Raw genomic sequence first — 72,089 nt, forward strand, 5'->3', positions numbered from 1 at the left:
TGTAACACACGAGTTTCCGTATGAAACCCTGATACTTCGAAAGAGATTGTCCGTTTTGTACACGAAGTGCATCCAGTTTTTGCCGGAAGCCTCTCTACTTTCTTGCACATGCTATGTGGGTGAAATGATTATACCATGCCAACTTTTAACCTTTTCAGAGTTCATTTGTAGTGCTTTTCAATTTCAGGGTCTTATAGCTGAAAAATCAGTAAATGCATGAAAAATAACAAATGAAGTCAGAAAGGGTTGAAAATTGATGATGTGGCTTTGAATGGTGCATTTTGAACACAGAAAAAGTATGGAGTTCAAATAAGTTCAAAAAAATGAAATCCCTTTTGTAACAGACGAGTTTCCGTATGAAACACTAATACTTCGAAAGAGATTGTCCGTTTTGTACACGAAGTGCATCCAGTTTTTGCCGTAAGCCTCTCTACTTTCTTGCACATGCTATGTGGGTGAAATGATGATACCATGCCAGCTTTTGACCTTTTCAGAGTTCATTTGTAGTGCTTTTCAATTTCAGGGTCTTATAGCTGAAAAATCAGTAAATGCATGAAAAATAACAAATGAAGTCAGAAAGGGTTGAAAATTGATGATGTGGCTTTGAATGGTGCATTTTGAACACAGAAAAAGTATGGAGTTCAAATAAGTTCAAAAAAAAGAAATCCTTTTGTAACAGACGAGTTTCCGTATGAAACCCTGATACTTCGAAAGAGATTGTCCGTTTTGTACACGACGTGCATCCAGTATTTGCCGTAAGCCTCTCTACTTTCTTGCACATGCTATGTGGGTGAAATGATGATACAATACCAACTTTTAACGTTTTCAGAGTTCATTTCTAGTGCTTTTCAATTTCAGGGTCTTATAGCTGAAAAAATCAGTAAATGCATGAAAAATAACAAATGAAGTCTGAAAGATTTGAAAATTGATGATGTGGCTTTGAATGGTGCATTTTGAACACAGAAAAGTATGGAGTTCAAATAAGTTCGAAAAAATGAAATCCCTTTTGTAACACACGAGTTTCCGTATGAAACCCTGATACTTCGAAAGAGATTGTCCGTTTTGTACACGAAGTGCATCCAGTTTTTGCCGTAAGCCTCTCTACTTTCTTGAACATGCCATGTGGGTGAAATGATTATACCATGCCAACTTTTAACCTTTTCAGAGTTCATTTGTAGTGCTTTTCAATTTCAGGGTCTTATAGCTGAAAAATCAGTAAATGCATGAAAAATAACGAATGAAGTCAGAAAGGGTTGAAAATTGATGATGTGGCTTTGAATGGTGCATTTTGAACACAGAAAAAGTATGGAGTTCAAATAAGTTCAAAAAATGAAATCCCTTTTGTAACAGACGAGTTTCCGTATGAAACACTCATACTTCGAAAGAGATTGTCCGTTTTGTACACGAAGTGCATCCAGTTTTTGCCGTAAGCCTCTCTACTTTCTTGCACATGCTATGTTGGTGAAATGATGATACCATGCCAGCTTTTAACCTTTTCAGAGTTCATTTGTAGTGCTTTTCAATTTCAGGGTCTTATAGCTGAAAAAATCAGTAAATGCATGAAAAATAACAAATGAAGTCAGAAAGGGTTGAAAATTGATGATGTGGCTTCGAATGGTGCATTTTGAACACAGAAAAAGTATGGAGTTCAAATAAGTTCAAAAAATGAAATCCCTTTTGTAACAGACGAGTTTCCGTATGAAACCCTGATACTTCGAAAGAGATTGTCCGTTTCGTACACGAAGTGCATCCAATTTTTGCCGTAAGCCTCTCTACTTTCTTGCACATGCTATGTGGTGAAATGATGATACCATGCCAACTTTTAACCTTTTCAGAGTTCATTTCTAGTGCTTTTCAATTTCAGGGTCTTATAGCTGAAAAAATCAGTAAATGCATGAAAAATAACAAATGAAGTCAGAAAGGGTTGAAAATTGATGATGTGGCTTTGAATGGTGCATTTTGAACACAGAAAAAGTATGGAGTTCAAATAAGTTCGAAAAAATGAAATCCCTTTTGTAACAGACGAGTTTCCGTATGAAACCCTGATACTTCGAAAGAGATTGTCCGTTTTGTACACGAAGTGCATCCAGTTTTTGCCGTAAGCCTCTCTACTTTCTTGCACATGCTATGTGGGTGAAATGGTGATACCATGCCAACTTTTAACCTTTTCAGAGTTCATTTGTAGTGCTTTTCAATTTCAGGGTCTTATAGCTGAAAAATCAGTAAATGCATGAAAAATAACAAATGAAGTCAGAAAGGGTTGAAAATTGATGATGTGGCTTTGAATGGTGCATTTTGAACACATAAAAAGTATGGAGTTAAAATAAGTTCAAAAAAATGAAATCCCTTTTGTAACAGATGAGTTTCCGTATGAAACCCTGATACTTCGAAAGAGATTGTCCGTTTTGTACACGAAGTGCATCCAGTTTTGCCGTAACACTCTCTACTTTCTTGCACATGCTATGTGGGTGAAATGATGATACCATGCCAACTTTTAACCTTTTCAGAGTTCATTTGAAGTGCTTTTCAATTTCAGAGTCTTATAGCTCAAAATAATCAGTAAATGCATGAAAATTTAATAGCAAAAAGAATTGTCATAAAATAAAATAAATAAGTAATTTGAAACAAAATAATATAAACTTTAATAAAATATATAAGTAGAAACAAAATAAAATAAACTTTAATAACATAAATAAAATTTATGAAACTAAAATTATCAAAGTATTTTCTTATCAAAACATTATAAGCAACCTCTAAAATTTATGAAACTAAAATTATATAAAATTGATGCAACTAAAATTATCAAAGTATTTTCTGTTCCAAATTATTAAAAGCAAAAAGAATTTTCATTAAGAACTTTGTTTGTTAGAAACTTTAATAGCAAATATATAACTAGAAATAAAATAAAATAAATAAGTATTTTGTTGTAAGTAGAAATAAAACAAAAAAATAAAGCAAAAAAGAAAACAAAAAAACTAGAAAAAAATAAAAAAAGTTGCCACCTACTGGGCCACCACGGCCTGAATACGACTAGAAACCCATCCCTGGGCGTGGATTCAGGCCCGCATAAGGCCTAGTAGGCCCATCAGGCATAGCAGTCACAATTAGGCCCGTAAGCCTGCAATGGAGAGGAGCTCAAGAGGGGTGCGGCAGTGGGGCTTATAAACCACTGCGCGCCCCTCTCAACTAGCGAGGTGGGATCTAAACTTTCGACGCGGGCGCAGCAGCACAAGGCCTTTGGTCCCAGTTGGTGGCACCAACCGGTACTAAAGGGGTGCATTGGATATTTATTAGATGTATAGTTAATTTAGATGTTGTAATTTGTTCATAAAAATTGTGCACTTTTGTATAGAAAAAAATGAAATCCTTTTGTAACAGACGAGTTTCCGTATGAAACCCTGATACTTCGAAAGAGATTGTCCGTTTTGTACACGAAGTGCATCCAGTATTTGCCGTAAGCCTCTCTACTTTCTTGCACATGCTATGTGGGTGAAATGATGATACCATGCCAGCTTTTAACCTTTTCAGAGTTCATTTGAAATGCTTTTCAATTTCAGAGTCTTATAGCTCAAAATAATCAGTAAATGCATGAAAATTTAATAGCAAAAAGAATTATCATAAAATAAAATAAATAAGTAATTTGAAACAAAATAATATAAACTTTAATAAAATATATAAGTAGAAAAAAATAAAAATAAACTTTAATAACATAAATAAAATTTATGAAACTAAAATTATCAAAGTATTTTCTTGTCAAAACATTATAAGCAACCTCTAAAATTTATGAAACTAAAATTATATAAAATTGATGCAACTAAAATTATCAAAGTATTTTCTGTTGAAAATTATTAAAAGCAAAAAGAATTTTCATAAAGAACTTTGTTTGTTAGAAACTTTAATAGCAAATATATAACTAGAAATAAAATAAAATAAATAAGTATTTTGTTGTAAGTAGAAATAAAACAAAAAAATAAAGCAAAAAAGAAAACAAAAAAACTAGGAAAAAATAAAAAAGTTGCCACCTACTGGGCCACCACGGCCTGAATACGACTAGAAACCCATCCCTGGGCGTGGATTCAGGCCCGCATAAGGCCTAGTAGGCCCATCAGGCATAGCAGTCACAATTAGTCCCGTAAGCCTGCAATGGAGAGGAGCTCAAGAGGGGTGCGGCAGTGGGGCTTATAAACCACTGCGCGCCCCTCTCAACTAGCGAGGTGGGATCTAAACTTTCGACGCGGGTGCAGCAGCACAAGGCCTTTGGTCCCGGTTGGTGGCACCAACCGGTACTAAAGGGGTGCATTGGATATTTATTAGATGTATAGTTAATTTAGATGTTGTAATTTGTTCATAAAAATTGTGCACTTTTGTATAGAAACTTTATTTTTTTTCATATGTACGAAAATGTAGAATGAAAACGAAAACAAACATATAAGAAAAAACAAAGGTAAAAATGAAGAAGGACCCGCGGCGAAGCAAGTCTTTTTTTAAGGTAGTTCTTTGTTAAAGTGAGGGGGGACGTCCGGAGCACCCCCAGCCCTCTCGCTCGACCAAAACTCTCGAGGACACCCAAACCCTAGAAAAAAATAATGTCGGTCTCCTACCCCCTCCCGCCGCGCCCCTACCTGATCGACAAACTCTCTTGAGGCCACCCAAATTTACCAAGTTAAAAGAGCATTGTCGTCGAGGCCACCCCGAAGCTACACCCGAAGCTACCACGCCATCTCAGCGGAGAAGCAGCGTGGCTTCCACGAAGCTGCTTCAGGAGCCTGTCTTCACGGCTCCTGCTAGCTACCCCGTATATGCTATCACGGAGTCTCAGCATTGCCACCTTATGACGCAGTGGATGGAATTGAAAGTCAAGGCGGCTGTTGGCTCTGTTGCACCTCCTGAACCTGGTGCAACTTTTCAGTATCGGCCGATTCCAGAAGGATATGCTAGGGTGATGGTGGATGAAATCACAGAAGGATTTGAGGACCTCCAGCTTGACCACCCTACGGGTGAGGGGGAGACTCGGCTGGGTTCTTGTCTGAAGACTCCATGCCTATGGCGGAAGGAGCTCATCAACCTTCCGAACTGGATGCCTCCGCCTCCTCCTCCTCCTCCGGCGAGTCAGGGCACTCCGCCTCCTCCACCGCTTCCTCCTCCGGCGAGTGACGATCAGGGCACTCAGCCTCCTTCTCCGGCGCATGGCGGCACTCCGCCTCCTTCTCCGCCTGCGCCGGCGCGCCCGAGCAGCCACCAGCCTCCTCCTTCTTCGCCTCGCCAGCAAGGGTGGAAGAGACCCGCCGCCGCCCCGGCTGCTCTGGCGCGTCGTAGTCCTTCTCCTCCGCCTCGTAAGCAAGCACGGAAGAAGACAGCCGCAGCCGCTCCGTCTGCTCCGGCATCTAGAAGTACAGCCAAAGGCGGGAGGCAATACAGATACAGTCCACCTCTCAAGCCTCTAGAGAAGTTACCGTACGAGATGACCGTGGAAGAAAAAAAGAAGATCGTGCAAAAAGAAGCGAAGAACTTCTTTGAAGGGGCGAAAGCAGAGAGACATCCACCTCTTGAGGAGAAGGTAGATCCGGTGAAAGCAAAGCGCACTATCGATGCCCTGAGGAAACCACCAAAGTCTCCGCCGAAAACCAACTATGAGCGCGTTACTGAAAAGGCATATCTCGAAGCGGAGCGGTCGGGAAGTACTGTCAGCGATCAAAGGTTAAAAGAACAACGAGCAGCTGGGAAAAAAATTACCCAACTCAGCGAACAAGCGAACCAATCGTGCCCCCCGCTCAATGTGTCTAGCGACATCGTCACTAATGCTCCAGGATGGTGCCCGGTTATAGAAATCTTGGAGATTACCTGCCCGACGATGTACATTATGATTTCTTGGAGGTGGACGAACATAGATACGAGTACGAGAAGCCTCTCGTCAAAGATGAAAAATCCCTAACAACGATGATGCGAAGATTCCAGAATTGGTACATGAAAACCTGCAGAGAGTCTGGGGGACGAATACTTCGTATCTGAGAGTTAAAGAGGAGCACGACCTCGTTGGAATTGATCTGTTGCATGTTGCATTTGAGGAGTTCTTCCAGTTCTTCAATCAAAAGGCCCTCGATAAATTAACGGTCACTTGCTACTGTCTATAAATACTACTTCTGTCATTAAGTCTCTATATATAGCTCAGCTCTTTCATTGCATGTATTTATAATTATCCTCACTATATTATGCAGATTGAAGATCGTCGAGTGCAGAAAAGAAGAAATGTATGATATTGGGTTCATTAACACAAATCTCATAGATGAATTTCAGGTTAAAAAGAGCGCCCAAGACGCCGAGGCCAGCTTGCTCAAATCATTGCTAATAAATCAAAACAAAGATTTAATACTCTTTCCTTACAACTTCAAGTGAGTGTTACTGTCGTGTGCATATTCGGTTTCCCTTATTACTCGAGCGAGGTTATAGTAATGTAATTGATGAGTTATGTATGCGTGCGCAGCTTCCCCTATATTCTCCTGGAGATTAAGCTTGAGCGGGGACTAGCAACCGTCTTAGACTCGAGACGAAAAGATCCCGAGACCTATGCGGACATGACTAAAATTCTCAACAAGTAAGTTCAATCGATCATTATCGCACCATATCGGCAACTTTTTGTTCATTTCTTGATATCTCAAGTAATAATTATTTTCTTTGTCTTGCAGGGTTTGGAAACGGTTCACCACAGAAGCTCCGGGATTGCCGAAGGAGCTGCGATATATATACCCAAAAGTAAGTACTACTAGCTAGCTAGTTGCGCGCATCTCCCGTTGATTCTAGCTACTTTCATCAATGCCATTTATAATGCTTCATTATCAGTTTGATTGACCTCTATTTCTCGTAAAGTGCTTGCGGCAGGAACAAGGGAATGATTGTTGGACAGCGTGGTTGATGTAGTCGTACGTCTTCACGATCCGACCGATCCAAGTACCGAACGCACGGCACCTCCGAGTTCAGCACACGTTCAGCTTGATGACGTCCCACGAACTCCGATCCAGCAGAGCTTCGAGGGAGAGTTCCGTCAGCACGACGTCGTGATGACGGTGATGATGATGCTACCGACGCGGGGCTTCGCCTAAGCACTGCTACGATATGATCGAGGTGGATTATGGTGGAGGGGGGCACCGCACACGGCTAAGAGATCAAGAGATCAATTGTTGTGTGTAGAGGTGCCCCCCTGGCCCCGTATATAAAGGAGGGAGTGAGAGACCGGCCCTAGAGGGGGCGCGCCAAGTGTGGGGAGTCCTACTAGGACTCCCAAGTCCTAGTAAGATTCCCCTTTCCTTTCCGGAGTAGGAGAGAAGGAAAGAGGGGGAGAGGGAGAAGGAAAAGGGGGCTGCACCCCTTGTCCAATTTGGACCATAGGGGGGCGCGCGCCTCCTTCCTTTTGGCCTCTCTCCTCTATTCCCGTATGGCCCAATAAGGCCCAATACTTCTCCTGGTGAATTCCCGTAACTCCCCGGTACTCCGAAAATACCCGAATCACTCGGAACCTTTCCGATGTCCGAATATAGTCGTCCAATATATCGATCTTTACGTCTCGACCATTTTGAGCCTCCTCGTTATGTCCCCGATCTCATCCGGGACTCCGAACTACCTTCGGTACATCAAATCACATAACTCATAATACAAGTCGTCATCGAACTTTAAGCGTGCGGACCCTACGGGTTCGAGAACTATGTAGGCATGACCGAGACACGTCTCTGGTCAATAACCAATAGCGGAACCTGGATGCTCATATTGGCTCCTACATATTCTACGAAGATCTTTATCGGTCAAACCGCATAACAACATACGTTGTTCCCTTTGTCATCGGTATGTTACTTGCCCGAGATTTGATCGTCGGTATCTCAATACCTAGTTCAATCTCGTTACCGGCAAGTCTCTTTACTCGTTCCGTAATACATCATCCCGCAACTAACTCATTAGTTACAATGCTTGTAAGGCTTATAGTGATGTGCATTATCGAGTGGGCCCAGAGATACCGCACCGACAATCGGAGTGACAAATCCTAATCTCGAAATACGCCAACCCTACAAGTACCTTCGTAGACACCTGTAGAGCACCTTTATAATCACCCAGTTACGTTGTGACGTTTGGTAGCACACAAAGTGTTCCTCCGGTAAGCGGGAGTTGCATAATCTCATAGTCATAGGAACATGTATAAGTCATGAAGAAAGCAATAGCAACATACTAAACGATCGTGTGCTAAGCTAACGGAATGGGTCAAGTCAATCACATCATTCTCCGAGTTCAGCACACGTTCAGCTCGATGACGTCCCTCTAACTCCGATCCAGCCGAGCTTTGAGGGAGAGTTCCGTCAGCACGACGGCGTGGTGACGATGATGATGTTCTACCAACGCAGGGCTTCGCCTAAGCACCGCTACGATATTATCGAGGTGGATTATGGTGGAGGGGTGCACCGCACACGGCTAAGAGATCAAGAGATCAATTGTTGTGTCTTTGGGGTGCCCCCTGCCCCCGTATATAAAGGAGCAAGGGGGAAGGCGGCCGGCCTAGGAGGAGGGCGCGCCAAGGGGGGAGTCCTACTCCCACCGGGGGTAGGACTCCTCCTTTCCTTGTTGGAGTAGGAGAAGGGAAGGGAGAAGGAGAAGGAAGGAAGGGGGCGCCCCCCTCCCTAGTCCAATTCGGACTAGTCCATGGGGAGGGGTGCGGCCACCCTTTGGGGCCTTTCTCTCCTTTCCCGTATGGCCCATTAAGGCCCAATACGAATTCCCGTAACTCTCTGGTACTCCGAAAAATACCCGAATCACTCGGAACCTTTTCGTTCTCCGAATATAGTCGTCCAATATATCGATCTTTACGTCTCGACCATTTCGAGACTCCTCGTCATGTCCCTGATCTCATCCGGGAATCCAAACAACTTCGGTACATCAAAACACATAAACTCATAATATAACCGTCATCTAACTTTAAGCGTGCGGACCCTACGGGTTCGAGAACTATGTAGACATGACCGAGACACGTCTCCGGTCAATAACCAATAGCGGAACCTGGATGCTCATATTGGCTCCCACATATTCTACGAAGATCTTTATCGGTCAAACCGCATAACAACATACGTTGTTCCCTTTGTCATCGGTATGTTACTTGCCCGAGATTCGATCGTCGGTATCTCAATACCTAGTTCAATCTCGTTACCGGCAAGTCTCTTTACTCGTTCCGTAATACATCATCCCGCAACTAGCTCATTAGTTGCAATGCTTGCAAGGCTTATAGTGATGTGCATTACCGAGTGGGCCCAGAGATACCTCTCCGTCAATCGGAGTGACAAATCCTAATCTCAAAATATGCCAACCCAACAAGTACCTTTGGAGACACCTGTAGAGCACCTTTATAATCACCCAGTTACGTTGTGACTTTTGGTAGCACACAAAGTGTTCCTCCGATAAACGGGAGTTGCATAATCTCATAGTCATAGGAACATGTATAAGTCATGAAGAAAGCAATAGCAACATAGTAAACGATCATGTGTTAAGCTAACGGAATGGGTCAAGTCAATCACATCATTCTCCTAATGATGTGATCCCGTTAATCAAATGACAACTCATGTCTATGGCTAGGAAACATAACCATCTTTGATCAACGAGCTAGTCAGGTAGAGGCATACTAGTGACACTCTGTTTGTCTATGTATTCACACATGTATCATGTTTCCGGTTAATACAATTTTAGCATGAATAATAAACATTTATCATGATATAAGGAAATAAATAATAACTTTATTATTGCCTCTAGGGCATATTTCCTTCAAATATGAAGTGCATAAGCAATAATATTCACAATTTCATTTTATTACACCATCATTTCTGTTGAGTTTCATTCATATATATGTATTAACCCCCTTCTTCAAATTAGACGTGGCAGATGTGGAATGAACTCCTACCACAAGATCGCATGAAAGCAATTCAAGAGGAATTGGCGGGATAATTCTTGACCACGTCATCAATAAAGCCGGAGAATACCATGTGGAAGTTGAGTTCAAATGCTAGGGGATTGTAAGAGATCTTACATATTGTATATGTATGTAGCCAGTAGCGTCGGATAGATAATACGAAAACTTGTTGTTCGACCAATCTCTCGGAGAAGGAGAGGTCGATCACTTCTCTCGGTATGGATGACAAACTTCTGTACTTAATGGTTTCCTTCATTTTCTTACTAGCTAGCGTGTCGAGGGCCTCTCTATATGTATAGTACGTAGCATCGACCAAGCACGGAGATAAGAGAGGACACTTCTCTCTATTAATTAATTAGCTACCTAACACAATATATGAAACACCTTAATTAACCATACAAAACCCCCAAATCCACCCCCCTTTCAGAAAAAAACAAAAACCCTAGCCCCTGAACAGCTGACGCGTGGATGCCTATTGGTCCCGGTTGGTGCCACCAACCGGGACTAAAGGGCCTCCTGCCTGGGCTCGCAGCACCGGCCACGTGGAGGCCCATCTGTCCCGGTTAGTATAAGAACCGGGACTAAAGGCCTAGGCATTAGTAACGACCCTTTAGTCCCGGTTCCCCAACCGGGATAGATGAGCCTTATGAACCGGGACAAATGGTCCTTTTTCTACTAGTGACATATGCACCGCGATAACTAAACACCATGATAAGTTTTTGACCCGTGGGGGGGGGGATTTTGCTGAAACTTACCCCTGATAAATTTTGTGTAAATAGCATGATATTTTAAGCACTGCAGGCTTGATAGGTTACCTAGAATCACCATGATAACCTTTTGTCCTGGGAAAAGTTCTTCAAAACATCCTCGATAATTTTTGTGTGAATAACATGATAATATAAGCACTGCATAACCGATAACTTACAATATAAACATGATGGTAACTTTTTACCAAAGGAAAACAAGTTGTTAAAAACATACACTCGCCTCGCGGGGCCTCTTAGATGAACACAACACATGATGTGCCACGGAAAAGCCACATAATGTTTAGTGTCACGAGGGGCACACGTGCTTGTGGGTTGGCCCAGAAAAACGGCCCACTTTGACCCGCTATAAGCGTGATAAGTTACGCAAAAACATCGTGGTAATTTTTGACCTATGGAAAAAATTACCGAAACACACCCAGGTTTTTAGGTGTAAGTACCATGATAATTTACGAACTGTAGACCCGGTAACTCATGTACAATCCCCCATTGTAACTTTGACCAGGGGCGAGGTTGATGTACACATACCCTGATAACTTATGTGTAAGTACCACGGTATTTTACACATCGAAGACCTTATAACTTGTGTACAAAACACAGTGGTAACTTTGAAAAGGGGTGTAGTTGTTGAAACATAGTACCTGGTAAGTTCTATGTAAATAGCACGGTAACTTACGCAACACAGGCCTAATAACTTGCATGCGAAATACCATGGTAACTTTGTCCTGAGGGGAAATTGTGGTAATTTTCTGTACTTTTTTGTAGTAACACATTTGTAAACAAAGGGGGTCAAAACGATTAGTTTCTTTAGTTTGAGCAACAAATACCTAAGGGTGAGTTGGTTGTGGTGGCGCGCTTTCGTGCCAAGGAGGTGTGGGTTCGAATCCCACATGCGCAATATTTTTTTATCATGTGATAGACGTGAAGAAGTGGCAGTTTTCTCGCGGGTGGGCGCGCGAGATGTGCGGGAGAAGCAGGTTTCTCGGGCGAGCCTGCGGGGTCGTTCGGGAGAAGGTGGGGTCGAAGGAAGGGGGATCGTGTGGTACTTTAAAGTGAAAGAAGTAGAGGTGTGGCAGTTTTGCTTATATGGCACACATGTGCCAAATATCACAGTCCTTCTATAAATTGTGAAAGAATTACAATTCTTATAAAGTTTCCCTATATTATTTGTTTGATTCAACTCTTGGAAATAATTATTTGTCTTTCTATGTCGCCATAAAGTAAAATACTATAGGATTCAATAGGCATGACATAATTCAATCATAGATTCAAACAATCGATAAACAAAAAATTCTAAAGAATTATAATCCATCAATATTTTCATGAAAATACTTTGATTAAAAGGGTCTCTTAGATTATATAACATATGCTTTGACAAGAACTTGTCAGTAGCTGAGGTGTATAGGAAAAGGTTTGATCAAATGCATTTTAGGAGCAGCCTTATGGGGGGATCGTTAGAATTGCGGAATCATGTTAAGGATGTATCTGTGCTGACATTAGTCTAAACAATAAAAAAGACACTATCCAGTGGGCTTTGACAAAAAAATGGTATATACTCTGTTAAATGCTCCTACGGCAAATTGATTGAAAGTGACATTAGATACCAACACAGCTTCATGTGGAAAACAAAAATGCCACATGGAGTGAAGATTTTCATGTGGCTAGCTAGTTCTTAGAAACAATATCCTAACCAAAGACAACTTGATTAGTAGAGGATGGATTGGTAGCAGGGCTTGCCCTTTTTCTGGTTTAGATGAATCTACTGATCATCTGTTCATGAAATGCTCCTTGTCTTGGATGTTGTGAAATATTTTGAAATGTGCTTTCAATTTGATTTACACTCTTGACAATACTACTTGGTTGAATAATTTTAGAGCTGCTGAAAAACATCTAATGCTTACTGGAGTGTCTGTGGTCTTTTGGACCTTTTGGAAAATAAGAAATAGTAACATTTTTGACAATGCAAAAATTACTGACCCCTCTGTTTCGGTCAATCTAGATGGCTTAATGATTGGATTGTTTTGCAAAAAAGCAAAAATCAAGAAAAGTTGAAGTGGGTGGTAAAATTGCTCGAGTAGACATCAACTTAAGTGTTTCATGCACTCTAGGGATGGAGTTTTGGTGTGCTCAGGATACAATGAAGATATGGGGAAGTGCAAAGATGATGAAGGAAGCTACTTTGGCGGATATTCAATTCGGTGCCCAGACTCATCTCCACCCAGTGAACAGAAAAAAATACCAAAAAAATGAATATTTTTTAGCTGATGTTCGTGCCAAATTTCAGCTTGTTCGGACATCTGAGGAGCTCAGGGCAAAAAAGACAAAAACGGTCAAAATAGTACGTGAACAGTAAACTTTCTTACGTCCCTAAAATTTATCTTTTTTTGAGAGCTACTAAAATGTTGAAATTCCATGAAATTTGGCACGGACTTCGTGCAGATGAGCAGCATCACAAAAAGAAATTAGATTTTTTTTATTTTTAGTATTTTAAACGAATTTACTGTTCATCCACTTGGCCCTTTTTCTACACTGCCGCTGTTGTCTGCTCCTGTACTAAACCTATACTAGGTGAACATGTGCACTCTGTTTCTGCTCCTCACTCTCTATGTAGTCAGGAAGTGGAAAACCACCCTTTTGTTAGCATAAGCAATGTCCTAAAAGCACGAAAATCCTATTCTGCTCCCGAGCTCAAATGCTCCCTCATGAACAGTAAATCTCATCGTCCTGGGTGCCTGATGATGGTGCGTTGAAGCCCTGGTGGATCTTTAGTTAATCGTCGATCAGCTTGATATATCAAGGTGTTGTAGGTCATTTATAGCATATATGTTGCTTCTATTTTCTGTTTAGTAGATGTAAAACATTGTGGTTTCTGTTAAATGAAACCGGAGGGAGAGCCTCTTTTATATATAAAAGAAGGATCTCTTTATAATAAATATAGAGAGACCGATGACACGATTAAAACTAGTTTTTCTATCTTTCAAAAGAAAGGTCAAATCTCAGAGATTGAATCTACAGATGTACAGTACTATAATATAATCAACAAGGCCAAAGTAATCAACAAATAGAAGACATTAGGTAGACAAAATGACAAGATGTAAGTCGCATTATCCTGCAACAACGCCTGCAATAAGGGAGAACACACCCGCACTGACGTCGTCACATCCAACATGAGACTGTCGGGACAAATGATTTTCATCCCGGATGTTGCGTTTATCCAATCAAGTCCAAAAAATTAGCACAGAGACAACATATTCAACAAGATAAGGATGAAAGCTCATCGTTGCTGGGAGCATGGGACCGACCAACAAAACTGAGATCACTGATTTTCATCCTAGATATGACACGATGTTCCTATTGCCATCTTGATGATGGATCTTTTGAGAGTTATATCATCAAATAATCTACATAAACCTTCATGGTGTCCACCTGAGATAGTCACAAAGTAGGCCTATCAAAACTCCTCATGTTGATGCCCCAGCACATGCGCAGATCATAAACGGGCACCATTGATAGTCCTCCGTTTCACAGGACGGGTCTCCACCCGTCGCTGAACGGGAGGTGGCAACATCATGAACCACACGGGGATCCAAATGAAGTTGTGGGCACATAATTGACACACTTGCAGAGCGGCTATGGCACACCGCCACACTTCTACCATGCGGCCACGCATGACCAAGACAACCACCGAACCAGCAGCCTCTAAATAGTAGTGACGTGTTGCCATCATCGAAGGCAATGTTAGGGAGCGACACATCCAGAGGATTGGGCGAGTCGTCTCCCGTCTAAGACGACAGACACCGTTGCAACCACGTGGCTATCGAACCTTCAATCTAGCACGACACACACTTGGCAAGTCGGATTCACAAACCCATGATGAAGTTGTGCCCGCCGCCACACCCTCCCGGAGGAAGCCACTGAGGCGCCAACAAAACCTCGATGGCTTGTAGCGCCTGCCTAGCCACAACTGGAAAACCATCCGATAGGCATGAATAAGGGCCCCGCCGCCGTCGACCAGGCAGCCTTCCTGGTAGTGCACCGGCGTCGGCGGCGGCGAGGAGGGGAGGCTCGGACTCGACGCTAGACCCGTGCCGCCCTCGAGCGACACGGGTGCCGATCCCATTTTTCTCCTTCGAAAATCATGTGAAGAGAACGTAGATAAAATCCAATACCTGCGGATGTACCAGCGCTGAAATTTAAGAGGGTTTGATCAGGCAGACCCCAACGCGGTACGAATGGGACATTGATTTTCAAACCGGGGGACGACACTGTAGGGGTGGTTCCTGTACCTCCGAGAGGCATGAATGGAGGCTCCCGGGCTGTTGGCTGTAACTGCGACAGTACTGGGGACGGTACTAATTAGGGATGCAGTCGTGTACTGTTACTAGTTGGGAACAGCGGGTTCTTCATGTACGTGAGACAAAGCAGCACCGGCGTACAGTGCGTACGTACGACGTGTGCTCTTCAACGTGTACACGGCCCCGGCAAAAGAGAAAAATGACATCCTTTTCTGAAGAACGCAGAACGAAGTTGTGCGATGTATTTCGTTTTCTGAACATCTGCACATCACTATAGACATGTACGAGTAGCACGGAAGAAAAAAAAGACAGGTATATACAGAGCTCTCTCTCTCTCCTGTCTCCACTTTACGCCGCTTCACGTCGAAATCGGATGTTCTCCTACTTTGTACTTCCTCCATTTTTATTTACTCTGCATGTTAGGTTTGACTGAAGTCAAAATTCATAAAATTTGATCAAATTTATTGAAAAAATATGAATATTTACAAAAGCAAATATATATGATGTGAAAGCGTATTCAATAATGAAACTAATGATATTGATTTATTATTGTATATATTAATATTTCTGTTTATAAGCTTTGTCAAAGTTTACAAAGTTTGACTTTGATCAAACCTAATATGTGGAGTAAATAAAAACGGAAGGAGTATCTCTCGATCTCCCTGGCCGTTCCTCCCACGAGCGGCACTGCGGCGGCGCAGGAGTCAATCAGCTCCAGCGGCCGCTGGTCGATCCTAACGGAATCTAGCTGGCTCGCGGTCGCGGCAGTGTGGTGTGGGTGCGCCGCATGCACTGTGCAGGCGTGTAGCGCGTAGTTTAGGGGGTGTTCGGTTCAGGGACTTTTTAGTCCCAGAGACTAGAAAAAGTCCTTAGAAACCAAACGGGAGGGACTTTTTTTACAGGGACTAGAAAAAAACTCTACTAGAAAGTCTTTTTTATTAGTCCCTGGGACTAGAAAAAGTCCCAGAACAACCAAACACCCCTTTAGAATCGACGAGTAATAAAACAATTGTGCCGCCGTCCGATGGATCCCCGGGAGCCGGAGGATGGCATGGCTGCCCGGACCGCGGCTTTGACTGACTGACACGGACGGACGCCGCCGCGCCGTCTCGTGATCTCGTCCGCATGCGCCCCCGTGCACCTTCTCGGGGGGGCGGGGCGCCGCAGGCTCGCCCGATCCGTCCAAGCGGAACGACACGCGCGCGCGCGCCTGGGGCCGGGCGCCGTTCCGCACGCAGTTTGACCGCTCCGCTCGCTCGCCACAGCAGAATCCCGTACGGGGTATACTTCTACGTACTCCTACGTACTAGTACGTACACGCCTCGCCGCGGCTCTGTCCCGGACCTGACGCGCGGGCGGGGCGGCCGAGAGGGCGCATCAGCGGGCGAGCGGGCCGGCCGGCCGGCGGCGAGAAACATCACGGAGGGGAATTGATGGCGCGCAGGTGGGCTTGTCAGAGCGCGCTCTGGCGCGCGCGCTCGTGGCAGAGCCCGCATCGATTGCGGCATGGGGTTTGTTCTCTAGCGTGTGGCTCTTGCGGGAGGGCCTGTACTCAACGGTACCACCACCACCCCTGCGAGCCCTGCAGCAGATGCGTACTACGTATGCGTGATGAAACCTTTCATCCCATGCATGATGAGGATCTAGCTATAGGTGCTACAGCGCCAGCGGCCGCCCGTGATCCGTCCATCGAGAGGGACAAGCCTGGCAGGCGCCTTCAATGCCGATGGACGGCATGGCAGAGCGCGCGCAGAGGCCGACTGGCGGGCCGATGCGAGCATTGACGCCGCTCCCTTCTCTTCCGCGACTGTGTTTGTTCGTTCGTCTAAATCGTGTCTGATTTTTTACGTACTAGTGCACGGGTATGAATGATGATCGGCGAGCGTTCCTGCTACGTGCCTGTCCATTTCTAGCTGCCTTAATTCAAGTGTTTTATGGGGAATTTTCTTGCCTTAACAAACCTGATGGAACTGAACCAAAATTCCCGGCCGTGTCCCGGACACCACCCCACAGTGGGCTTTCTTGTACAGTGTTGCCAACAGCTTGATGATGAGCAATTATGTTAGGTTTGACACGGCAGGGAAGATCCATCTTTTCTCGTTAGATTAGATCCGGGGCTGGTCAGACCGATCCGCGCTGACAAGACTTTGATGCATTGTACTGCACGACGTTGTTGCTCTCCCAAGCAATTAATTGCAGTGCTACGTACTTAGATCTGGAGTACTGTACTAGTAATAGTGTGCATGTGGGTCGTGTGGTCTATAATCACGGATTAGATCGATTCATCTCGGAATCATTCCTTCCACCTCTGCTACCGCATGTGGATGTGGATGCACAGCACAGAAGGATACGATATATATGCCCCCAAGTCGATCGTAGCCATGAGCATACGGTTTGACCAGTGAACATGCCTCCTCCTTTACTTCCTAGTATCAAATGTTGCACATAGGAAGGCTACGGGTGAAGCAGGCCCGAATCCTGACTCCTGAGCCCGTGCATGTGCGAGCAATTGACCCGTACTCAAGTTTTGATGCCAAAAGTACTACAGTAAATAGTACCACGCGGGGTGGCCAGCCCAAGCATAATGCAAATATGCAATGATCAGAGCACGCATCAGCAGGGCAGGCGGCTGATGAGTGAGTGAGGAGAGATCTCATTCTCATTCTCACCTCGAGAGGACGTGATTGGCAAACGGCAACGGCTTCATTACACCGAGGGAAAAGAGGCCGTGCAGTGCAAAGCTGACATGGAGCTGAAAGCGCAGCCTCGTCTCAATGAAGAAAGCAAAAGGAGACTATATCTTTGCTGAATGCTGATGGGCCTACTCATTTGTTCAGGGACTCTCATCTTTCGCTCCTCCGGTCTTAGCCAGCCCGGAAGCAATCGGCAGTAGTAGTACTTTATTAACATTGACATGGAATGATGAAGGGCATGATTGCCGGGGTTGAAAGTTTGTGGCCTTGGGCAAAGATTTTTTTTTTTTTTTTTGAGAAATGGACAAAGCGAAATATGATGACGGGCGAGCGCTTTGGGCCAGGAGGGGTCGAAACCGGACCGGTGGCACAAAAGAAGCTTCCGCACCGGGGAAGGCCGTCGGCCCAGTTGGCGTAACATGACCAAGGACGCAGGCCCAATCACTCAAGAAAAAAAATAGTACAAGTTTGTGCAGCTTGCGTACTGAAACAGCAAGCATAAATAAATTCTTAAAAAAAAGTAAGCATAAATAAATAGTACCACCATTAACTTGGGAGCTCCGGCCAACAATCATACAGAAGTACTCCCTCCGTAAACTAATATAAGAGTGTTTAGATAACTACTTTAGTGATCTAAACGCTCTTATATTAGCTTACAGAGGGAGTACATACAGTCATACAGAGAGTAGCGAAAAACTGGCGAATACTTCATTCACTCTGCTTTTTAGGGCTTGGGTGATGATAATACAAGGAATGCGCTAATAAGCAGTAGTTCTCTGAATATAAAAGGGCGAGCAGCAGAAAATACTCTCTTATCCCAGCAAGCAGCAGGCTGGTACGATCAGACCGGAGAAATGTAGCTCTCCTAGGCCCTACCTGCATGCAAAGATGCACACAAGTTCAGATTAGTTGGTATGTCCGACGAAATGACCGAGCTGTTTGTTTCTCGCTGCCGATAACCATATACAAGGGGGCTGCTTCAACTTTCAGCACACAAATGCTTGTGAGACTGAGTTCTAGCCAAGGATTTCCTTTTTGTTTCTGTGCAATAGGTCAGGCTGTGTTCCAGACAAGCTTTCCACTACGCAAATGTTGATAATTATTCTTAGTCTGAAAATTCTACCAGCACAAATTTAACTTGGCAGCTTCAGAGCTACACAATGCATGCGGTTTAGAGATGATCTTCCTTTTCGGTGCCCATCAAGCCAGCATATATACTTGCTACCATTTTTACCTGAAAGCTCTTACACGGTCCACTCGGGATCCCGGGGGCTGAAGAAGGAAGCGGTGACCTTGGAGTTGAGCAGCTTCAGCGCGAGGCCGGACTCGATGCACCTCGGGGTCTTGTACTGGTTGATGGAGCTGCCCTGGCTGACCAGCAGATCCATCAGAGCATCAAACGCGCCGGCCTCAACCACCCGTATCTCCAGCGGGCCTACCGACTTGTCGTGCGCCCTGCAGCGCCTGTAGATGTAGTCGAGCGACTCCTCAACAGAGATGCAGCAGCTCTCGAGGAGCTGAGGGTCGAGGGGCTTCACACCTTCGCAGGTGGACTTGATCTCCCAGAAGAGCACATAGTGGCCAGGGACAGTGGAAGTGTCTGGGTAGCTGGTGTACTCCAGGAGGATGTGGTTTCTGTCCTCCAGGATCTTCTTGGCACGCGTGACGCTGTTGTGGAGATCCTCCTCGTTGGTCTTGTCGGTGTCAATGCTGAGGATCACGTTTCTCCGGCAGATGAATTTGAACTGCGGCACACGGTTGTAGAAGCCTGTGACCTGAAGCACATCGCCAACCCTATACCTGTAAAGACCTGGACCAAAACATACAACTTCAGAGCTCTTGACAAATATGCACATGTAATCTTGTTTCATATCCCTTGCTACCAGCCTGTCGCTAACATTTATCGTTCCGGCATCCATCAGTTAACTGAATTTTTCTACTCTCTGATTTACAACGACAGAAGAGCTGCCAGTTTCTGATTTTCGATTCATAGCCATTGTTCCAGTTGTAGCTAACAAGGATTTTGAAGGCAAAGTATATGAACTTCAATAGGTATTATGTTCAGAAAAATGAGGTTTTGGCTGTACAGTGGTCAAATATCAAACTATACATACCTAAATTATGTTCAAATATATTCTGTAGCAAGAGTTGATGTTGGTTCTCAACCTACTACCTTACAGGAGTTTAGATAGCTCTGTTACGATTAGATATTTACAGGAGGCCTACTTACCAGAAAATGTGGTGACCACAAGCTCATAGTAGCATCCGACCTTGACATCCACCAGGCTGACAAGCTTGTCATTCCCCACCACCTCCTCATCATCCGTCACTCTGAGGCCATCCTCCAAAGGAATGAACTCAAAGTAGGCCATGTTTGGGAGGATGGTGTAAGACACGTCGGTTGGTTTGCACAGTGGCCTCAGATTGACACCAAAATAGCTCTCCGACGAGGCGTACATGGTGCATACCAAGGGAATCCTACCACCACTATAGAACTCCAGCATGGGGATGTATTGTGCCATTGTGCCTGTAAGAACAGCTTCGATGTACTTGACGTTAGGCCATAGCCTACCTAGAATCCCCTTCCATGGCCCATGGCCACAGATTTCCTCAAGCTCATCAGCGAGCTCCGGGTTGGGCAATGCGAGAAAGCCCTCCATGGCCAACCGGCACTCGGTGTTGGTGACATTGGAATTGAGTTTACCAATACGTATGTCATTGACAAGGTCACACCAGTGCTGCTCAAGAAAGCTGATAGACCGAAGGAACGCCGAGGCGAAGACTGCCCCAAGACGGAGGACATGCTGGCGTTCAACCAGGCCGCAGAGCAGCTGGCAGTACATGCTCTGCTGGCTGTCAGGGCAAAGGATGACCTCGTCAGGACTGGTGTAGTTGTTGTACAAGTCATGTTTGCGGTGCAGGAAATGAGGGCTTTTGTAATAGCTAGTGAGGACTGATCGAACTGGAATGCCAGAATTCGTCAGTGTTTCCGCTTTCACAAAGAGAAGATACATGGCCTTCCCCTCACCAAGGCCTGATACATACCTGCAGATTGAGCCAAGGAGTAAATTGTTGCTCACAAGGTAAAATTTGACAGCAGAACACACATGTGTAATGGCTTTGTTTATTTCCTTTGGAAGCAATTGACCACAAGAATTTCAGAAATGACAAAACTGCCCGCAATTAACAGTTAATATGCTATGATCCGCAAACGTTGGATAAGAAACAGAAGCTTACTTGTTCATTATCGGCATTAGCAGACTATAAAGGTAGGTTCGACGGTCAAGATCCTCGGAGATGGCTGGCATCAATCTTGGCTCACCCCGAGAAGTTCCGGAGCTATAAGTTAATAATGATTAAAAATCGAAGGCATGATCGTCATACAGATAGTATAACTTCAATTGATATAATCTACTATTGTATCAGGTATGCAGTTCAAAGAAGTGACAGGAAACATAATTTCATAAACTCCAGCTATCAGGGTAAATGACAATGGCATAGCCGAGGAAATAGCAAATCATTAGCATCAAGTACAATAGTCATTCAGCCTGTCCAGAGAGAATAATTCAAACTAACGCACTTCTAATGGGAGAAGACTAACTAAGTGAGTCGTGAGGTCTCATCCACATATAGATAGCCACCATAACAAAATATGGGAAGTTTCTTTCACCACAGAACCATACTCAAATACAAATAACTGGGCTTTCAGATGCGAGAACCACAATGCAAAATCACCAGTGCTCAGCATCTAACAGCAAGCCATGCTTGATGAATCAGTTCAGTCTCACAGATATACTCATGTCAAAGAATCGACAATGTATTTAATAATCCGAGGCATAATATCTTGCAATAAATGTTATATATAGATAGGATTTTGTATATTTTTAGAGATGGTTTCAAGAACACATAACATGGCTAAACACATCATCTTAGTTAACTTTTTTAAAAACAGAGCAGTGCCATGAACTTTGCGGGACTGTCAAATTTTGGAACCAAGTGAGGAATGGCACAATCTTATGTTCTCATTTGTTTACGTATCACTCCACATGAGTGCCCAAGAATTACAGACTACAACAGCATGCCTGTGACGTTTTATCTTGCCGGCGTGCCAAGTTAGCTCAGTTTGCCATTTGGAGCCTGGTACATGCTAAAAAAGCAACCAATTTACCAGACTAAGAAGCAGCAATAATATTTATTTTCTCCTATTAGTCCCATGATAACATAAGACACTTATGTCAAGTCCAAGAAGAAGCAGGGAATGATAAATTTCCAACAAAAATATATGCTGGTTCTTTCTATCTATAACATATATATGCAGAAAGCTTAGCTTATGAGAGCAACAGAACCAGAGGCTCACCTTCTCAGCAGTTCAACGATTCGGTCTCCAGATATAATGGAAGAATCCTCGCCAGTTGAGATCCTTGCGATGTACGGCTGGACCACATCATATGTCACTACTGGGACGTTTCTCTTGAAGGTGGATGTGTTTGTGGATCTATTCATGAATTTGCTCAAGTACTCACTAGCCTGGTTACTCTCAAGGATTTTTGTCAGTATAAGCTGTTGGGCTTCCTTGGCATTCACTGTCAGCATCTCGAGCTCTTGAAGAGCGTCGTTTCGCTTGCAGCCTAACTCATTATTGTCCATGATACAAGCAAAAGAAGGATCAGAAATGGACTTTAACTTGAAGAGGAGAGAAGGGCTCAAAGTAATATCTTCTGGAGCTTGTTTGCCCCTTATATAATGCGGTGTGCATGATCATGAGAAGCATATCTGCTTAATATGTCCACTTTACAAGAGAGATTCTTACCCAATTAGAAAGTGCAGCCCATCTGCCCATGTAAGATGATCCACTTACTATCTTTCTGGACATGACAGTATGTTTCAATATTTCTGGAACCCACAAATTATTGTTCTACTGAAAAATGTAACGCAAAACAATGAAAAGCTGAAATTTTATCAAGTTGTGTGCACTCCGATATCCATTACCTCATTTTTTCTTGTCACATGAAACTCCACCTGTTTACCATTATGCACCTTTTAAGAATTACATCTCATTTTTCCTTGACAAAACCATGTAAAGATATGTCAGCCTTGAAATACATCTAGAAAGCGATTAGAACATGTGTGACACATAGAGATTCGAAAAAAAAGTAGTATGCTTAATTAACCGGTATACATGATCGCATGGTTGCAAGTATTAAAAAATGTAGGCCAAAAAGGCTAGAAACAAGTTGAAGATCCCAAAAGCGATTAGAACATGTGTGACACATAGAGATTCAAAAACAAAAACAGTAGCATGCTTACTTAACAGGTATAAATGATAGCATGGTTGCAAATCTTATAAGATCTAGGCCAAAAAGGCTAGAAACAAGTTGAAGATCCTAGCAATGGTGCAAAAAATGTGCCCTCATATGGTCCATCTTTTTGTATGAAGTATGATCTGATACAAATTGAGAGGAGACCATATCTTAATTGTATAGGTGAGTTGTACCATGATGTCTCCTCATTTGTAGACATTCCACATAAATGCAAAGCTCTAACCTATATAGCTGGCTGTTTAACGATTAACATCGTCTGAGGGACAGGATAACCTGGTAGGAGTAGCACTGGATTGACTGACTCTGGCACTCTTACATACTCTTCCGGAGTAGAGAGTAGAGACCCTCTGCTTGTGCATAATACTGCAACTTGTTACCAGATCTATGCAAGAGTGGTGCAAAATATTAAGGTTCTCATCATCGTGAGCAGAAAGAGAAGAAAGAAAGCATTAAAAACAAACTTGATGCTTCCCCATGGGCCTAAGCATCATCGCAAAATATCTGTGGACCTTTTCAAGTGCACATGGAGAGACAAGGATAATCGGTTAACCAAGCTAAAGTTACCAATAATGCTCCTAAGAATACATATCATGTACAGCCATCATATAGGATCACACGCAACCAGGGGCAACCAAGCATCACAGTAAGGTGAGCAGCATCGAAGATAAGAGTACATTTTATCCACTTCTAAATTATACTGGAGAAATTGTATCAACATAGGAATGATTAATCTAGAATACAAAACACTATGAGGTCGAACTACATGCTTAACTTTGTTTTGTAATTTGCAGCACCATGAGTACTTGCAGGGGATCAAAACTAACTAGGTCCCAAGCTCGATTTAGCCAATATAACTTTTGGCCATAATCAAATACCAAATGCAATGCTACATGCATGCCAACTAGAAGCATCCAAGGATTAGTTGACAATAACAGGGCCAGATTGTTCTGAAAGATAAAGAAAGGTTACTGTTGATGTTGAATTGATGGATAATTCCCTTATCTATTTCTCTCAAATGGAGACCAAATTCTGCCCTACGGAAGCGAGAAATCCGTACCATACGTTAGCCTATTCCAAAAGATGACATAGACGGAATAAGCGCGTACGCAACAATTTGCAGGCATGGTGGCTGTTTGTGATATTCTCTAGTCAACTCAGGATAAAGGGTGTGCTTTCACAGCTTGCGGATGCTCGCCGCATATGGTGCACTGCCTATGGTGGTTTCTTGCTCCTCATCCATTAACTATGTACAGGAAAGGGGAAACATTGCACAGATTCTTTGCTAAAGTCGCAATGCTAAATAAGAAAAGTTAAGCTGTACGATCTCTTGTAACCTTGCCCTTGCCGTATAACCTCCCTACCTTCCCTGATCCTCGTCCCCGTGAGAGATCACCTCGCCTTCTCACTTGGCGAAAGAAAACTGACACAGGTGTCCTCTTGGAAGCAGCCAACCTGCATCCACCATGAACATAACAAGGACATGTGCAATAAATGAACTTGTACTCGACAGATGTAAGCCTTACATGATTATGGGGTTTTGTCATTCTATCGAACACCTGGTGGGCACGGCATTAAAGAAGAAGAAAGCAATCTTCATCCCAAAAGCAAAAAGGAGTAAATCTTTGCGTATATTTGTTCTCCGGAATAAATCGCTCAAGTCAACATCCTCCTAAAGCCCAGCACTTACAAAATATCTACATCTAATCTCCATGCCTCCAAAAGTTTTTCAACAAAAACAGCGCAGCTAAATCAGAAACAGTGACAGGAGGCACCCTGTGTTTACAAATCAATCAGAGATGTAATACTATGGAAAATATATATAATGCTTTAGAGATTAGATTAATCATGGATCCCACATTGCCACCATGAGGAAATGAGGGAGGCAAGAGAAGAGGGCACTTTCATGATGGAGGTGTGGGCATGCTTGGAGGGGATGCACTGTGCTTTTGAGAAATATACATGTTCACCTTTTGTGTTCCTTCTTTCCGTCAAGAACAACAGTAGGCGCCTGGACTGTCTCATGCTTGCTCTCTGCCCACTACCTGACCTAGGCCAGTAGCTTCTCTTTGGAGGATGATGGTGGATTGGTGCTTGGTGGGGGACATCAAGGAAGGAACTACACATCTTCCTATCCACTGCTAAGTAGGAGAGCACCTGCAGCTGCAACCTGGATTTTTTTGTGTGCGCCAATGGCTGGATCTTTCTTCAACAGCCCAACACACTTTTGTAACAAAAGGTAGGAGTGAGACTCTCTGCTTTGGGTGGATGGTGCTCACAACCTTGTGGTGCACAGTGTACTCAATGTCCCCAACAGTTATAGCAGCTTGCTTTGCTGCTGATACTTGGCTAAACACAACAAACCATCTAGAAACAAAATTATGTTAATTTTATCTACCGGGGGCTTATGATGTTCTAACGGGGTTTCTTTTGAGTTTTAAATGCAGTATGTAGTTTCCTGTGAGCCTTTTGTTCTTCAAATAGCTCATCAGACTACATCTCCCACAGTAACACACAATATGTTGCTTTTGCACATTTGCTTAAGATCCTATAAATAGGTAAAATTCATATGATTTTGCCAAACAAATATGTGGAATTATTCATATTTGGAATAAGCCACTGGTTGATGGCTAATGATGATTATAGTTAGATACGCGACAATCTTAACCATTTTTATGGATCTCCCCCATGTTTTTTCATCATGGTTTAGTTTGTAAAGAGGCTTCTAGAGCTGATGCCAATTAGAATCCGACACATTTAACAGCAAACAGCCCCTTCTCCAACTTATTAGAGAAAGCAAGCACAATAATCCAAGACAGCCATAAGAGCAGCGACTAAAATGCATTTCAGAATTCAGGTACATTGCCAGGAAGCATATTACACCAAGTCTGGTGTTTCCTCTTAGAAACATAGACCATTCATGGACAAAGATATAATGATTCTTCAAGCAAGGTTTCCATAAGCACTGCGTGCAGTCCACGGTTTTATCATAGACCATTCATAGGCAAAGCATAAACACCCATAACAGATTCCTGAGAAAAGGTTTAAAGCGGTTTCATAAATATCTATCCTAGCAAAATCTTCCTCACGGAACTCATCTACTGCTTGATCTCAGCCCTCTTCTGCTGCCAGAGCCTGTCCAAAGAACCATCGGCATCACCCTGCAAGGCAGATGGTGTAAGAACCAATGACAGAGTTGCAGCAACAATCATGTATGAATTAAGATCTCACCACCACTTAATCAAATCAGTCATTATCGTCGTACAGAGTAGCCGCAAGATACGGTAATAACCGATGCAAACAGAAAACTAATCTACAAGGATAGTAATACACCCTACGACCAGTCGAAAAAGAAAACGTTTCAGCCAGTCAAGTTACCAATACTCATGCGCAGCTGACCAAGTATATCTGTATATGTAATTCAGATGTTTAACAGGGTTCATCTAAACATCATAATTTTCAAATGCTTGATTTTATTTTTGGCATTTTGGTTCTGGAGAATCTCAAACTGTGTCACATATGTAACAAACGTATAACTGCAGATAAAAGAAGCTTGAAGCGAATTAGTGAATGAACCTTCAATTTGAGTGGGCACACAGTTTCATGCTACTGATCTAATAACAAAAACCATCTTCAATAACTATTAATACTAATTTACTGGAATCATGGAATGTTTTGCTGAGAAGAAAAATTACCGCTGAAATTCGAGGACTCAATGTGTACAGAATAGAGAATACTAAAGAGTTACTGGTTTGACCAATGCAAAGGACATCTTAAGAAACTACTGACAGCATGTCAATGTCATGATAAATATTATTCCAAACAGCTAGACAGGCAAAAAAAAGAAAACAACCCATTTCGTGAGAACAATCAGAACATGGAGAATCTGGATCACTCACACAGTGTGCTTTAAGACAAATAAATGGGGTCAGGATAGCAAGGGTAAAACACCTGGGCGCGGACGAATCCAGAGAGGGCAAACGTGGTGAAACTGCCATTATACAGTCCATTCGCATCCACATGCCCGATGTTGATCTGGACAGAGGCGTGGTCCTTGGCAGTTATGATCCTGTTGGTGGCAGAGCTGCAGGAACCAATACAAAGCAAGAATGAGCAAGGTTGCAATGCCACAGTACTGTAACCAAGACGACAATATATCAATACATACCACTTCCTTGGGACATAGAGGTCCACCATATCACCCACCTCGTTCTGCATAATGGGGACTGGAGGGATACTGGGACACTGCTGCAGGTCATCGAAGAAACACATTCATATTTAGCAGCGAGACTAGTTGCAAAGGACACTATGGTATAAAGATGATATATAACTATAAAAGCTAGTTCCATATATCAAACCCAGATACAAGGATGACTCTGAACTCTCCTGTGGTTTATTCCAAATAGCACAGCTGCTGTCAGCAGCAGGAAACTGTGCAACATAGCTTCGGAAATCAGACCACTAGCGGCCAAACCGGAAAATTTTCTGGTCCAATTACCATTGAAGAATGTTTTACTAAAAGGATAAAATAAGTTTTATCAGTCACGTTGATCAGTAGCCCGACCCTGCACCAGGCAAGCATAGTTTTTTGAATAAAAACCAGGCAAGCATAGTAGGAGCCATTGATCCAAAATAACTGGATTTGGCGTCTTTGTTGCCAAGGCATGGACAATTTTACATGAATGATAAAAGATGGATTAGATATTTAGCTAAATACACACACTGTAAAGAAATATAAGATCATTTAGATCACTAAAGTGCAATGCTTTAGAAAGCAGAACACCCACCTGAACCCATCCAATAAATTCAACCAAACACCCAACCAGCCTCCAATCCTCTAGGTTCTATACGAAGTAGTTATGATCAACGACCACACGCATTCTCAGTGAAATCAATCGCAACAAACAACTACCACTGGCACTAAACAATCGGAAATTATCTCATTATTAAAAATGTCTAAGAATTACAGCCATAAACCCTATCGCTTTTCTCTGGCATCCTCTGGGCATCGAACGGTAGTGCAATCGCAGCAGCCGAACCATACAGATCACGCGTAGACAATTCTAGCTGATGCTAATCGTATAAATGTAGGACACAAATCATCCCCAGATACAGGTCCGGCGATGACTCGACGGCAAATTAAGATGGGGCGAGATTGTCCAGCGCAAACAGTGGATGGATCTGGGGAGGATGGAATCGTGACGTACCTCGGCGGAGGGAGGAGACGGACGGGTGCGGCGGCGGCGACGGCGCGGTGATGGGCTGCGGAGAGGGATCAAGCGGTGGCCGGATTTGGATTTATACCAGGCATAAGCCCTAGGATTTTTTTTTTCCCAAGGTATGGGATTTCCACGGCCGTTACCCGGAAATTTGGGCCCAAGCCCAATGGGCCATCGTCATCGGGCCTTTTGTCGTTGCATGGACGATGGGTCTCGTACGCTCTTTTTCGCAAAAAAAAGCACATGTACGCTCCACGGCTAAGAAGTGCCCCGTCGGTAGGACATGTTACGATATGCTGGGAGCACAACTTAAACAGTGCAGGAGTATTCTATTTCGTTTTCGGAGTACAAGTTTTTTATCGCGTGAAGTACACATATATTATTTTGGAGAGTACAAGCTAATCTCGATGGCAATACAAGTTGCACCCGAAATATTTTCATAAAAAACTATGAACAATTAATCTAGTTTTGAAGATCTCGGTGTGAAAAACACAACAGTAAAAACAGTTCATAATTTAGACCTTCGGTTCAAAAGATATTCCATTTAAAAAGAACGCTAATAACGCCCACACGTGTGGCATACTAAACATCCGCTCACACACCGTATGTGGCGTAAGTAGGAGGCAGCCCACACGGGCCATGTGTGGGCGAACATTAGAATTGCCCACACGTGTGGGCGCAGCTACTTCGTGCCACACGCCCAACAAGTACTGCTCATCCCACCCCGCGCGTGTGACACGAAGCAAAAATGCCCACACGTCCTGGCGCAACTACGTTAGTTACCCGCGGGATGACGCTTTAGTTGCCATTCGGGATGGCAAATGTAGTTGTAAAAGCATGACAACTCTTTCTGTTTTGGTTAACTATAGTTGCCATATCTAATTTATGGTAGTTACCGCGTGCAATCATAGCATAGTTGCCATGTGTGCTTACCTAGTTGCCATGTATGGTTAATCATAATTGTCATGTGTGTTTACCTGGTTGTCACGTACGCGCAACTGCAGTTGCCATCTACCAACGAATCATAGTTGCCATGTGTGTTTACCTAGTTGCCGCATACGCGCAACTGCAGTTGCCAGCTCGCCGGTAGGCATAGATTGCCTGGCTAATCTCCATACGAACATCTTGATTTTAGACGGTACTTGGATATGCCAAATGTTGCTCCACTGTTTGCTTTCATGTTGGAAGTGCGAGGACCCCTCGACTTCATGCAGCCACGCCTCCGTGTGTAGCTTTGTCCTTAAGATCATACGATAGGTTGAACAGACATTGAAGTTTCCCCGAGTTTCTTCATACCATCCCCAGAAGTCTGCTACTCTGCATGTGCACAAGGGTATCTTGAAAATTTCCTGAGCATCAAAAGGAGTAAATAGAGAACAGACCAGACCGCTGTGGTGGTGTCAATGAGTTGCTTCACTAGTGTTGGCGGGTTTTGCACCAAGGAAGTAATTGGACGCTTAAAACTGTCCCTCGGGATCCAATTGTGCGCCTAGATGTCCGTTGTTTCTCCGTCTCCTATTCTTCTTATTAAGCCCCGCGTCAATACATCCCGGCCATCCAATATTGCCCTCCATAGCTGGGATGGATGCGGTCCCAACTCAGCATCAAGTAATGAGCATTCTGGAAAATACACTGATTTGAGGATCTTAGTGCTAAGTGATGATTCATCTGTCAGTGTCCTCCATGTCTATCGTGCCAATAAGGCCAGGTTGAAAATCTCTAAGTCTCGAAAACCAAGGCCACCCATGTGTTTCGGCATAGTCATAATGTCCCATGGCACCCAACTCGTTTTCCTTCTTCCTCGCTTGCTTCCCCACCAGAATTGTTGTATGATAGATGTGATGTTGTCGCATAGCCCCCTGATACGTCTCCAACGTATCTATAATTTTTGATTGTTCCATGCTGTTTTATTATCAATCTTGGATGTTTTATAATCATTTTATAGTTATTTTATATCCTTTTTTGCTACTAACCTATTGACATAGTGCCAAGTGCCAGTTGCTGTTTTCTGCATGTTTTTTACATCGCAGGAAATCAATATCAGACGGAGTCCAAATGCCACGAAACTTCGCGGAGAATTTTTATGGGCAAGAAGGAACACATTGGGCCCTGGCTGCTCCTGGGGGGTGCCCCGAGGGAGGCACAACCCACCAGGGCGCGCCAGGAGGCCTAGGCGCGCCTTGGTGGGTTGTGCCCACCTCGGGTGCCTCCCGGACCGCCTCTTTGCTTTATAAATACCCCCAAAATCCCAGAACCCTAGGGGAGTCGGCAAAATATTCATCCAGCCGCCGCAGAGTCCAGAACCACCAGATCCAATCTAGACACCATCTCAGATGGGGTTCACCACCTCCATTGCTGCCTCTCCGATGATGCGTGAGTAGCTCTTTGTAGACCTTCGGGTCCGTAGTTAGTAGCTAGATGGCTTCCTCTCTCTTGTTGAATTCTCAATACAATGATCTCTTCGAGATCCATATGATTTAACTCTTTTTGCGGTGTGTTTGTTGGGATCTGATGAACTTTGAGTTTATGATTAGTTATATCTTTTTATATCCATGAAAGTTATTTGAGTTTCTTTGATCTCTTATATGCATGATCTCTTATAGCCTCGTATTTCTTCTCCGATATTTGGGTTTGTTTGGCCAACTTGATCTATTTATCTTGCAATGGGAAGAGGTGCTTTGTAGTGGGTTCGATCTTACGGTGCTTGATCCCAGTGACAGAAAGGGAAACGACACGTATGTATCGTTGCTACTAAGGATAAAACGATGGGGTCTATCTCTACATAGATAGATCTTGTCTACATCATGTCATCGTTCTTATTGCATTACTCCGTTTTCCATGAACTTAATACACTAGATGCATGCTGGATAGCGGTCGATGTGTGGTGTAATAGTAGTAGATGCAGGCAGGAGTCGGTCTACTAATTTTGGACGTGATGCCTATATAATGATCAATGCCTGGATATCGTCATGATTATTTGAAGTTCTATCAATTGCCCAACAGTAATTTTTTTACCCACCGTTTGCTATCTTTCTCGAGAGAAGCCACTAGTGAAACCTACGGCCCCGGGGTCTTCTTTCTCATATATTTGCCTTTGCGATCTACTTTTCCTTTGCATTTATTTTCAGATCTACTAAACCAAAAATACAAAAATACTTTGCTGCACTTTATTTTATTTGCGATCTATTTATTCAATCTGTTACAACTTTCTCCCGTCCATGAACCGTTTCTGGCGCCGTTACCGAAAGGGATTGACAACCCCTTTAACACGTCGGGTTGCGAGATGTTGTTATTTGTGTGCAGGGGCTGTTTACGTTGTGTTGCTTGGTTCTCCTACTAGTTCGATAACCTTGGTTTCATATCCGAGGGAAATACATACCGCCGCTGTGCTGCATCGTCCCTTCCTCTTTGGGGAAATACCGACGTAGCTTCAAGCGAGATCAAAAGGAATTTCTGGCACCGTTGCCGGGGAGGATCTTCAACATATACCAGGTTCCTAATCACAAATCTCATCTCCTCGCAATTTACATTATTTGCCATTTGCCTCTCGTTTTCCTCTCCCCCACTTCACAAAAATTTGCCGTTTTATTCGCCCCTCTTTTTCGTTCACTGTTCTCTTGTTGTCTAGTCTTGATGGCTAGCATCCCTACTCCTCCTTTGTCACCATATTTTGAAGTCCTTTACTTCAAGCAAAGACAAGGAGAAAATTTGAAAGATGCCTGGTATAGGCTTATGGAATCGTATCGTGTTTCTAATTTAAAGGTGGACGCTAAGGTTTTGCTTCATAATTTTTACATAGGATCGGCTTTGCATCATAGACAACTTCTGGATTTTTCCGCCAAAGGAATTTTTTTGAGCTTGATGCCAATGCTGCCTATGAAATTTTAGAAGGAATTTTGGGAATTCCACCTCAAAAGAAGGAGTTTTCTTTTACCCCCGAGGGAGTTCAAATGTTGGAGAAACTTGGTGATTTGCATAAACATATGGTTGAAATACAGAAATATAATGAAACCCTCAAACACCTCAATGGTAGTATCAATCGCATGAATACCCTGATTACTCTTTGCAACAAGCGATTGGATATTTTGGATCTTAAGATGGTTTCTTTTCTGGAGAATTTAGGGAAGCGTAAAGAGCCTCCCGGGTTTGAGAAAACCCTTACAAAAGTTGCCAAAACTTCGGAAGACAAAACTTAGATCCTTGCTTTATGTCTAGCTAAGGGCGTAAAACTATAGCGCTTGTTGGGAGGCAACCCAATGAATAAAATTTATTTTTGCTTTTTGCTTTTTGTTCTTTAGTATTTACACAATTATGCTACTGGTATGATTGTGTTTTTGTGTTTTAATTAGTGTCTGTGCCAAGTAAAGCCTTTAGGATCTTCTTGGGTGACAGCTGTTTGATCTTGCTGAAAAAGACAGAAACTTTGCACTCACGAAAATAATTTTCATAAATCACAGAAAAGTGATTTTGCCCTGATTCTTTTTGCAGAAGATTAATATACAAATTACCCTGGTCGTCCTAATTTTTCAGAATTTTTGGAGTTACAGAAGTATTTGAAAAAGTTAGATTGCTACAGACTATTCTATTTTGGCAGATTCTGTTTTATTTGTGTTGTGTGCTTATTTTGATGGCTCTATGGTTTTCTTTGATGAGTTTTTGCCATAGAAAAGTTGGAATACAGTAGATATAATACAAAAACAAAATATGAATTGGTTTGGTACAGTACTTATAGTAGTGGTTTGCTTTCTTATACTAACGGATCTCACGAAGGTTTTGTTGAGTTTTGTGTGATTGAAGTTTTCAAGTTTTGGGTTATCTTACGATGGATGAAGGAAGGATAGAAGAGCCTAAGCTTGGGGATGCCCCGGCATCCCAAGCTATTATCCAAAAATGAGCAACCAACTAAGCTTGGGGATGCCTCCGAGTGGCATCCCCTCTTTCTTCTAATGACCATCGGTATTTTACTCGAAACTATATTTTTATTCGTCACATGATATGTGTTTTGCTTGGAGCGTCTTGTATGATATGAGTCTTTGCTTGTTTTATTTTGTGTTTTAAGTCATCAATCCTTGCTGGACGCACCTATTTGAGAGAGCCAAAATTATTTCATGACTTGTTAGAATTGCTCTCTATGCTTCACTTAAATCTTTTATGAGCTAGGACTTGCTCTAGTGCTTCACTTATATCTTTTTGAGCACGGTGTGCTTAGTATTTTTGAAGAAATACTCTCTTGCTTCACTTAGATTTATTTGAGAGTTAGTAATTTTTTAAGAAATTCTCTCTTTCTTCACTTAAATTATTTTGAGAGAAGGAAAAAATTATGCTCTTGATCTTCACTTATATTTATTTGAGCTTATGAAATGCAACACATGAAAATTAATCCCAAAGTGATAGATATCCAAGAAGGATAAGTAAAAAAAAATTTCATGAAGATCATTGGGCAAAATAAACTTGATTCTTAGTAATAGTTTTGAGATATGATGATGTGATATGTGAGTTGTGTTGATGAGTAATTATGCTTTAGTAAGAATATTGGTGTTAAGGTTTGTGATTCCCTATGCAAGTACGAAAGTCAATAGTCATGCAATGAAATTATATCCTACTTGTGGTGCATTATTCAGTGTTAATTATGCTTAATCTTGCTTATGAGATTATTCGTTTCTTGGTTGGTCGCTTCTCAATCTTTTTGCTAGCCTTCATTTTGCACCAAGTATGATCTCTACTTGTGCATCCAAAATCCTTTAAACCAGTTTTGCCACATGAGTCCACTATATCTACCTATATGCGGTATTCTTTTGCCGTTCTAAGCAAATTTGCATGTGCCATCTCTAATTTTCAAAATAAACTTCTCTTGTGTTTGTTCGTTTTGCTCGCGGAACGGTGACGGGTGGCTAATATTTTCCATGCTGGATGTGTTATTCTCACGATGAGTGTTTATTCACTTGTCATTGCACGAGAGTAAGGCAAAGGTTTTAGGGATTCCCAGTCTCGAGATGCAAAAATGAATTTACTTTATGTTGTCAAATAATAAATTCCTTGGAAAGTGTTGGTATGGAAGGCAACCGTGGATATGGCTAGCCATGGAAAGTGAAAGTATGGTGGAAAAAGGAATAAACTTTATTTTCTGTTTGGGAACCGCCTATGATATATCTAGCATGGAAAGTGTTGGGATCTCTAAGTCGTTTTCGTTGGTGGGATGTATACACCTCCCAAAATGTTTTTATCCCTATTTTTTTCGCTTCCAGCTCTGGCACCTCTACAAATCCCTACTTCCCTCTGTGAAGGGCCTTTCTTTTACTTTATGCACTTTTTTATTTTTGAATTTGAGTCTCCATCTTCTCTTACAAAAGCACCAACTAAGAGGCAATATGATCATACTTGAGTGTTGGGTGTAGCTAATATGCGAGTGTGTTTCATGAATGGATCAATGTTTGAGCATAATGGGCTAGGGATAACTTATTTTAGCGTTGATATTTTGAAAGATATGGTTGCTTGTTGATATGCTTGAGTATCTAAATTATTATGTCAAAACTAGACTATTGCTTTGAATCACGTAAAAGTCCAAATGTCCATCCTATAAAGAAAAGAATATGATATGACATGATAAACAACACTCCACATCAAAAATTATGTTTTTATCACTTACCTACTCGAGGACGAGCACGAGTTAAGCTTGGGGATGCTGATACGTCTCCAACGTATCTATAATTTTTTATTGTTTCATGTTGTTTTATTATCAATCTTGGATGTTTTATAATCATTTTATATCATTTTTTGGTACTAACCTATTGACATAGTGCCAAGTGCCAGTTGCTGTTTTCTGCATGTTTTTTACATCGCAGGAAATCAATATCAGACGGAGTCCAAATGCCACGAAACTTCACGGAGAATTTTTATGGGCCTGAAGGAACACATTAGGCCCTGGCTGCGTCTGGGGGGTGCCCCGAGGGAGGCACAACCCACCAGGGCGCGCCAGGAGGCCCAGGCCCGCCCTGGTGGGCTGTGCCCACCTCGTGTGCCCCGGACCGCCTCTTTGCTCTATAAATACCCTAAAAATCCCAGAACCCAAGGGGAGTCGACGAAATATTCATCCAGCCGCCGTAGAGTCCAGAACCACCAGATCCAATCTAGACACCATCTCGGATGGGGTTCACCACCTCCATTGGTGCCTCTCCGATGATGCGTGAGTAGTTCTTTGTAGACCTTCGGGTCCGTAGTTAGTAGCTAGATGGCTTCCTCTCTCTCGCTGAATTCTCAATACAATGGTCTCTTGGAGATCCATATGATGTAACTCTTTTTGCGGTGTGTTTGTTGGGATCTGATGAACTTTGAGTTTATGATTAGTTATATCTTTTTATATCCATGAAAGTTATTTGAGTTTCTTTGATCTCTTATATGCATGATCTCTTATAGCCTCGTATTTCTTCTCCGATATTTGTGTTTTGTTTGGCCAACTTGATCTATTTATCTTGCAATGGGAAGAGGTGCTTTGTAGTGGGTTCGATCTTACGGTGCTTGATCCCAGTGACAGAAAGGGAAACGACACGTATGTATCATTGCTACTAAGGATAAAATGATGGGGTCTATCTCTACATAGATAGATCTTGTCTACATCATGTCATCGTTCTTATTGCATTACTCCATTTTTCCATGAACTTAATACACTAGATGCATGCTGGATAGCGGTCGATGTGTGGAGTAATAGTAGTTGATGCAAGCAGGAGTCGGTCTACTAATCTTGGACATGATGCCTATATAATGATCATTGCCTGGATATCGTCATGATTATTTAAGTTCTATCAATTGCCCAACAGTAATTTGTTTACCCACCGTTTGCTATCTTTCTCGAGAGAAGCCATTAGTGAAACCTACGGCCCCCGGGTCTTCTTTCTCATATATTTGCCTTTGCGATCTACTTTTCCTTTGCATTTATTTTTAGATCTAATAAACCAAAAATACAAAAATACTTTGCTGCACTTTATTTTATTTGCGATCTATTTATTCAATCTATTACAACTTTATCCCGTCCATGCACCGTTGCTGGCGCCATTACCCGAAAGGGATTGACAACCCCTTTAACACGTCGGGTTGCGGGGTGTTGTTATTTGTGTGCAGGGGCTGTTTACGTTGTGTTGCTTGGTGTCGGTGTCAAAACCGGCCGATCTCGGGTAGGGGGTCCCGAACTGTGCGTCTGAGGATCGAAGGTAACATGAGGCAGGGGACACGATGTTTTACCCAGGTTCGGGCCCTCTTAATGGAGGTAATACCCTACTTCCTGCTTGATTAACTTTGATGAGTATAGGGGTTACAAGAGTTGATCTACCTCGAGATCGTAATGACTAAACCTAGATGTTTAGCCTGTATGGTTGTGTTACCTCTATGGACTAATCCCTCCGGTTTATATAGACACCAGAGAGGGCCTGGTTGTACAAAGTCAGTTTACAGATAAAGAAAACTATACGACTTAGCCGCCAAGCTTTCTATCCACGCCAGGAAGAGCTCCATCTGGACACGGGAAAAGGCCCTCTATCTTGTACCTTCACGACCCATTAGTCCGGCCCACATCACATAGTCCGACCATCCGGGGACCCCTTAATCCAGGACTCCCTCAGTAGCCCCCGAACTTGCTGTCGGTGTCAAAACCGGCAGATCTCGGGTAGGGGGTCCCGAACTGTGCGTCTAAGGTCGATGGTAACAGGAGACAGGGGACACGATGTTTACCCAGGTTCGGGCCCTCTCTATGGAGGTAATACCCTACTTCCTGCTTGATTGATCTTGATGAGTATGAGTTTTACAAGAGTTGATCTACCACGAGATCGTAATGGCTAAACCCTAGAAGTCTAGCCTGTATGACTATGGTAATGAGTATTCGGTCCTATAGACCTAACCCTCCGGTTTATATAGACACCGGAGGGATCTAGGGTTACATAAGGTCGGTTACATAGAAAGGAATCTTCATGTTTGATCGCCAAGCTTGCCTTCCACGCCAAGGAGAGTCCCATCCGGACACGTAGAGAGTCTTTGGTCTTCGTATCTTCACAACCTATCAGTCCGGCCCATGTCTAACAGGCCGGATGCCCGAGGATCCCTTAGTCTAGGACTCCCTCAGTAGCCCCTGAACCAGGCTTCAATGACGAGGTGTCCGGCGCGTAGATTGTCTTCGGCATTGCAAGGCGGGTTCCTCCTTTCTGAACTCCAAGATAGTCTTCGGACGAGAGATGTATCCGGATCTGTAACATGAATACCAAACACACAGCCGTAGAGAGTACAATATTCGACGAGTCCAATCCACTGACAACTTTTCGTAATGTGACATCACGCTTGCTCGGCTCATTATTTCGAACCGTTTTCATCTGCCGCTTTGTGTTTTGAGACATGGTTTTCATTGGCACGTCTTGTCGAAGCAGAGATCGTGTCCCCTTATCACGGGATTCTCATCAATACGGGCGTGGGTAGTCCAACCGTGCCGTTCGCACAACCCTTGGGAATAGGCGAGTTTTAAGGCGAGTGGGGAGGCGTTTGATATTTACTGCCTTTATAAGGGGATAAGGATTCATCCCTGTTCACCCACGCCTTCTCCTTCCTCTGCCCATCCATTCTCGAGCTCCAGCGCCCAAGCTCTAGCTTTCTCCGCCCAAAAAGGAAGCACTCCAACCATGTACGGATCCGGAGCTGGAGGCAAGTGGATGGCCTCCTCCGTCAAGAAGAAGGACATCAAGGAGCTCCGGGAGGCCGGATACCTGGCCAAGGAAATCACTCATCGACTCCTGGCCACGGGACAGATCGTCCCCACCCCAAAGCCCCATGAGAGGGTCATGTTTCTCACACATTTCGTCCGCGGGCTGGGATTCCCTCTCCACCCGTTTGTCCGTGGACTGATGTTTTACTACGGGCTAGACTTCCATGATCTAGCCCCCAACTCCATCCTCAACATCTCGGCATTCATTGTCGTGTGCGAGGCTTTTCGCTGCATCCCACCTCACTTCGGCCTATGGCTGAAGACCTTTAATGTGAAGCCGAAGGTGGTGAGTGGCCAACAAGCAGAGTGTGGAGGCACCATGGTGGGCAAGATGCCCAATGTCACCTGGCTCGAAGGATCCTTTGTGGAGATGGTAAAGGGGTGGGAGTCAGGGTGGTTCTATATCACCGAGCCGCGCGACACCAATTGGGTGGCAGCCCCCGAGTTCTGATCCGGAGTTCCAATGCGGCTCACCTCCTGGCAAGAGAAGGGCCTGACCTGGGGTTCTTTTGACGAGCTGACTGGGCTCCAGACGTGTGTCCAGAACATGATATCCAATAAAATCAAGCTCGTCAACGTGATCCAAGTTATGCTCATTTGCCGGATCCTCCCGTGCCAACGCCGGCCTTGCTATTTGTGGGAGTTCGATCCAGCCAAGCACCAGACGCTACTAGAGCTCTTCGACACGACACACGAAGACATCTAGAAAGTGCTTTTCAAGGCCAGCGAGAAACTGCCGCCCACGACCGAGGATCGCGGGCTCAGCTTAAACCGCCAGGCTAATTCGGTAAGTTCTTTGATGTTTTCAAGGTTTACCCTTTACGGGCATATCGTGGGGAGGGAATCTGAGCCTTCCCATCAATTTTTTCAGGCCTGGATAGAGACAGCAGGGCGGATTAACTGTCCGGCTCCGCTACCCGAAGACCAAGAATTTCCACTTCTGACGAAGATGCTGATTCCGGTGCCTTATGAGGTGCCAGAAAAGAAGGCCAAGAAAAAGGCCAAGGGGGCCAAGAGCGGCCCCCGCCGAAGAGGTGCTTCGGACATGACGTCCGAAGACAACGAGTCTCACTCCACCACCGAAGACGACGAGGAGGAGGAGGAAAAATCCCTCCCTGATGAAGGGAGGAACAAGAGGGCTGCCTCCACAGATCTGGAGGCGGAGGCGCCCAATAGGGGGAAAGGCTCCTTCGCGGATAACAACGCGTGGGATGTCGACAGCAGTCCAGAGTGACCCCCCCGGACCAAGCCCCTAGCCGCATCGTAAGCACAAAAGACCTTGCGCACGTCCGAGTGTCTGGCCTCTCTGTTTTGCAATATTAATATGTTTAAGTTATACCATTGTAGTCCGGCCCGCGATAGCTCCCTGCGATCCTCATCGGGAGGTTCGTTGGATTCGAAGGAGATGGCTAGCATGTCGTCGCCGCCTGCTCACTCTCCCTCGGCCAAGGGCAACAACGAGGTGGTGTCCCAAAGGCCCTTCCCAAGTCAGGGGGAGGTTCCGAAGGCCGTCAGGGTGGCGCCAAAGGATGACTCCTTGGCCGCCGGACACATGGGAGAAAAGCTCCCATGGAGACTGGTGACGGGGACCAAGTCCAGTTCGGCCCCCCAGCCGGATACCGTTCCGGAGATTTATACGGCTCCGGAGTCCAGCAAGCACTCTTCTCAAAAAGGAGGAGGTGTGCCAGCCCCACCGGTGACCTCTGCCCAACCAGAGGCATCGGACAATCTGCTGGAAGCGCTACGAGGCGCTTCCATTGTGGATGGACACTGTATCCTTATGGGTACGGTGATTAAGAAAGTTCAGTCCGCCAAGAGTGGACTGACCGAAGCCTGCACTAGCCTTCTAACAGGCTTTGAGGTAAGGAATGTAATTGTAAAAAGAATATCACAATATAGACAGTAGCCCCTAATGCTCTGTTCGGTGTTTCGGAAAGAAAAAGCCGAACAGAGGATCAAAATAATTTTCGCAGGAGTCTAACATAAGATGTCTATGTGAATAAGCAGGCGTCGCTGCTGGCTGCTGCCGCTCATACTATGGAGGTCGCTGGGCTAAAGCAGGACCTGGAGCGGGCCGAGGAAGAGCTCAGCCTCGTGAAGAAGCAGCTGGAGGACAGCCAAGGTATGCAGTATCCTGTGTGAGTATTTAGGAAAGATGCATGGTTCGTGCTGACGAAAAGTGTCATGAACTGTATTAGGGGCCACAACCGAGGTGGCAGCCCTGAAGAAGGCGTTAGCCGAGGCCGAGGACCAAGCGGCCAAGTAATGCGCCGCGCGCGAGAAGCAGGAGGCCCGGGTCAGCGAGGTCTAGCAAGAGCTCCAGGACGTCGTCGAGAAGTATGATTCCCTGGAGCGTGATTCGAAGACTCAAGAGTCCGAACATGCCAAGGCTCGCCAGAGCACGCAAGATGCCCGAGTTGAAGCTTAGAGCGCCCTCCAGGAAATCCAGGCGGCCAAGAGGATCGCGGCGGGTAAGGCTTTCATTATGCAAAACAAGTCTGTGAGAGAAACGTGCTTTTTACTTACCCGAATTTGGAGCTCTTCAGGGGCGTTTATGGATCTGCCGTGTACTACGTCTTGAGCTTGCATTGGTTTTCCTTGAAGAGGAAACGGTGATGCAGCACAGTAGCATAAGTATTTCCCTCAGTTTTTGAGAACCAAGGTATCAATCCAGTAGGAAGCTCCACAAAAAGTCCCACGCACCTACACAAACAAACAAAGAACTCGCAACCAACGCAATAAAGGGGTTGTCAATCCCTTCACGGCCACTTGCGAAAGTGAGATCTGATAGAGATAATATGATAAAGTAAATACATTTTTGGTATTTTATATTATAGATGCAAAAAGTAAAGATGCAAATAAAAGTAGATTGGGAGCAAATATGATAAAAGATAGACCCGGGGGCCATAGGTTTCACTAGAGGCTTCTCTCAAGATAGCATAAGTATTACGGTGGGTGAACAAATTACTGTCGAGCAATTGATAGAAAAGCGAATAATTATGAGATTATCTAGGCATGATCATGTATATAGGCATCACGTCCGCAACAAGTAGACCGACTCCTACCTGCATCTACTACTATTACTCCACACATCGACCGACTCCTGCCTGCGTCTAGAGTATTAAGTTCATAAGAACAGAGTAACGCATTAAGCAAGATGACATGATGTAGAGGGATAAATTCATGCAATATGATATAAAACCCATCTTTTTATCCTCGATGGCAACAATACAATACGTGCCTTGCAACCCTTTCTGTCACTGGGTAAGGACACCGCAAGATTGAACCCAAAGCTAAGCACTTCTCCCATGGCAAGAAAGATCAATCTAGTAGGCCAAACCAAACTGATAATTCGAAGAGACTTGCAAAGATAACCAATCATACATAAAAGAATTCAGAGATTCAAATACTTCTCATAGATAAACTTGATCATAAACCCACAATTCATCGGATCTCGATAAACACACCGCAAAAAGAGTTTACATCGAATAGATCTCCACAAGAGAGGGGGAGAACATTGTATTGAGATCCAAAAAGAGAGAAGAAGCCATCTAGCTAATAACTATGGACCCGAAGGTCTGTGGTAAACTACTCACAACTCATCGGAGGGGCTATGGTGTTGATGTAGAAGCCCTCCGTGATCGATTCCCCCTCTGGCGGAGCGCCGGCGAAGGCTCCAAGATGGGATCTCGCGGATACAGAAGGTTACGGCGGTGGAAATTGTGTTTCGGGTGCTCCCTGGATGTTTTCGGGGTACGTAGGTATATATAGGAGGAAGAAGTAGGTCGGTGGCCGCACGTGGGGCCCAGGAGGCAGGGGCGCGCCCTGTAGGGGTGGGCGCGCCCTCCACCCTCCTGGCCGCCTCGTTCGTTCCTTGACTTGCACTCCAAGTTCTCTAGATCACGTTCGTTCTAAAAATCACGTTCCTGAAGGTTTCATTCCGTTTGGACTCCGTTTGATATTCCTTTTCTTCGAAATACTGAAATAGGCAAAAAAACAGCAATACGGGATGGGCCTCCGGTTAGTAGGTTAGTCCCAAAAATGATATAAATGTGTAAAATAAAGCCCATAAACATCCAAAAGGGGTAATATAATAGCATGGAACAATCAAAAATTATAGATACGTTGAAGACGTATCAAGCATCCCCAAGCTTAATTCCTGCTCGTCCTCGAGTAGGGAAATGATAAAAACAGAATTTTTGATGTGGAATGCTACCTAGCATATTTCTCAGTGTAATTTTCTTTATTGTGGCATGAATGTTCAGATCCAAATGATTCAAAATAAAAGTTCATATTGACATAAGAAATAATAATACTTCAAGCATACTAATAAAAACAATCATGTCTTCTCAAAATAACATGGCTAAAGAAAGTTTATCCCTACAAAATCATATAGTTAGGCCATGCTTCATCTTCGTCACACATAAATGTTCCCAAATTCTACACCCCCGATGACAATCCAAGCAATTGTTTCGTACTTAAATAATCTCAAACTTTTTCAACTTTCATGCAATACATGAGCGTGAGCCATGGATATAGCACTATGGGTGGAATAGAATATGATGATGGGGATTGTGTGGAGAAGACAAAAAAAAGGAGAAGGTCTCACATTGACGAGGATAATCAACGGGCTATGGAGATGCCCATCAATTGATGTCAATATGAGGAGTAGGGATTGCCATGCAACGGATGCACTAGAGCTATAAATGAAAGAACGCTCAACAAAAGAAACTAAGTGGGTGTGCATCCAACTTGCTTTCTCACGAAGACCTAGGGCATTTTGAGGAAGCCCATCGTAGGAATATACAAGCCAAGTTATAAAATGAAAAATTCCCACTAGTATGAAAAAGACAACCTATGAGACTCACTATATGAAAAACATGGTGCTACTTTGAAGCACAATATATGAGACTCGCTATATGAAAAACAAGGTGCTACTTTGAAGCACAAGTGTGGAAAAAGAGATAGTAACATTGCCCTTTTTTTGGGCCTTTCTTTTTTTTCTTTTGGCCTCTCTCTCTTTTTTTTGAATTCTTTTTGGGCAATGCTCTAATAATGATGATCATCACACTTTCATTGATTACAACATATGAATTACAACTCGAAACTAGAACAAGATATGACTCTATATGAATGCCTCTGGCGGTGTATCGGGATGGTGCAATGAATCAAGAGTGACATGTATGAAAAATTATGCATGGTGGCTTTGCCACAAATACGATGTCAACTACATGATCATGCAATGGCAATATGACAAAATTAATGCGTGCCATGATGATAAACGGAACGGTGGAAAGTTGCATGGCAATATATCTCGGAATGGCTATGGAAATGCCATAATAGGTAGGTATGGTGGCTGTTTTGAGGAAGATATAAGGAGGTTTGTGTGTGATAGAGCGTATCATATCACGGGGTTTGGATGCACCGGCGAAGTTTGCACCAACTCTCAAGGTGAGAAAGGGCAATGCACGGTACCGAAGAGGCTAGCAATGGTGGAAAGGTAAAAGTGCGTATAATCCATGGACTCAACATTAGTCAAAAGAACTCATATACTTATTGCAAAAATTTAGAAGTCATCAAAAACCAAGCACTACGCGCATGCTCCTAGGGGGATAGATTGGTAGGAAAAGACCATCGCTCGTCCCCGACCGCCACTCATAAGGATGCACAATCCAAGTACACTTCATGTTTCAAATTTGTCACACAAATTTAACCATACGTGCATGCTACGGGACTCACAAACTTCAACACAAGTATTCTTTAAATTCATAATCACCCAACTAGCATGACTCTAATATCACTACCTCCATATCTCAAAACAATTATCAAGTATCAAATTGATCAAAGCATCCAATTCACTTTCTATGATAGTTTTTATTATACCCAACTTGGATGCCTACCATTCTAGGACCAATTTTATAACCATAGCAAATACCACGCTGTTCTAAAAGACTCTCAAAATAATATAAGTGAAGCACGAGAGACTAAAAATTTCTTCAAAATTAATCCAGCACCGTGCTCTAAAAGATATAAGTGAAGCTCTAGAGCAAAAACTATCAAGCTCAAAAGATATAAGTGAAGCACATAGAGTATTCTAGCAAATTTCTAATCAAGTAGGCTTCTCCCAAAAGGTTTGTACAGCAAGGATGGTTGTGGTAAACTAAAAAGCAAAGACTCATATAATACACGACACTCCAAGCAAAACACATATCATGTGGTGAATAAAAATATAGCTCCAAGTAAAGTTACCGATAAACGAAGACGAAAGAGGGGATGCCTTCCCGGGGCATCCCCAAGCTTAGGCTTTTGGATATTCTTTGATATCTTGGGGTGCCTTGGGAATCCCCAAGCTTAGGCTCTTGCCACTCCTTATTCCATAGTCCATCAAAGCTTTACCCAAAACTTGAAAACTTCACAACACAAAACTCAACAGAAATCTCGTAAGCTCCGTTAGTGAAAGAAAACAAAACCACCACATAAGGTACTGTAATGAACTCATTCTTTATTTATATTGGTGTTAAACCTACTGTATTCCAACTTCTCTATGGTTTATAAACTATTTTACTAGCCATAGATGCATCAAAATAAGCAAACAACACACGAAAAACAGAATCTGTCAAAAACAGAACAGTCTGTAGTAATCTGTAACTAACGCAAACTTTTGGAACTCCAAAAAATCTACCAAAATAGGACGTCTTAGACAATTTGTCTATTGATCTACTGCAATTGGAATCAGTATTTTATCACGTTCTGGTGATTTTAAACAATTGTTTTCGTGAACAGAAAGTTTCTGGAATTTTCAGCAAGATCAAATTTTCATCATCCAAGAAAATCCTATAGGTTCTACTTGGCACAAACACTAATTAAAACATAAAAACACATCTAAACAAAAGGTAGATGATAAATTTATTACTAAACAGAAACAAAAACAAAAAACATAAAGAAAATTGGGTTGCCTCCCAACTAGCGCTATCATTTAACGCCCCTAGCTAGGCATAAAAGCGAAAATAGATCTAAGTAATGCCATAGTAATAAGATAGATCACGAAAACTCATTTCATATTCTCTACGTTCAGCAGCAAGTTTTCTTTGAGGCAAGCAAAAGTAATCAAAAGGGCTAAATTTAACGGGACAAAAGTCCCCAAGATCAATCTCGGGAGGTATAGGTTCCTCCTTCGGCCCTTCATATTGCACAATCAATTCATCATTATAAGCATTCTTTTGGCAGAACTTCGTAAGCTATACTCAAGGGAGTATCCTAACTCATTATTTTGAATAGCAAAATCATTATTAAGTTCGGAAATTTTATCAACTAGAACATTGGTAGGAACCTTTTTTCTAAGGTTTTCATTAAAAACAATATAGTCCAAAGACTGAAAACGCATGATTTCCTCTTGATCAAAGAGGATCGCCTCTATGGGAGGACGACCGGCGTCCACCCTATAGTGAGCGAAGATTTCTTTGGCTTCTTTTATTATAAATCTAAATTCATGTGCCAAAAAGATAGTAGCTGCGCGCTTAACAGAAGAATGCTCAATATTGGAAAATTCTAGGAAAATTCTTTGTATGCAAGGATGCATGTGCATAAATTGTCTTTCAAGTTCAACTATAAGCATGGCAATAGCATCCACAAGACTACTAGTTCTATGCAAAATAGAGCTACCCATAGAAGGTAGAGCACCGTCACAAGTAAAGAAATCTTGAATAACCCCCTTTCCAATAACGTTACCACTACGGATTCGAAACTTTTTAGTATGCAAGATGGGGGGTCCTTCAGAAAGAGCATCAGAATTTTCCATGTTATCATGGTTGTCCATATCGATGATAGTCTCCCCAATTTCAGACATAATGGAGGATAAAAGTGAGGAGGAAGAAGAAGGCGAACAATAAGAGAGGGCAAATAAAACGGCAAGGGTGAAGTGGGGGAGAGGAAAACGAGAGGCACATGGCAAATAATGTAAATGCGAGGGAGATGAGTTTGTGATGGGTACTTGGTATGTCTTGACTTGATGAAAGCTTCCCCGGCAACGGCGCTAGAAATCCTTCTTGCTACGTCTTGAGCTTGTGTTGGTTTTCCTTGAAGAGGAAATGGTGATGCAGCATAAGTAGCGTAAGTATTTCCCTCAGTTTTTGAGAACCAAGGTATCAATCCAGTAGGAAGCTCCACAAAAAGTCCCATGCACCTACACAAACAAACAAAGAACTCGCAACCAACACAATAAAGGGGTTGTCAATCCCTTCACGGCCACTTGCGAAAGTGAGATCTGATAGAGATAATATGATAAAGTAAATATATTTTTGGTATTTTATATTATAGATGCAAAAAGTAAAGATGCAAATAAAAGTAGATTGGGAGCAAATATGATAAAAGATAGACCCGGGGGCCATAGGTTTCACTAGAGGCTTCTCTCAAGATAGCATAAGTATTACGGTGGGTGAACAAATTACTGTCGAGCAATTGATAGAAAAGCGAATAATTATGAGATTATCTAGGCATGATCATGTATATAGGCATCACGTCCGCAACAAGTAGACCGACTCCTGCCTGCATCTACTACTATTACTCCACACATCGACCGACTCCTGCCTGCATCTAGAGTATTAAGTTCATAAGAACAGAGTAACGCATTAAGCAAGATGACATGATGTAGATGGATAAATTCATGCAATATGATATAAAACCCATCTTTTTATCCTCGATGGCAACAATACAATACGTGCCTTGCAACCCTTTCTGTCACTGGGTAAGGACACCGCAAGATTAACCCCAAAGCTAAGCACTTCTCCCATGGCAAGAAAGATCAATCTAGTAGGCCAAACCAAACTGATAATTCAAAGAGACTTGCAAAGATAACCAATCATACATAAAAGAATTCAGAGATTCAAATACTTCTCATAGATAAACTTGATCATAAACCCACAATTCATCAGATCTCGACAAACACACCGCAAAAAGAGTTTACATCGAATAGATCTCCACAAGAGAGGGGGAGAACATTGTATTGAGATCCAAAAAGAGAGAAGAAGCCATCTAGCTAATAACTATGGACCTGAAGGTCTGTGGTAAACTACTCACAACTCATCGGAGGGGCTATGGTGTTGATGTAGAAGCCCTCCGTGATCGATTCCCCCTCCGGCGGAGCGCCGGCGAAGGCTCCAAGATGGGATCTCACGGATACAGAAGGTTACGGCGGTGGAAATTGTGTTTCAGGTGCTCACTGGATGTTTTCGGGGTACGTAGGTATATATAGGAGGAAGAAGTAGGTCGGTGGCCGCACGTGGGGCCCAGGAGGCAGGGGGCGCGCCCTCCACCCTCCTGGCCGCCTCGTTCGTTCCTTGACTTGCACTCCAAGTTATTCGGATCATGTTCGTTCTAAAAATCTCGTTCCCGAAGGTTTCATTCCGTTTGGACTCCGTTTGATATTCCTTTTCTTCGAAATACTAAAATAGGCAAAAAAACAGCAATACGGGCTGGGCCTCCGGTTAGTAGGTTAGTCCCAAAAATGATATAAATGTGTAAAATAAAGCCCATAAACATCCAAAAGGGGTAATATAATAGCATGGAACAATAAAAAATTATAGATACGTTGAAGACGTATCACCGCGCAACGTATCAGATGCTGCAGAGTTCTATCGAGCCGGAGAAGGGAGCTCTACGGAGAAGCTGTTCTAGTCTCAGTACTTTGGACCGGAACATCCGGTGCCCTTTAGCGACCAGCTGAAACAGCTGGTCGAGCTACACAAGGTGACCGAACTAGCCATGAAGGACCTAATAGTCCGGCTATGGCCTGCCGAGCCCATGCTCAGCAGCTACTTCGGACTCGTGAAGCGGCTTGTGGGTGCGTGCCCACGACTTGAAGACATAAAGCGGTTGGTCTGCATTGAAGGTGCGCGGATGGCCTTTGCCCGTGCCAAGATGCACTAGGCGAAGATGGACGCCAAGAAGCTGATGACCGAGGGGCCGCCTGAGGGCAAGGAGCACCGCCGACCCGAGCTATATTTTGGTAGTGTCCTGGAGGGATCCCGCCTTGTGGCGGAGCAATGTGCGAAGGATGGTATATTCCCATGAGAACATTCGTGTTATCCTGTCCTGTAATATGAAACAAGGTCGTTTGTGTAATATAATGTTTGTTTTAAATTTTTGCCTCCTGTGCGGCCGTTTACGTAATCTGAGAGTTGGCCAGTCGTCGGCTTCTGCCCCCTCGTAGATAGTACGGGGGTGTTCGGGATAAATCTAAACACTCTTTACTCCACATTCTGGTCCTTAAAGGAGGTGTTTAGCGGAACGAACAAGGCAATCAGACTATACGGCTTTATCACCCTCACTTAGCCATAGGAGTTTGACAATGAGAATTTTGGCGAAGCCCCCGATATTCGGAAGGCCGAACTGGGGCGCGATACACGCCGTAATCGAAAAAAACCGATTCCCCGCATGAAGTGGAAAAAATCTCTAAGGATTTGAAACCTCTCGAACAACTGACCAGCTCTCGCCACATCATGACAGTCAGTTTTCGGCTTTCTCTACTGAGGTGCTCGTTCGGAAGAATCGGGGCACAATCGCAGTAGTTCTCCCTTTACTACCCTAGCCGATATAACAGAACGTAAGGTAGTAAGCACAGGAGCCGAGCAACCCAACTATTGACCAAAGACATGATGCGGAGCCAATGCATATAATGCTATAAGTTTGGGGTGCCGAACTATACTGTAAAAGTGTTCAAACTTTTGCCGCCGTAATGCGGGGCGTGATGAAGCCCCTGGCGTAGTAAGATGTACCAGAGTGTACGTGTGCGATGAGTAGTAAATACAAAGGTAAGGAGACAAGGAAAATTAAATAATAAGCTGACACTACCATTTATTTACCATTGTGATGTGATTAATACGTCGAGGCGTACTTGTACAAGTAATGCGATAAGCAAGTGAGGCTATTTTAGCATGCCATGACCAAGAGCGAGCTGCATGCGGGTATGTAAAACAGGTATAGCAATCGTTAGCAGAGACCACCTGGGGATTCCCTCGTACGCCAAAGCTTCTTGCCTCCTTGGTGTGCCCGACAAACGGCTTGTCAGAGGAAACCTTGAAAAGAGAAAAACTCAAAATAAAAAGTAAAAGTGAAAAATGCGGATCCAGGGTCGGTCGAGCCGAACTGTGGATCACAAGGTAGTTGTGCCTTCGTCGATGCCCATGGAATTTTGAGTGCGTAATTATGTACGCGTGGTGCAAATGCCACCCCTTGATGGGGGCTGGGACGGAGGCCGAATTGCTAATCGAGCTCTTGACGAGCCGAACTGTCCCGCTGCAGCGTAGTCCGGACCTTCTTAATTGTGTCCAGGGGCTCGGCAGTCGGAGTACGGTTCTGCTTGAGAAGGCCACTCTGCACTTCTGCTGCTAGGGCGGCGGTGTGCTCTTGTGTATGGAGGGAGCGTTCCGTGTTTCCATTGACTGTTATGATGCCGCGTGGACCGGGCATCTTGTGCTTGAGATAAGCGTAGTGAGGTACCGCATTGAATCGAGCAAATGCGGTTCGTCCAAGCAGTGCGTGATATCCGCTGCGGAAGGGGACGATATTGAAGATCAACTCCTCGCTTCGGAAGTTATCCGGAGGTCCGAAGACAACCTCTAATGTAATGGAGCCCGTACAGCGAGCCTCTACACCTGGAATGACTCCTTTAAAGGTAGTCCTTGTGGGTTTGATCCGTGATGGGTTAATGCCCATTTTGCGCACTGTATCCTGATAGAGCAGATTGAGGCTGCTGCCACCGTCCATGAGGACTCGCGTCAGGTGGAATCTATCAATGATTGGGTCAAGGACTAGTGCGGCTGATCCGCCATGCCGGATATTGGTCGGATGATCCCTACAATCAAAAGTGATCAGGCATGGTGACCATGGATTGAATTTTGGGGCGACTGGCTCTATCGCATAGACGTCCCTGAGTGCGCGCTTGCGCTCCCTCTTGGGGATGTGTGTAGCATATATCATGTTCACCGTTTTGATCTGGGGGGGGGGGACTTCTTCTGTCCTCCTATGTTCGGCTGCGGGGACTCTTCGTCATCGTCCTCACTCTGCGATCCCTTTTCCTTATTCTCAGCATTTGTTTTGCCGGCTTGTTTAAAAACCCAGCAATCTCTGTTGGTATGGTTGGCTGGTTTGTTTGGGGTGCCATGGATTTGGCACGGATGGTCGAGTATGCGGTCCAAGCTAGATGATCCCTGATTGTTTCTTTTATACGGCTTCTTCCGCTGACCGGTTTTGGAGCTGCTGAATCCGGCGTTGACGGTAGTGTCATCAGTGTTGTCGCCGTTGTTTCGGCGTTTGTGTCTACTGCTTCGGAGCCTGTCGTTGCTGTTTTTGGCCCCGGCGGGGCCTGCGTCGCTGGCCGTATTTTTACTACGAGCCAGCCAGCTATCCTCACCTGCACAAAAGCGGGGCATTAGTGCCGTGAGGGCTGCCATAGACTTCGGCTTTTCCTGGCCGAGGTGACAGGCGAGCCATTCGTCACGGATGCTATGTTTAAAGGCTAGGGCTTCGGCATCCGGACAGTCGACTATCTGGTTCTTTTTGGTTAGAAACCTAGTCCAGAATTTCCTGGCTGACTCTCCAGGCTGTTGCACAATGTGGCTTAAGTCATCGGCGTCTGGTGGCCGGACATATGTACCTTGGAAATTGTCAAGGAAGGCTTCCTCCAAGTCCTCCCAGCTGCCGATAGAATTTTTAGGCAGGCTGTTCAACCAGTGCCAAGCTGGCCCTTTAAGCTTTAGTGGGAGGTATCTGATAGCGTGGAGGTCATCTCCGCGGGCCATGTGGATATGGAGGATGAAATCCTCGATCCATACTACGGGGTCTGTTGTCCCATCGTATGATTCGATGTTTACGGGTTTAAACCCTTATGGGAATTCGTGATCCATTACTTCGTCGGTGAAGCAACGTGGGTGTGCGGCGCCTCTATATCGGGCCACTTCATGACGTAGCTCTGATGGAGTCCGTCTACGGAGTTCAGCTTGGGCGTGGCTAGGTTTGTCACGTCCGAATAGGTAGCCGTCATCGCGGGTCGAAAGGCGTCCTCCCAATCCGTAGATTGATCTGGTGTGTCCTGCTCTACTATCTAAGTCCTGCCGAAGGTCGTATGTATAGTCCCGAGCTGTTTTGTCTCTGTTTTTACGAGGCGGAGGGGCAGGCTGCCGCTCGGCCTGAGTTGCCGCTTTATCCTGACCGCGGGGTGGTCGGTCCGCATTGTGCGAGGGAGATATGGGCTCCGGCGCCTCCTCATTGTACTGAGGTAGCAGTCTGCATTTTGGGTAGCTCTTGGCTGGGCGCTTGAGGCCGTATTCTTCGGCTGCCAGGATATCAGTCCATCTGTCGACGAGCAGGTCTTGTTTAGCTTGAAGCTGCCGCTGTTTGTTTTTCAGGTTCCTTGCAGTGGCTATGAGCTAAAGCTTAAATCGCTCCTGCTCCAGAGGCTCTTCAGGCACGATGAAGTCTTCGTTGTCGAGGCTCGTCTCCTCCTTGGAGGGCGGACGGTAACTATCATCCTCCGAGTCTTCTTCTATGGCCTGTTCGTCAGGGCTGACTTGCCCTGATTCCCGATTGTCTCGTTCGGCAGTTTGCTCATCGGGTTCTTCTGTGTCTTCGACACCATCCGGAGTGTTGTCGACTCCTGTGCCGGTGTTGCTATCCCTGCTACGGCGGGATTTAGAGCGGCGCCATTGACGCCAGCGCTTTGGTTGTATCTTAGAGGGGTCATCCTCCTTTGCTGGGTTTTCCTTGTCATCACCACTATTATCTTTTGGTGTATCCAACATGTATACGTCGTATGAGGAGGTGGCCGTCCATCGTCCGGTGAACGGCGTGGCTTGGGCCTCCTCTTCTTCGGCATCGTCGTCCATACCGTTGATGTCTTCAGAGTCATAATCGAGTGTGTTGGTTAAGTCATCGACGGTGGCTATGAAGTGGGTTGTGGGTGGGAAACGAAATTCCCCATCATCGGCCTCCAGTTCGAGCCAGAGATAATTCGGCCATGAGTCCTCCGCCAAGGACAGGTTTTTTAATGAGTTCAGTACATTGCCCAAGGGTGAGTGTTGAAAGATGTCTGCAGCGCTGAACTCGAAAATCGATAACCGATCAAGCTCGGTGTTGGCACGTGGTTCAGAACTTACAGCCGGGAACGAGTCCGGAGTTTCGTTGACACAGACATTGCATGAGGCAGAGTCTGTGTGCGGCTCCGACGCCACGGAATCTGTGGCCTCGGATGGCGCGATCGGCTTTGAATCTAAGGCCAAAGCAGTTACAGGAACCATCTCCTGGGTGTGGTCCGATGACATATTTAAGTCATGTTCATCGGGGTGAGCGATCGCCGCGGTCTCGAATCCAGTGAAGATCAAGTCTCCACGGATGTCCGCAACGTAATTGAAGCTTCCGAATCTGACCTCATGGCCAGGGGCGTAGCTATCGGTCTGCTCCAGATGGCCAAACGAGTTGGCCCGCAGTATGAAGCCGCCGAACACGAAGATCTGTCCGGGGAGGAAGGTTTCCTCTTGGACAGCGTCGCTATGGACGATTGAAGGAGCCGTCAAACCTATTGAGGACGGCGTAGTGGAACTCTCAATGAAAGCACCAATGTCGGTGTCAAAACCGGCGGATCTCGGGTAGGGGGTCCCGAACTGTATGTCTAAGGTTGATGGTAATAGGAGACAGGGGACACGATGTGTACCCAGGTTCAGGCCCTCTCTATGGAGGTAATACCCTACTTCCTGCTTGATTGATCTTGATGAGTATGAGTTTTACAAGAGTTGATCTACCATGAGATCGTAATGGCTAAACCCTAGAAGTCTAGCCTGTATGACTATGGTAATGAGTATTCGGTCCTATAGACCTAACCCTCCGGTTTATATAGACACCGGAGGGATCTAGGGTTACATAAGGTTGGTTACATAGAAAGGAATCTTCATGTTTGATCGCCAAGCTTGCCTTCCACGCTAAGGAGAGTCCCATTTGGACACGTAGAGAGTCTTCGGTTTTCGTATCTTCACAGCCCATCAGTCCGGCCCATGTCTAACAGGCCGGACGCCCGAGGACCCCTTAGTCCAGGACTCCCTCACTTGCCTTCAATGATGATGTAGTATCCGGCTTTATGTCTTCAGCTTTGCAAGGTGGGTTCTCCATTGTACTTCAGATCGATGATAGTTCGGTTGCCCATTAAATACAATTTCTTTACTGCCGTCGCCTCAGCTTCCACGTGTCAAATGAATGTGAACAGTCTAGGTGTTTGTACAAAGAACCCCCCGACCAGGCGGGAAAAGCGCCTATATAAAGAGATTGGATCTCAGCAACCATTCCCCACCACGCGGAAATCCTTAGAGCTTGCCGTAGGAAATTGCCCAAACATGGCCAACATCCCCAGCTCCTCCTCGCGCCCCAACGGTCCTAAAAAAGGCGACCGGGAAAGTTGTTCAGTATCCCATGCCCATCTGAGCAAACTTCAGATGCAGGGGTACCTTCCTCCCGCGGATCTAGTCTCCGTTCGGGCTGGATTAACTTCCATCGACGGCGAAGCCTTGGCGGAGAATTTCTCCAATCCTTCTAAAGAGCAGCGGGTGTCACTACAAAAAAAAGACACATCCGTGAAATTTTGGGCCGAACGAAATTTTGTTCTGTCATACTTATGACACTTCTATGACGATAATTGTGACAAAACCCGATATCATCATAGATGTGGTGGGCTCCTACTTCTATGACAAAAAATCATGACAAAAAATGGGCTTTTCGTCCTGCGCGGGCCGGAGCCGCAGCTGCATGACATTCTTTGGGCCGTCCATGACGGAAAAAACCGTGGTAGAAGCGAGGGCGAGGAAAATATCGGGGTGTTCCCGGTTACGGTGGGTGGTCGGGGCCGAGCGATGCACGGAGGTTTGCACATTTCTCTCGTACACGCACACGCGTGGGTGCGAGGCGTTGGGCTCTAACTGAACCCGAGTGAGGCGTTGGGCTCTAACTGAACCCGAGTGATTGCACTGTAGGCTACGCGTTACTGAACCTGAGCGATCGATCGATGGCTGTTAACTGAACCCGATCGAGCGATTCCTTCGCTACTGCTGCTAACTGAAGCCGATCGATGCTGCCTCTGGATGAACAATGAGCGTTGCTAGGGGGTTTGGATGAACAGTTCCCAGTGGGGGTGGGTGAACAGGACCCCGTGGTGTTGCCTCTGGATGAACAGGACCCCGATCGATCGAGCCGGTTGGGGCTGGATGAACAGGACCCCGTGGAGGGCTGGATGAACAGGACGACCCCGTGGAGGGCTGGATGAACAGTAGATGGTGGAGGGCTGGATGAACAGTAGCCCGTGGATGGGTGGTTGAACAGGAGCCCGTGTGGAGAGGGCTGGTTGAACAGTAGCCGGTGGAGTAGCGCGCGGTGGAGGCTGGATGAACAGGAGCTCGTGGATGAACAGGAGTAGGTGGAGGCTGGAGAATGTCGACGGTGGATGAACAGTAGCCCGTGGAGGCTGGAGGGGGTCGACGGTGGAGATGAACAGTATCCCGTGGAGTCCTGTTTTGCGGTACGCCACACCCCTCCCGATGAACAGGACCCCCGTTTCGACCGTAGCGCTCCAACACAAGTCCGTTTCCTCCGTTTTGCGGTACGCCACACCCCTCCCAATCAGCTGGACCCCGTTTCGACCGTAGGAGGTCTGTTTCCTCCATTTTGCGGTACACCAGACCCCTCCCGATGAACAGGATCCCGTTTCGAACGTGGCCGGTCGAACACAAGGCTGTTTCCTCCGTTTTGCGGTACGCCAGGCCTCGTTTCCATCGGCTGTTCCGTCCAAGCCGGTTGGCTCCCATGCGTTCTGTTGCCTCCCGATGAACACGACGCATTCCGTTGCCTCCCCAGGAACACGACGACGACGCTGTTGTTTTTTTTGCGGGCAACGACGACGCTGTTTCTCCGTTTCGACCCAGCCATGTACACGAGCCCTGGCCGTACGTACGTGCGAGTAGGCGTTCGAGACCCCGCCCATATGTACGTATGTGGCCGTATTTACTTTCTTGTACCCTGGCCGCTGTATGTACGTGTACATGCTACGTGCGCGCCTCTACATCGACCAGTATGTATGTACACGTTCGTGACCAGAATGACAACGCTACGTACGCTTCGACCAGGTGGGTCCCGACTGTCAGGCACTTCCTTGCGTGCGAAGATGTAGCTGGTAGGTCCCAGCAGTCAGGGGGCGAATCGTTTTTTTTGCCCGGACGCACTTCCTTGGGTGCAAAGATGTAGCTGGTAGGTCCCTGCAGTCAGGGGGGGAAACATTTTTTTTCGTGAAATACGGTTGCCCGTCCGGTGGGTCCCTGCTGTCAGGTGGAGGAATCATTATTTTCCGCGTAATAAGGAGGCACTTCCTTGCTGCGGCCGTGGACCCAGCTGTCAGCCTCTCCACGTACAGTCCACGTCCGTTGGAAGTCGTTCCTTGACCACGTTGACCATGCCGCACCGAGAGCACCAGGGCGGTGGACGACGGCGAGGCCTAGGAAGGGGACGACGCAGAGCCGGGAAAGATGCGGCAGTGGATGCCCACACATAGAGGAGTATGAGGGTTCACTGGTTCGGCTACGGTGTGAGGCTGCCGTCGCCGAAGAATAACAGGGGGTGTGGGTGAGTAGAGGGATGGCCTGGCCAGCGGTGGGAGTAGTAGGGGGCGGTGAGGCCTCCGCGGCATCACAGCCGGCCACGGGAGACAGGAGCATGCCGCATGACCGGCGCTGGTTTGGGCGGCTGGAGCAAGAAGACCAGAGGTTGAAGAAGCACTACGGCCGTTGGATGGACATCGTACAGTCACTGGAGCTAGAATCGTTCATATTGACTAAGTTGACAAAGCCCTCCGTCCCCGTCAACTTAGTAGGCCCACAAGTCAGCCTCCCACCAAGGTGGGTCCCAGCTAGCAGAGGGAGTATTCATTTTTTCTGCGTAATAAGGAGGTACTTCCGGTGGGTCCGAGCTGACAGCGGGGGGAACGTTTTTTTTCGCGAAATACGGTGGCCCGTCCGGTGGGTCCCAGCAGTCAGGGGGAAAATGTTTTTTTTGCAAAATACGGTGGCCCGTCCGGTGGGTCCCTGCTGTCAGGTGGAGGAATCATTATTTTCCGTGTAATAAGGAGGCACTGCCTTGTTGCGGTCGTGGACCCAACTGTCAGCCTCTCCACGTACAGTACACTTCCGATGGAAGTCGTTCCTTGACCACGTTGACCACGCCGCATTCCGTTGCATGCATGCGTCCATGGGCGTGGTGCGTCCCCACTGTCAGCCTCTCACGTACAGTCATCTTCCGATGACTCTCGGTTGTTCACCACGTTGACCACACCGTGCTGAGCACACCAAGGCCGGTGGACGACGGCGAGGCCCCAGACTGGAACGACCCAGAGATGGGGAAGACGGGGCAGTGGAGTCGCAGATGGAGAGGAGTGGGAAACTTGACTGGTTCGGGTGCGCGGTAGCACAGCCGCGGTGCCGCCCACGGGAGACAGGAGCAAGAACAGAGGTTGAAGAAGGAGCACGGCTGTTGGATTAACATCCAACGGTCCTACTGCTAGAATCATTTGTTGATTAAGTTGACAAAGCCCTGCATACACGTCCGCTTAGTAGGCCCACAAGTCAGCCACCAAATCTGACGGGTCCCAGCTGTCAACGGGAGGAATAATTTTTTTTGCATAACAAGGAGGCACTTCCTTCCATGCGAAGATATAGCCGGTGGGTCCCATATGTCAGGTGGAGGAAACATTTTTTTCAGCTTAATAAGGAGGAACTTTCCATGCGTGCGACCATGGACCTCGTGGGTCCCAGCCGTCAGGCTCTCCACATACAGTCCTCTTCTGATGACTCTCGTTTGTTGACCACGCCACACCGAGCGCAGCGAGGCAGTGGACGACGGCGAGGCCCTGGACGGGAACGACTCAAAGATGGGAAGACGCGGCAGTGGAGTCGCAGATTGAGAGGAGAAGGGTTATAACTGGTTCTGGTGCGGCGTGGGGCTGCAGTCGGTGGAGAATAACAGGAGGTGTGGAGGGATAGCCTGGCCGGCGGTGGGGTAGCGCTTCGCAGTGATGCGTGCTAAGCAGAGCCGCTAGCCGCCGGAGGCCGGACCAGGCGGTCCCGGCGACGCTGGAGGAAGAAGACGAGAGATTGAAGGTTCATGCCGGCCGTTGGATATAAATCCAATGGCTGTGGATGTCATAATCATTTGTTGACCAAGTTGACAACGCCCTGCGTAGGCTTCGACCTATTGGCCCACAAGTCAGCCTACAAAAATGTGGCATATATTTAACCCATGTTTTCTAGAATGTACAGTCCATTTGCTGGGTTGGGTGAACAAATAATTTCGCGTCAATGCGGCCCATTTATATTTTCTAAGGAATCCCAACCCATTTGCACTTCCTTCAAATACACAAATTAGCTGGGCTCGTTATATATATAATGTTATTTTAGAAGGAGCAATTAATATCAAAAAATAAACTGGAGAGGCACATTTTTATATACATAATTAAAAAATTAGCGAGTTATTGCTCAAAATAAAAATGAGCGCGTTATTATTACATTGGTCCTTAAAATCTTCGCAAGCTTTTGTACGCAATCACCAGGATTTTCCTTGCCCGTGAGTCAAAAACAACCAGGATTTTCCTTGCCAACTTCTGTTAAACATTTACTTTTATAAGTTAATAACACGTGTGATGTTTTTATAATGTATATATAAGTCTCTATAAAATATACGATAATAGTAATAATATAAATATATATAATGTGGTTAAAAAAATACATTGGGCTGCCGATCTTTAAGAAAAAGCCCATAGGCCGGTATGGACCTCAAAAAAATAAGTTGAAACCACTGTCACCGTATGTCGTGGGCTACGCATGTTAAAATACAAAACCTAGGCCTAGCTGATACTTGTTCGCCCTCTGAAAAAAAATGATACCAGATCCCAGAGCGAACTGGATTAAAGAGGGGGCCGGCGGTACGACTGAAGAAGCACATCAGGAGCGATTTTTTCTCTTTAGTGGATGGCTCTCGATGGTGGTTTTTTACTTGCCTCTGCACCATACAACTTGTATTTTTAGCCTCCCAGTCCGTGGTGGACCAGTAGCCCATTTGCTGGGCGGGCCAACCTACAGAAACCAGCACTCGATTTTTCATCAAGCCCCAAAAACAACATAGTACTATGTTTGTTTTGAGGCCGAAAACATTACGACAGGGGTTGAGTGGGGGAGGGGGCAAGACAGAGCAAAAAGATAAAAAAGAGCTGATGCGCCATTGCTACCCTAACAAAGCAGGTGCAATTCTTCTCGGGAAGAAGGTGTGCCATTGACACCCACACATCACATACCCCACAGTGGGCATACTAACAAGTTCACACACAAGTATAATAGAAAAGGTAAACATTCATATCAAACTCAGGTTCACAAGAGACGTTCATATTCATAGCCAACATTCACTATCAACAACTCAAAAGATTCATATATACACAAGTTCAACATGTCTATGGATCCAAATGATTGATAGATCACACAACAATATTCATAGATAATTCACAAAAAGATTCAGATATACACATGTTCAGTATGTTTATGCATCCAAATGATCGAGATCACAGCCAATCTGATCCATGGACGAACTTTAATTACCTAGGGTACAGACTGGTAAATGGTGTTCAGTCAGAGGTACTTCTTGCTAAAATTAATGCTTGTACGAGTAAACTTTCGAGTACATAAGAGGCAGCACAGACAATCTGAACTTTTCTTGTAGGTTTATCCTCAAATAGTGGCCTCGTGCCAAGGGAGGTTTGAGCAACTTGGCCACTACTTTCATCCAACTTGTTTACTGGCTCATCTTGGTCCTGTAGCTCGCCAAAATTCTACATTGCAGACTGGTAAATGGTGTTCAGTCGGAGGTACTTCTTGCTAAAATTAATGCTTGTACGAGTAAACTTTTGTGTACATAAGAGGCAGCACAGACAATCTGAACTTTGCTTGTTGGTTTATCCTCAAATAGTGGCCTCGTGCCGAGGGAGGTTTGAGCAACTTGGCCACTACTTTCATCCAACTAGTTTACTGGCTCATCTTGGTCCTGTAGCTCGCCAAAATTCTACATTGCAGACGAGAAAGGAGGCGGTTGAGTAAATGAACCACCCAAATTTTTTGTGCAGTTCAACTAAAATGGAGCATCGCTGGCGTGCAGACTGATTAAGTGCCAGATGAATATATGTGTCAACCAACTTGTCTGGAATCTTTAGACTCCATGCCATATAGTTCGCTACCATATCTGCCGATAACCAAAAGGCACAAGTTGGGACCAAAGACTGGACTGCGTTTTTCTGGGCTATGCGCCAACCAATATTTTTGGCGTTCACTCTCCTAATACTTGGAGTTTGACAACTGGTTGACGCCGGTTGATACTCGAATGAATATAGGCACTTCTTCTTGTCAACATCGATGCTTGTCTGAGTGAACTTTGGAGTACATAGCAGCATCATAAGTACCTGTCCATATGTTCTTTTTGTGCAGTTCTACTGAAATCACCCAATGTAATGATTTTCCTGCGAGTTCAGGCTCCAAGTTACTCCTTTATGAAATCGGCAACAGTAGAACAATACCAAATTACCAATACATATGACAAGCACAATAATCAGGATAAAGACCAATACCAACCTGTGTGAGGTAGCATATCAATTACTATTTTCTTTGACTGGAAGCCGAGATAAGCCAAGCGACTGACACCAAAGGAAGAATGCAAGCCCAGACTAGCGACTGAGAGGAAAGGAAGGAAGCTGTCGAGGCAATGAAACACCCAAAGTTTTTGTGCAGTTCCACCAAAATCGAGCATCCCTGTTGGCACATACATTTAGAGAGTGGGATTACTGTAATAGTGGGACTAGTTGATGAAACATACACTAACAAATAGAAGCACCCTCATTATCTTAATGGGTAAAGTTAGCAACATAGTAGTCTTGCTTAAAGAGAGGTATTTGTTTATTTAATCAGTGCCAATTAGCTCAACACTCAAAGCATTGCCATGTATCATAGGTTGCAAAACTTTAACGTGCAAAGATAATGGAGTTTCTCATGACAGTAGCGCGATACAAATAGAGATGACATCAAACTAATATGGATGAAGGCCTTAGGCCGGTACAAACCTGAGGAAAAAAGCTTATTCACGTAGTCCCATAAGAGATGATAAAGCACTCACTGGAATCACTCAATAGTGTATATTTTTGTGCACTTCAAATGTATGGTTGAAATCACTCTTGTTTACCAGTGCTGAGATTATATCGAAAGATTACCAAGAATTTCCAGCAGAGTTAAAGCACTGGCTGGGATACAGTTCATATTATTGTCTTGTGTAGTTCCACTAAAATGTATGATTGGCACAACATGATCCTTGTTTGCACAAGTAGGAACAAGGTGAAACCTTCATTAGCTTGGTGAGAAAGGATAGAAAGACATTAGCATATTACTCTAACAGTAGCATCAAATTCATGATGGACAATATGCAAAACATTGCCTCATTAAACCAATGGCAATAAATTGACATGCAAAACAATAGCACTATTATGTCATGACACTAATAATATTCCCTCCCTGTTCCACCACATGATTCACCTCCATAGACAAACATACACACATACATGATTCAGCATAAGGTGCTACTAAAGATTTGTTTAACTCCGACAGGAAAATTAGGCAGCAATAAATTAGTGGTACTTAAGTACTCCTAATTAATTAAGTGACCTTGCAGGAGAGACAACAGAAGTGGAAGGGCTCCATGGAGGATCGTCTGACATGTAAGGTAGACGTTGCCGGAGCCCTTGAATGGCCTCGACTGAGGCCCCTGGCTTCAGCAAGATCACCTTGGCACTGTTTCTTCTTCTTCTTCTTCCTCTTCATCCTCTGTTTCTCTTTCTCCTCACCAGTTGGTGAAACCAAGTACATGATTGGCCTTCTATTTCTGAATTGGTTTTGTCAGTGAGGGAGTACAAGTGTACTAGTAAACAATAGCATTATTTTCTCATGGGAGTCGCAAAATAGAGATGAACACATGCATTAAATATCATTCTTACCTAAAGGAAGGTTATGGCGCCAATATGGATGATGAGGATTGGAACACATATCTCCCTTTGCGCAGTTCCACCGAAATGAATCAACTATTCCATTCTGACATTCTAGTTAAATAGCACAAAAGTCACTTCTTTTAAGAAGTGTTTTGTGCAGTGCACCAAAAGGTCACAACAGCAACCTGGTGAAATGGATATCCCTGTTTGCACAAAAAGCTACAATGGAAACAGTCAAAGTCTCAAACAATTACAGCAAAAGCATTTGGATAAACTTGTCATGGCTTATAACAGTGGCATGGCTTCATTTTACAAGGGGCATTAGATTAAGAACAGCGAAATATTTGGTATAAGGGCATGGGACAGTGGGTGCACCAGTAGTCCAGCACCATGTACCTAAACAGGGGCATAAAGTGGTGATTCAGAGTTTGTTGCCCCGAGAAACAAACATCCAAGAAACATATCTGGGTTGGTCCCATTTTTGTTCACTCTAGCCACCTACTCCTATGTGTGGATAGCAAATCTAGTCCTGGTCATACCACTGTGTACAACGTTACCCCGAGATTTCCCTTTTCGACCAAGAGACCAGTTGGATGACCAGTCTATACTACTTTCACCCCCTTTCCTTCCTGTTTGTACCAAGTCCGATGTACATACTAAATTCCCCCACCCCCACTTTATTTCTTGTTTGAACCAAGTACAAGATTCGACTCCATGAAGTAGCTTTACCTCTAACAATAGAAGAAAAAAGGTGACGTTGGACCATCCGATCGAGAGGGGCTGAGAGGTAGAAAATGATGCACATGCAGCGACGTAGCGAGCTGGGGAAGTAGAGCTAAGGCGGTTTCGAAGGAAGATATACCTGAAGGTCGTCGGGATGTGGATAGGTGGGCGGCGGGAGGCCGGATCCGCCCACACTAGGGTAATGACGAAGGGATCGGAGGACCTCCCGCGCCGGCGCTCGGCCAGAGATAACGGTGTGGCCGGCAGTGGGTCTCCTCCCTCGCTGTTGATGATGGCCTAAACGCTGCCCCTCCTCCCCTTCACCGGCGGAGGGGGATACGTCCGGATCTGTAACCAACAGTGAGGATAGAAACACAGTGTTTTTTGAAGGGAGAAAGACAGTGTTACCACCCCTATCTTGTTCAGATCTGGAGAGGATGAGAGTGTGTGAATAGAGCAACCCTAGCAAGCAAGCACGGAGGCTCCGACCTATTATACGTAGTGGGGTAGTTTTCCTTTTTCACTCCATCAAAACAATCGTTTAAAATTGTGTACTATGTGCTAGGTCGCCATGTTTTTCGTTGTTGATTGTTTTTTGAGATAGCTACCCGCTTGTTCTGTCACGACCGGTTTTTCGGGATATTAACTCTCCAGAAAATGGCCGTTGTTCTCATCGGCCCCAGGATTACTGTTAGCCGATGAGGCACCAACTTGATACAAGAATTCCAAGCAAGTACAAAAATATGTAGTACAAGACCATTGTGGCCTAGGAGTACAACATTTGGTTTCTAATGGTTGAGGGCGGAAGCGATTGGGTACATCTGCGTCTATGGGACTCCATTTCCCACAAGAACAGCTGACCAGGATAACTCCTATCCTTGCGAGGCTGCAAACGTCAACGCGTGGGTTCCGAGGTTGTCACCGCGATGCTTATCTCCAAGCGAAGAATCTGGCCAAGACAATAGCCAGGGACAAGTCAGTGAGTACGTTGGAATGTACTCGCAAACATCAAGAACACGGGTATAAGATATATCAAACATGCTCCAGATTATTATGAGATCACACGTCTGTCACAAAAAAAATACGAAAGACCAAGATGCACACATATGGTTAAAAATATACCAAAACAAAATACTGGGGTGCCAAACGAGTGTCTGAATGACTCCTTGAGCGGAAAATGCAGAATAGTAATACTGGTGCCAAACGAGTGTCTGAAAGACTCCTCGAGCGGAAAATGCGGAATAATAATACAGGTGCCAAACGAGTGTCTGAAAGACTCCTCGAGCGGAAAATGCGGAATAATAATACAGGTGCCAAACGAGTGTCTGAAAGACTCCTCGAGCGGAAAAATGTAGAATAGTAATGCCGCAGTCGGGCGTCTGAGCGACACCACAGAAAGGGCTTATAAGAAAATAATCACAGCGAATATCCAGGAGGTAGGACCATCCCAGGGATACTCAATCATGTACATAAAATAAAAGGTTAGTCCAGAATAATAAAGATCACAATCCATACGTGCCACAATCATAAATAATATTTAGTACAGTCGTTTCTCCATCCGAAAACCGATAATTCGATCCAGTTAGCCGTGTCTCCATCCAAAAACCGACAACATGGTCTAGTCAAACCGTGTCTCCATCCGAATACCGTTACCGAGATCTAGTTAAATCGTTCTCCATCCGAATACCGTTATAGAGATTCAACTCAGACTGTGGTTCTTACTCAAGAACATGACTATCCAACAGGATATATCCTCTGCAGAGGGAGTACCATTTTCCACGAGTAACGGATTTACTTAGTCCCTCGGGACCAATTCCGTCTACGGTCTTTTGATTGAAAACACGCCTGACCTACACACACCAGCTTAACTCACCAGCGTCTGGAATCACCCACGACACCTGCCAAGCAAAACTCTAAGTGGGGAGGCTACAACCTCGACGTAGCATGGGATCACAAAATTTATACCGCGCGCAAACTGGGGAAGCTATCCCCTTCGGCTACAACCGAAACACCCATGCCCCCGGACCGGATGACTGGCTTTAATCCATGGCCATGGGACCCTCATCACAGCCTCTCTGTACGGTGTGTGCTTTGGAAAGGGGTTGACAACCTACTGAACCATACCCTGTCCCCTGCAGGGACAAGTGGTGGTACCGACAAAGAAGGAAGTTATTGATCAAGACTCGGTCTACAACCGACTCAGGTGGTCTAAGTATCCACCAACAACATTACCACTAGTGAAATAAATCACCACTCCTCGAGCCTCACCAAGCTATGCCGGGCATACTCGTCTCGACGAGGGATTAGGGACAAGCCCGTGTCTACCCAAGACCACGACTTTCCCGGCTTCCTACCGGTGTGCAAGAGAAGCTCACGAGGATGACCCAAATCATTAGTGTATCCATTGCTGGCCACAAACAACTCCAAAGTGTACTCATACACGAGACCATAACGATACATAAACTATCACATACTCCAAGTCAAAAGGTGTTGTGATCGCATCCAAACACCACAACAAAAAAATTTATGCCAGAGTTCAGAAATGCTTGCCTTCAAGAGTATGCAAAGGATGCACTTATTGGAAGCTTTCCTTTTCCTCCAAAAATCCTATTTTGCAAAATACACAAATACAAATATTTCAAACACAGTACCAAAAGTTGTCTCAAATATTTTTGAAATAAATCTTAAAATAAACTAGATGAAATTTGAGAGAGGTAGGAAAAAGAATCAACTCATTTGGAGTTTTATTTTAAAAGTTATAGCCAGTCAAAGTTTGGTCAAACTCTGTTTTTATTAAAATCAGAAAAAAGGAAAACGCTTCGAGGGAAATACGCTTACGCAGCAGAGAAACGCACGCGGGGTTTTGCGCCTTCACTTAAATAGAGAGAGGGCGGACGCGCGGGCCACTGACAGTGGGTCCAGAGGGCCCACTGGTCAGGTTTGACTGGTCTCCCTGTCCCTCCTTTCTCTGTGCCCGAACGGTGGCGAGGCTCCGGCGGTCGCCGGCGACGAACGACGGCTCCTCGAGGGCATCTGCGGGCAGGGATGGGTTGGCTAGACCGAGGTGATCCTCTGGGTGGTTGTTGGGTCGGCGGAGGTGGAAGGAGCCGCCGGCGGCGAGCTCCGCGGCGGGGAAAAGCTACGGTGGTGAAGTGACTTTTGTGCTCCGGTGGTCTCCGATCGAGCTTGGGTAGCTGGGCAGCTCCGCAAGAACTATGGGAAGCTACTGGTGGCGTTGGTTGGGTGAAAAGGTGGCCGGCTGCGACGAATTGCACCGGGGCTTGGCGGCGGCCGAGCTGGCCGGAGTTGAGGGAGGTGGCTGCTACGGGTCGATCTACTGCGTGGGAAGCTCCACGGGGAGGATCTGATGTCGTTTGAGGCCTTGAACGAGCTCGGGGACCCCTTATATAGCGTGGCGAGGCTGGCTCCGCGGCGGCAGAGGATAAGATTGCCGGCGACCACTTTCCTGTAGTTGCAGGGCATCGTGGCGGCGACGAACGCGTTCCGACGGGCGGGAGGATAAGGACGGCCTGTGCTCTGGGGCAGCTGGCGTGCGCTGGTGGTTCGGGCGGCGCCGTCCGCGGCGGAATCCGCTGCCGACGCCGGCGTGCCGCCAAGGGCGCGGCCAGCGGCGCAGCAGGGCGTCAGAGATACCGTGGAGCAGGGGGCGGCTAGTGCGCGGTTCAGCGATGCAGAGGGGGCCAGGGTCGGGTCGCATCGAGTGCGGCAGTGCGGCGTGTCGGCGTAGTGCGCGCGCGTGCAAAACGTGCGCTCTGGGCGCGCCCAGAGCACGCACGGCACCTGCTCGACGAAATGCCAGCGCGCTCTAGAGCTCGAGGGTGGAGCTGGCACTGCACAGGATGGAGGTAGGGTTAGCAAGACACTCAGTGGACAAGGTGGATAGGTCAGGGGTTCCAGTCCACAATGTAAACCAGAGAGCTTGCCAAAAATGGCTGTGCACACCAGGTGTTCGACAGAATGCCATATGCACTTAGATAACTCTTGGAGTGGCCAAAATCTCCAGATCAGTGTCTCTTTAGATGCAGGAGATGGTGGTAGGGTTAGTTTGGCAAAGACAGAAAGTTGATAGAGCAAGTTTTGCAAAACTCCAGTTTTGGGCAGAAAGAAAAAGGGTTTAGAACATGCACTTCAAAACCTCCAATGAGCCCAATCTCCTGGACTTAAGAGTTTGGTAGGGAGGGCTACAAGTAGGAAAAGGCTCAGGGTTACTAGAGCAAAGGAAAATAAGGTTGCAGTACAAATCATCAAATTGGACCAGAATGCAAAAGAGGCTGATCCACTCAAATTTTCCAAAGAACATCCCTGGGTTTTTGCTTGAAAATGAATGGTATGCATCCACTGACATCTCCAAACACTTGGAAGAATTTTTAGAAGAATATTTAAATGGGTTGTAGTGCAAAAGTGCCTACTGGACCAGATTGGAAAAGTTGGTGAAGAGCTCAAAATCCCCAATGGCCAGAAGGCATTTTTGCATAAAAGTGATGTGGAACCATCACATGACATCCCCAAATTTTGGTGGAATTTTTAGAAGCATTTATCAAATGGTTGTAGTGCAAATGGGCTCCAAATGCAAAAGAAATCATTTTATAAGAGCAAAGTTTTGAGAAAATAAATCTTGCAACATTTGAATCCACTGAATAAATAATTGTTTTATTATAGAGAGGAATCAAGTCAAACAATACCTTTGAAGGTTTTTCCCACAAGAGGTATAAATCCAAAATCACAAAAGGTGAAACTTGACAAAAATGGAAAAGTTTTATTTCCTGGCAATATTTTAATCAATAAAAACAAGGCCAAAATTTTGGGTGTTACAACACTACTCCCCTTAAGAAAAATCTCGTCCTCGAGATTTGTTAAAAACTGTTTTGATCAAGAATTGTTTTGTAATAAAAAAATTGTTTTTATCAAAGAAATCCTTCAATTGCATAAAAACAAACGGCTACAGTGAGAGGGCAATAAGTGGTGTAAAACCACAGTGTGGTACACTGGCATAGCGTGGAAAAAATCCACGGTTAGGGTAAACGAGATATTTCTACGGGGATACAGTAATTCTAAATTACTAAAATACGCTGGTCGCACCCGAGAGCACAGTGCTCTCTCTGGCTGACAGGTGGGCCCAGGGCCCACTGTCGGCCTCTTCTCCTACCTCTGGCTCTCTCTCTCTCTCGCGTCCTCCCGCGCTTCTTCCACCGGCGGTGCCTAGCTCGTAGAGCATCGAGGCCGTACCGTGGTAGTGCGCGGCGTGCTAGCTGCCGGTGCAGCGTGCACTCACCTCGCGGGCCAGGGCGCTGTCGGCACTGCTCGCGGACTCGCCTCCGAACACCGGCGGCCGAGCGACGGGTGGCGCTGGTGGACCTCGCCCACCGTACACCGATCTCGGGCTATAAAACGATTGCGGAGCTCCTCTCTTCTTCCTCACACATGGCCTCGCTTCCACTTCTCCATCCTTCTCCTCCATAGCTGCTGGCAGGAGCTCGAGCCGAGGCTCTAATGGCGGAGGCAATGCCGGACTGGTATGTGGTCCTGGTGTGTGGAGGCTTGGCGGTGCTGCTGGGGTTCTCCGTGCTCCTGTGCGCGATGATCCTGGATGATCGTCGTGATGCTGCCGCTCAAGTGTTAGCTCTTCGCGGTGGCGGCGATCACGTGGATTAGGCGCGGCATCGGGGCTGACTGCTGTCGGAGTGCCGGGGCAGCTTGCGCTCGAATGAACACTCACAAGTCTCTCTCACTGAGACTGTGGTGTCCTCGAGTGTGGTTAGATAGGCGCAAAAAAAATGTGCTCGCGGATTTGTAACAGTGCTCGTGGTCGAGTGGTGGCTGCGGAGAGTTTGCTGTAACGATGATGCGCGAATAAAAATCTATGCCGAGAAAATGCATATATACGCAGCAATAACTCGGGAAAAAGAAATCTCCTCGAAAACATGTTGCGAGAGAAAAAAATTAATTTAAAACAAAACTAACGGCCGTAAAACTGCTCACAAAGCAGGAACTAAAGAAAAATCGGATCCGTTTGCACAAAGATTTTACGAACATGCTGCAACACATAAATACAAGTACTGGACAATAAATACATCGGAGGCGTTTACAAAGAAAACGGCAAAGCGACAGGGTCCTGAGAAAACGCCTCTGGCACCGGGGCACACTCCTCTTCTATCGGGGGAAGCGGGTTGACCAGTCGATGAATGCGCCCTTCTTGGTCAGGCCTCAGTGTTCTGCCAATAGCGATCCGAGGATTTAAATCAGCGAGGCTCTGGAGATAACCCATTACTCGCTGAGTTAAACGCTCCTGAGCGATGACATACTGGGCAAGGTTGGCCAGTACTGGATCTCTCTCAATGCGCCCACCGGGAAAAGATGCAACTTCTCCGGGTGCTGCACGACTCGGAAAATAATAGTATCCTCGCTCGCTGGCATAGGGCACTGCGAATCGAAGACGAGTGAGCGCCTCGTACGTAGCAGCTTCTATAGCCATATGCGGAGTCGGCATGGATTTCCCCACGAAGGAGACTTCCGTTGGGTCTTGGTTTGGGTAGGCGGGAGGGATGTGCACCACTGCCCAATATTTCGAGGTGGATGGAGTGATCCTCGATTTGAGCAACTCGTACTGAGGTGGACGGGTGGCGCTCATAGTACTGCAGGTAAAGTCCCACAATAATTTGACAAAGCTACCCGGGGTTGCGTCTGGGGTTCTCAGATAAATGCTGGGGGTCGACATGGCAAGGAATGGCTGTGAGCGCTGCGCACAAAGGTGAGGGGTGCTTGGCAAGGTCACGGAGTGGCCTTTATATAGCATCGGGGCTGGGATTAATCACCGGGTGAAGGGTAACTGGCTGCCGATCCTGTACTCGGGTCGAGGCCACAGAGATGCTATCGCATAAATGTGACGCATTACTGTGGGCGCCGACGGGGTTGGTCTAGGTAGCTGTGCCTGGAAAAAGCAACGGTACGCCAACGTACACATGCATAGCTACTACTCCAAAAATGAGAGCGCCCAAACAGACAGCATGCAAAAAAAAGCGATACAAGGCCACACATTACAAAGCGTAGGAAAACTAAGGCTCGATACAACTTTGAGCGACTTAGTCTACTTCGTTAATGTCTAAGTGGGCTGGCCTTGCGGACGCAGATGCTCCTCCACGGTTCTCACCGTCAGGATTTGCTGGCTGAGGCGGAGGTGCTGCAGGGTCGGGAAAATGGTGATGACCATCGCGGGGGTTGTTGGCCACAATCCCGTTGGAATGGGTTTCCAAAAGGCGACGAAGCGCTTCTGGGGTCACCAAAGTGCTCTGGTTGAGGGCTGGCGTAGACCTCAAGGGATCGATCGGGTGTCCGAACAGCACGACTGGGTTGTCGGTGTCGGGCTCCGCTTCTCTCCTCGCCGGGGCTCGGCAAACCAGCTCTCCACGAGCTGCGATCAGATCGAGAGTGACCTGATCGAACAGTTGCTCTAGTGCACTTACATAGCGCACCAGATGCAACAACGCAGGATCCGTCTCGTGGTCTCCGTTGGCAACCTGGGGCGGCCTACCATACCCGTTACGACTGGGGTAGTAGTAGAACGAGCGACAGTTAACTCTGGGCAACAGGTGCCGGAGTTGAACTATAGCTTCGCAGGCTGCCAGTTGGATGGCTTGTGGCTCGAAGGGGGTTGTCCTTCCAGTGAACCTGTAGGGGCGTTCTGGCGACAGACCCCTACCGTAGATGTGCACAGTGGCCCAGTACTGACGGCTTTCACTGTACATGGGTCCTTGGTACACAACATACTCAGGAGGCTCTTCTAACGCATAGACACGGCGGGTGAGGTTTGCGAGCATGGTCACAAAACCTCCAAGGTTGGTCGCTGTGGTCTCATTGTGAACAATGGGGCCAGGCATCGTGGCTCGGTTTGGGGAAAAGAGGCTGTGTTGCGATTGAGGCTAGCGTGCCCTTTTTATAGGGGAAAGGGGATGGAGTCTTCCTTCGCACGCTTGCGAAAGAGACAGGTTGGGTGTCGGTCACTGGCGCGTGATCGACGGGCTAGGCGGATAGGTTGGGCACCGTCCGCCGAAAAGGGCGTCGGGTCATTTGGGGCTACCTTACACGGGAAGCTTGACCCGGGTTAAGCTAAGGTCTGATGGTTTGGTTTAACCTGGGTTTATTGACCTGGCTAAGATAGGATTAGCCAATGGTCAGCCTGGCTCTGATACCAAGTCTGTCACGACCGGTTTTTCGGGATATTAACTCTCCAGAAAATGGCCGTTGTGCTCATCGGCCCCAGGATTACTGTTAGCCGATGAGGCACCAACTTGATACAAGAATTCCAAGCAAGTACAAAAATATGTAGTACAAGACCATTGTGGCCTAGGAGTACAACATTTGGTTTCTAATGGTTGAGGGCGGAAGCGATTGGGTACATCTGCGTCTATGGGACTCCATTTGCCACAAGAACAGCTGACCAGGATAACTCCTATCCTTGCGAGGCTGCAAACGTCAACGCGTGGGTTCTGAGGTTGTCACCGCGATGCTTATCTCCAAGCGAAGTATCTGGCCAAGACAATAGCCAGGGACAAGCCAGTGAGCACGTTGGAATGTACTCGCAAACATCAAGAACACGGGTATAAGATATATCAAACATGCTCCAGATTATTATGAGATCACACGTCTGTCACAAAAAAAATACGAAAGACCAAGATGCACACATATGGTTAAAAATATACCAAAACAAAATACTGGGGTGCCAAACGAGTGTCTGAATGACTCCTTGAGCGGAAAATGCAGAATAGTAATACTGGTGCCAAACGAGTGTCTGAAAGACTCCTCGAGCGGAAAATGCGGAATAATAATACAGGTGCCAAACGAGTGTCCGAAAGACTCCTCGAGCGGAAAATGCGGAATAATAATACAGGTGCCAAACGAGTGTCTGAAAGACTCCTCGAGCGGAAAAATGTAGAATAGTAATGCCGCAGTCGGGCGTCTGAGCGACACCACAGAAAGGGCTTATAAGAAAATAATCACAGCGAATATCCAGGAGGTAGGACCATCCCAGGGATACTCAATCATGTACATAAAATAAAAGGTTAGTCCAGAATAATAAAGATCACAATCCATACGTGCCACAATCATAAATAATATTTAGTACAGTCGTTTCTCCATCCGAAAACCGATAATTCGATCCAGTTAGCCGTGTCTCCATCCAAAAACCGACAACATGGTCTAGTCAAACCGTGTCTCCATCCGAATACCGTTACCGAGATCTAGTTAAATCGTTCTCCATCCGAATACCGTTATAGAGATTCAACTCAGACTGTGGTTCTTACTCAAGAACATGACTATCCAACAGGATATATCCTCTGCAGAGGGAGTACCATTTTCCACGAGTAACGGATTTACTTAGTCCCTCGGGACCAATTCCGTCTACGGTCTTTTGATTGAAAACACGCCTGACCTGCACACACCAGCTTAACTCACCAGCGTCTGGAATCACCCACGACACCTGCCAAGCAAAACTCTAAGTGGGGAGGCTACAACCTCGACGTAGCATGGGATCACAAAATTTATACCGCGCGCAAACTGGGGAAGCTATCCCCTTCGGCTACAACCGAAACACCCATGCCCCCGGACCGGATGACTGGCTTTAATCCATGGCCATGGGACCCTCATCACAGCCTCTCTGTACGGTGTGTGCTTTGGAAAGGGGTTGACAACCTACTGAACCATACCCTGTCCCCTGCAGGGACAAGTGGTGGTACCGACAAAGAAGGAAGTTATTGATCAAGACTCGGTCTACAACCGACTCAGGTGGTCTAAGTATCCACCAACAACATTACCACTAGGAAATAAATCACCACTCCTCGAGCCTCACCAAGCTATGCCGGGCATACTCGTCTCGACGAGGGATTAGGGACAAGCCCGTGTCTACCCAAGACCACGACTTTCCCGGCTTCCTACCGGTGTGCAAGAGAAGCTCACGAGGATGACCCAAATCATTAGTGTATCCATTGCTGGCCACAAACAACTCCAAAGTGTACTCATACACGAGACCATAACGATACATAAACTATCACATACTCCAAGTCAAAAGGTGTTGTGATCGCATCCAAACACCACAACAAAAAAATTTATGCCAGAGTTCAGAAATGCTTGCCTTCAAGAATATGCAAAGGATGCACTTATTGGAAGCTTTCCTTTTCCTCCAAAAATCCTATTTTGCAAAATACACAAATACAAATATTTCAAACACAGTACCAAAAGTTGTCTCAAATATTTTTGAAATAAATCTTAAAATAAACTAGATGAAATTTGAGAGAGGTAGGAA

The 72,089-nt window shown here is 45.4% G+C and overlaps 2 protein-coding genes across 6 annotated transcripts; both read right to left on the minus strand.

The window, feature by feature from the left end:
- Nucleotides 1-18,212: 18,212 nt before the first annotated feature.
- Nucleotides 18,213-25,673, minus strand: LOC109774229 (probable indole-3-acetic acid-amido synthetase GH3.11). Of its 4 annotated transcripts, XM_073508007.1 has the most exons (9): nucleotides 24,975-25,651; nucleotides 24,369-24,459; nucleotides 22,676-23,389; nucleotides 22,497-22,579; nucleotides 22,044-22,314; nucleotides 20,924-21,025; nucleotides 19,917-20,731; nucleotides 18,921-19,496; nucleotides 18,213-18,562 (listed from the first exon to the last, which is right to left on the minus strand). In XM_073508007.1, exons 5-8 carry the CDS (start codon nucleotides 22,277-22,279, stop codon nucleotides 18,931-18,933), a joined length of 1,719 nt encoding a protein of 572 aa, XP_073364108.1. In that variant the 5' UTR covers nucleotides 22,280-22,314; nucleotides 22,497-22,579; nucleotides 22,676-23,389; nucleotides 24,369-24,459; nucleotides 24,975-25,651; the 3' UTR covers nucleotides 18,213-18,562; nucleotides 18,921-18,930. The 4 variants fall into 4 exon arrangements, with proteins under 4 accessions (XP_073364108.1, XP_073364107.1, XP_040257564.1 ...); XM_073508006.1 differs by having other exon boundaries at nucleotides 22,676-25,651; XM_040401630.3 differs by having other exon boundaries at nucleotides 22,044-25,664.
- A 155-nt stretch (nucleotides 25,674-25,828) lies between these two features.
- On the minus strand, nucleotides 25,829-28,327 carry LOC109774232 (small ribosomal subunit protein eS21). 2 transcript variants are annotated; one of them, XM_020332941.4, is made up of 4 exons: nucleotides 28,212-28,327; nucleotides 27,173-27,252; nucleotides 26,956-27,088; nucleotides 25,829-26,165 (listed from the first exon to the last, which is right to left on the minus strand). In XM_020332941.4, exons 2-4 carry the CDS (start codon nucleotides 27,220-27,222, stop codon nucleotides 26,103-26,105), a joined length of 246 nt encoding a protein of 81 aa, XP_020188530.1. In that variant the 5' UTR covers nucleotides 27,223-27,252; nucleotides 28,212-28,327; the 3' UTR covers nucleotides 25,829-26,102. The 2 variants fall into 2 exon arrangements, with proteins under 2 accessions (XP_020188530.1, XP_020188531.1); XM_020332942.4 differs by having other exon boundaries at nucleotides 27,173-27,249; nucleotides 28,212-28,317.
- Nucleotides 28,328-72,089: the final 43,762 nt, after the last annotated feature.

Source organism: Aegilops tauschii, chromosome 2 (genome assembly GCF_002575655.3).
Source record: "Aegilops tauschii subsp. strangulata cultivar AL8/78 chromosome 2, Aet v6.0, whole genome shotgun sequence".
NCBI lineage: Eukaryota > Viridiplantae > Streptophyta > Magnoliopsida > Poales > Poaceae > Aegilops > Aegilops tauschii.

Excerpts from the sequence above, each read along its gene's own strand:
- LOC109774229 (XM_040401629.3), bottom strand. The coding sequence starts at position 22,333 with ATGGACAATAATGAGTTAGGCTGCAAGCGAAACGACGCTCTTCAAGAG. Across the intron at positions 21,026-22,043 it reads ATCGTTGAACTGCTGAGAAG|CTCCGGAACTTCTCGGGGTG; the intron begins GTGAGCCTCTGG and ends ATTAACTTATAG. Across the intron at positions 19,497-19,916 it reads TGTGGTCACCACATTTTCTG|GTCTTTACAGGTATAGGGTT; the intron begins GTAAGTAGGCCT and ends GTTTTGGTCCAG.
- LOC109774232 (XM_020332941.4), bottom strand. The coding sequence starts at position 27,222 with ATGCAGAACGAGGTGGGTGATATGGTGGACCTCTATGTCCCAAGGAAG. Across the intron at positions 27,089-27,172 it reads CTCTATGTCCCAAGGAAGTG|CTCTGCCACCAACAGGATCA; the intron begins GTATGTATTGAT and ends TGGTTCCTGCAG. Across the intron at positions 26,166-26,955 it reads CTGGATTCGTCCGCGCCCAG|GGTGATGCCGATGGTTCTTT; the intron begins GTGTTTTACCCT and ends TCTGCCTTGCAG.